The 72,089-nt window shown below is 39.5% G+C and overlaps 2 protein-coding genes across 3 annotated transcripts in view; both read right to left on the reverse strand.

The window, feature by feature from the left end:
- Positions 1 to 11,743: 11,743 nt before the first annotated feature.
- On the reverse strand, positions 11,744 to 44,962 carry LOC104230000 (uncharacterized). Of its 2 annotated transcripts, none has more exons than XM_070168326.1 (13): positions 44,803 to 44,962; positions 44,472 to 44,671; positions 35,368 to 35,488; positions 35,184 to 35,286; positions 33,727 to 33,850; positions 32,385 to 32,450; positions 31,589 to 31,627; positions 30,658 to 30,738; positions 30,509 to 30,556; positions 13,595 to 13,645; positions 13,335 to 13,403; positions 12,544 to 12,798; positions 11,744 to 12,365 (listed from the first exon to the last, which is right to left on the reverse strand). In XM_070168326.1, the coding sequence occupies exons 2-13, from the start codon at positions 44,619 to 44,621 to the stop codon at positions 12,117 to 12,119; spliced, it is 1,356 nt and encodes a 451-aa protein (XP_070024427.1). In that variant the 5' UTR covers positions 44,622 to 44,671; positions 44,803 to 44,962; the 3' UTR covers positions 11,744 to 12,116. The 2 variants fall into 2 exon arrangements, with proteins under 2 accessions (XP_070024427.1, XP_070024426.1); XM_070168325.1 differs by having other exon boundaries at positions 35,368 to 35,497; positions 44,803 to 44,960.
- A 26,622-nt stretch (positions 44,963 to 71,584) lies between these two features.
- Positions 71,585 to 72,089, reverse strand: part of LOC104241309 (B3 domain-containing protein At5g24050-like) — a 1,368-nt gene continuing 863 nt past the window's right edge. Inside the window, exon 1 of the mRNA XM_009796247.2 lies at positions 71,585 to 72,089. This exon is cut by the window's right edge and continues 863 nt beyond it. Coding sequence (XP_009794549.1) covers positions 71,668 to 72,089 — 422 coding nt within the window. The 3' untranslated portion in view covers positions 71,585 to 71,667.

Genomic DNA, 72,089 nt, shown 5'->3' on the forward strand with positions numbered 1-72,089 from the left:
TTTCAAAACCGTATTCCCTAGCAACGGCGTCAAAATTCGATACGCTCAAATTACACTTTAATTAAATAGTGTAAGCCGGTTGGTGTCAAATATAATAACCTAACAAGGTTGGGGTCGAATCCCACAGGGAATAAGTGTGAAAAGTTTACTTGAGTAGTGTGTAACTCGACTTAAGTCGTAATTCTATTCGGTTAACGTAACAAGAGAATGATATGGTTGAGAATTAACGAGATACCTAATTGTGACTTTGAGAATGTAAATAATTTGATTAAAGAAACCAAGGTTGTGTCCCCGTCAATGGAATGTAATGCTATCGGTGTTAATATGATATATTTCTAATGGAAGGTCCTCTAGTTATGCAAATGATTTCTAAATGACTACCCAATATTTTTCGATAGTTGGGTAGTATTTCCTCTTTATGATTTTTTCAAATATAAAAGAGTTGCAATTAAGAGCAATCAATTTATGTCAAATAAAACCCACTTATTACTAAACGATTCTATTAAACAAGGTTTAAAGCCTTGAGTCTTTAATATTTACTTCTACCAAACCCTAACTCAATTTTCCAAGTAAAGAAAGAGTTTAATGGCACTTGTTAATGTTTGCAACCACCAACAATAAATGAAGAATGAGAAATAAATATATATCAACCAACCATTATATATATATTCAATGTTAAACACTCATTAACATAACACCCATTTAGGGTCTACAACCTTAGTATTTAAAGCTAGCTACTCATGCTAAAATACAAAAAGATGAGAATATTAAATGTCATAAAACTTACAAAGTACAAGATTCTTCACTCCTAAAGCTTCCAAAATAGGGGAATATTGAAAGGTTGGAATGTAACTCAAAAACCAGACAAGCTTCCCCCACAAAATCCCAATAAATCTATTTATAGTGGGCTAAAACTCGGGACCAATTTCGGACAAAAATGCCCCTCCAGGTTAATTATGCGACCGCATTTCTATCACATAACAGACATGCGGTCCGTATTCTCGTCAAGACTATCGCATCTTCAAAACCCTAGTTCCCAGGTAGTTGTCGCATTTTGGTTATGCGGTCCGCATTGTTGATTTGCGACCTCATAATGTCACCGTATTTCAGACTTCAGCAATTTCTACAGGGGGTTTGTGATCCATTATGCGGCGCGCAAACCTGTTATGCGGTCGCATAACGGACCGCATTTCTTGCACTTGAATTTGGCCAAACAGACTATTGGACTTTGTGGTTCCTCTGAGCAATATGCGGTCCGCATGTTGGATTTGCGGTCCGCATATTCACATATGCGATTGCATTTTGCCTTTTTCTTGTCCTTTTACGGCTTTTTGATTTCATTTCCATGTTCTTGGGTCCTTAGGCCTCATACACTGCAAAACATTAAAATTAGATAAGTATAAACAATAATTGCATTTAAAAAGAGCTAAAATCTAAGCAATTGGTATTAAATGTGCCAAAATTCTCCCGCATATCACCCACTGCACAAGGCCACAACATTTATCGTTTCTTTAGGATTCTTCTCAGTATCAGCTGGCAGAGTACCTAAGATTCTCTCAGACAATATAGCTACAATTTGTCCCACTTGTCTCTCAAAGTTCCGTAAACCTGTACCAATTTCTTTGATAGCTGCACCATGTTCCCGTATAGATGAGCTATGAGCTTCAAGTCTCTCATCAACTTTGACAATGAAGGACTTCATTAGATCTTCTAAACCAGGATGATTTGATTGTTGAGGCTGAAACTACTGTCTTTGCTAATTTTGGAATCCTGAAGCTCGTTGTCCCTGAAATTTGGGGTTGTTTTATTGCCATGAATTTGCAGTACCAACAAAAGTGAACTCCATGAAAAACCGAGGTGTTTTTGACCCATTGCATTGAAGCTATAATTACCCACAGCATTCACTTCCTCCATTGAAGCTTGACACTCATGAGTAGGGTGTCCTCTTCCACATCTATCACAGGCTACATGAGGCTCATTATGTATAGAGGTTAAGGTTAGATTCCTTATTTCTTTGGCCATGGCATCAAGTTGTACCTACACAGATGTGTTAGAATCAACTTGGTGAACACTAGTTGATCTTTTCTTTCAGAAATCTCAGAGGGACACTGATTTGCATATTCAGATAACTCATCTAGAATTGTGACTATCTCTTCTGGAATGTTTTTCATCAACGGGCCTCCAGCTGCATTGCTCAATGTTCTGCGTGAGGCCGATATCAAACCATCCCAAAAGTCCTGGAGTTGCATCCAGAGTTCCATTCCACTATGTTGACACTTTCATACTATCTCCTTAAGCCTCTCCCAAGCTTCAAACACAGTTTCAGTCTCATTTAGGTAGATGTTATGGATTTCTCTTTAAACTTTCCCGTCTTAGCTGAGGAGAAATATTTACCAAGAAATTTTATGGTCATATCCTCTCATGTTCTAATTGATCCCTGGGGCAAGCTTCGAAGTCAGTGTTTTGCATAATCTTTGAGTGTGAAGGGGAATGCCCTAAAGTAAATTGCATCTTGTGACACACCATTGTATTTAAAGGTATTAATAATCTTCTCGAAGTCCATAAGATGATTGTTTGGATCTTCGTTTGGCTTTCCCCTGAAGACACAACAACTTTGAAGAGTTTGAAGCAACCCTAGCTTCAACTCAAAATTGTTGGTTGCAACTGGAGGTGGTTTCACACTTGATAAGCCTTGGTTGTATACCGGTCTAGCATAATTACCAAGTGGTCTCCCAGCACCGGGAGCTATATTTCCGAACTGATCTGGAACCAAAGGCTGATTTTGAGCAATTCTCCGAGCCCTCTCCTCTTCGTAAGTAATTTGTGCATCTCTAAGTCTTGCTTCCTCAGCATCCCTTGCAGCTTTCTCTCTGAGTTGGGCTACCTCCCTCGTAACCAAATTAACATTATCATTATCTCCAGCCATAGTTTCTTTGGTTGAGGATTGCCCAACCTTCTCTGTATTCTCAGGGAGATTTCTTACCTTCCTCAATTGTTGCAGTTGTTTCTCGATTTCTGGTTCGTATGGTTGCACTTCTTTCCAGAAAATCGAGTCATGCACCAATCTAACCTGTATCCTGCGCACAGTCAAAGAACACCCAAACGTAAAAAGAGAAAAATAAAATAAAATAAAAGTAAAAATACTTGAATTATCACTACAAACTATTTCCAAAAGTATTAACTGCCAATCCTCGGCAACGATGCCAAAATTTGACGAGCACAAAACACACACTTAAAATGCTTGCTAGTCGAATATAGTAAAATATGATGTCGTATCCACAGGGATTGGAGTTAAACAGTATTATCGTAGTTCATAGTTAAATTACTATCCAAGATGAACAACAATTGAGATTTGAGTGATTAAAACTAAATTTAACTAAGAGTCTAAACTATTGGCTAATTACAATCGACACAAGTATTGGGCAAAGAAGGTTATCAATTGGGAGAAGACAGGGTTGATAGGATAGGTGCAAGACAAATGTTTGGGATCTAACTCTAGATAATTCACTTCTAATGTTCAAGTGAGTCTCTTGAATTCACTTGGTTATTAGTTCAATTGTTTAATAGAAACTCCTCTTTCGATTAAGTCTCAACCTCACAAGATGAACCAATTTTAAGCACGTGAAGATATGCAAGAATTCGTAATGGATTAGTCTTTAAGAGAACCTCTCTCGATTATCCTCCTAACTAGGTTTAATAAAAAATTCAACTAGCTTCTTCCGATTACTAAGAAGAATTAATAAATTCATCCAACAAAATATAATGCAAAGATATCACAAGTTATGCCTCTCTCGATTACATGAACAAGTGAATAAAGATGCAATGATTAAAACATCCCAAATGATTCAATACATAAAACTAGAGTTATAATACACAAACACGTATCAATACACCAAATCCATCAATCCCTAAAGAGAACTACGCCATAGATATGGAGCAATTCATCACAAATATATTTAAGTCAAGGGAAAACATAAAACGATCGAAACTCGTGTCTTGAGTGAGGGTTGAATGATGGAATCCTTGCACTTTTGCTTCTCCACCTCCTCCTTAGCTTCTTTAGGTCTAAGATATGTCAAAAGTCCTCAAAATAACGTTTTTACATGTATTTATACTAAGTAGGGTCGGGCCCAAACGAAACCACCTTCTCCTAGCCGAAATAGGAAAATAGCTCTGGGAAAAATACACAGGCGCGCCGCATGGGGCAACATGCCACACGGTGCACTAGTGGAGTTTATTAGGGAGTATGAAACTTCAAGGCAGCAGCAAAATGAACACCCGTAATGCCCCATGCATTGCGACTGTGAAGAATTCTTAGAGTACGGATTTTCTTGACTTTTTGATATCCAGACGTGGTTCTCGACCCCCGAACACAATCCCGTCTTAATCCTTTGGGCTTTTACTCAGACATCAAAGTTCTAAATAGCTTGAATTAGCTCCATAATATCAACATCAGTCGGAATCACTCCTACAAGGCATAAAACATGCAATAAGTGCAAAACACTAGCGATTCAAGCTCAAACTCAATTAAAGTGCACCAAATTAGAATGCAATAAGCGAGTTAATACGAGATTATAGTATACCATCAGGATCTCCAAAGTCAAAGCAATTTGGAGTTATTATATAATCCAGGAGTCATCTGGGCTTCGGGGAACGAACAATTTAAGTGATGTCAAATTTTATAAGTCTTAGATATAAGCAAATACAAAAAAATTAAAGGACACAATGCATAGCCGAAAGAATAATTTATATATATATATATATACCAATAGGTATTTACATAGGCACTGTGAAACGCTCCCAAAATACAAAATAGCTACAAGAAAAAATAAGAAATAAACTAAGTCACTTCCCGTCCAGTTTTCATCGGAGCCCGACTTGTTACCCGAACCATCGGGCTGGTATCTCGCTTTGGCCTCGGCTTCAAGCCTCTTCGCCTCTTCAATCTCAGCCGCTAGGTCAATTCCTCGAGCATGGACCTTCTTAAGGGTCTCTCTCTGAGACAACCACTTCACATACTCGGCCTTCGTTATTACACGGGCCTTGGCTACCTCTATATCGTTCTTGTACTGGGCCAACATGTCCTGAACTCTAGAGGCCTTGTTCAAAGACGCCTCTAATTTGGACTTCAGCACAATGTATTCTTACCAAGAGCATCCCGTTCTGTAATGGTCGAGTCGAGTTGTGGCTGGAGCTCCTCATTTAGCCGAGACCATTTGTCGGCTTTTTCCCTCATCGCCTGGAGTTGTACTTTGGTCGATGCAAAATCCTCTTTGGTGGCATCCCGCTCCAAATCCAGGAGATCCATTTTGCTCCTCAACTCCTCGGTTGAGGCTTTGACCTCGTTCATCCCGACCCTAAGCTGGCCGATCATGTCTATTTCCCTTGGGCATTCGAGGTTGCAGCATTAGCATCTACGCTTAACCTCTTGTTATTAATATAAAATACTTTTACTTTTTCAACATGATGTACTTTCAATATTTTTCACCTCTCAAGCACAAAGAAGAGAAAAAAAGCAAAAGCGTCGCGCTAAAGTTTTTCTCAAAACTAGCGAGAGCGTTCTTCAAACTCACATTAGAAGAATGTAAGAAGAAAAGAAATCTCACCCACACGTTTTTCATCCCACAAGATTGCAAGAAACGTTGAATAAAGGAAGAATAGTGAAACAAAAAGTAAATCACAGTTTTGAAGCAAGATCTTAGAAAAACTAATCACCCATCATTATTTTTAGCATATTGAGCCCTTTAAATAGGCCTTATAATGAGTAAAATTGATGAGGCTAAGAAAATCCTAATTAAACTAGAATAAGAATAAGGGTAAGAAAAACCTATCCTAACTAAAATAGAAAAGAGAATTCTAGTAAGGATAGGGTACCAACTAACAATCCTAGTTTGACTAGAACTATGAATTTAATCCTACAAAAATAAGAATTAAATTACTAGGAAACAAGAAATAAGAAATCCTAATCTTGGATGGATCCTTGGACTTCTTGGATTCTTGGCCTTCTTGATCTTACATCATTCTCCTTTGGTTGAAAAAGACTCGTCCTCGAGTCTAACAGCTTCTATAGATAGCGCAAGATTTGCTATAATAAGAATGAGGACCCAATGTTCACCAGGTTTCAAGTTACACTTTGCTAGCTTATTATAGAGCTTCTTCACGTTGTAAGAAAACTTAGCATGTGATCGAACTAAATCCCACTTTCTAAGTTTCAACTTTCTACCATGTGTTCTCCATGTAATCTTTCTATATTGACTCTCAAATTTTAACTGATGACATGAGGTTATTGGTGTTAGAACTTCATGAAACTTAACCAACTCCATGTCTAGCTTTGAATTAAGTATGGAGATAAATGCTCTTCTTGGGTATGCATCAATTGCATCTCTTGTACACCAATAGCCACTTTGATGATAGCCATACATAGTTATAACGTGAAGACATCTTGTTCTCCAATATATGGACTCAAACTCTCAATTATCCACTTCTTTGTAGGTAATTTTTCCTCTTGTTCTAGCATATTTCTTTGGACTTTAGAATTAATGCAATATGTTGTCTTGTTTGGAATGATAAAGTCAAAAATCAAGTCAATGTTGTGTTGAGCATCTCTGAAAACCGGAAAGTCAATGACACACATAGTTAATGGATCATTATAAAACTTAGGTGGTAACTCCTCAATTTGTGGATCCAATGCTTGGTCCTCGCTTATTTGATATTGGTTTTCATCAGTTTTATCCTCTTCATTCCCTTTATTATCTGAATATTTATCATATTGGGCATGGGGCGCATCTCTGAAAGCCTGAAAGTCAATGACACACATAGTTAATAGATCATTAAAAAACTATGCTCTGAAATCCGGAAAGTTAATGACACACATAGTTAATGGATCATTATAAAACTTAGGTGGTAACTCCTCAATTTGTGGATCCAATGCTTGGTCCTCGCTTATTTGATATTGGTTTTCATCAGTTTTATCCTCTTCATTCCCTTTATTATCTGAATATTTATCATATTGGGCATGGGGCGTTGGTATTCTTATGTCTTGGTCAGCTTCAACCTCTTCAACTTGCTCAATATAGCATGCTCTATGCGGTTGAATTGGTGGATAGTAAAGTGGTAGACGTGGTGGTATCACTGGTATGGTATGTGGTGATTGAAGCACCAAACCTTCAATCAATTCAGCCAGATGCCTTATTAATTTCTTCAAGCTATTTAGCTACAATTTAATTTCTTCATTGTCTCATTCAAGGACTATAGTTCTTAATTTTTAATTGAAGATCCATTGAAGAGGATCACGAACTTGCTATTTTCTTGTTTGGTAACACAGAGAATAAGACAGCAAGTTAAGAATTCAGACGTAGAACTTGCGCTCTGATACCAAATTGATGTAATTTCAAGGTTTTGCACCTCTCAAGCACAAAGAAGAGAGAAAAAACAAAAGCACACCACTAAATTTTTCACAAAACTAGTGAAAGCATTCTTCAAACTCACGTTAGAAGAATGTAAGATAAAAATAAACCTCACCCACACGTTCTTGAATCTCGCAAGATTGCAAGAAGCGTTGAATAAAGGAAGAACAATGAAATAAAAAGTAAATCATGTTTTTGAAGCAAGAGCTGAGAAAAACTAATCAACCATCATTATTTTTAGCATATTGAGCCCTTTAAATAGGCCTTATAATGAGTAAAATTCACGAGGTAAAGAAAACTAATCCTAATTAAACTAGATTAAGAATAAGGGTAAGAAAAACCTATCTTAACTAAAATAGAAAAGAGAATTCTAGTAAGGATGGGATACCAAGTAACAATCCTAGTTTGACTAGAACTACGAATATAATCCTACCAAAAAAAGAATTAAATTACTAGGAAATAAAAAAAATAAGAAATCCTAATCTTCAAAGAAAAGAAATCCTAATCTTGGATGGATCCTTGGACTTCTTGATCTTGCAGCACAACCAGTAGGGCGTGATCCTGTTTCACCTTCGAGGCCTCCTTTTAAGCTTTTTCCAACTTGGCTTGGAGTACAGAGTGGTCCCTAAGGACTTCATCTTTTTGCTCACAAAGAGCTTTGTACATGTCCTTTTGCCGGACCTGCTCCTTGAGCTCGAATTCAAGGTGACTCACCTCCATTTAAGACCGGTGGAAGCTCTCATGATGAAGCATCAAGGCTTGAAGCATAAAAAAGGCAAAAATGTTAAAATTCACTAAGGCAAAATGAACTCTTTATAGATATAAGGGAAAGAAAGTATACCCTATTGAGTGTTGTTGTGCCTCGTTGAAGAGGCTCGACACATCCACCTCGTTCATCTTCACTTGGTCCCCTTCAGTTACCAAAGAACGAAGGTAGCTGGCCATACCAACCGGCCCAGATATCATCTCGGTATCTGTCGGTACTGTAAATATGACTGTCTTCTTCCGGTCAGGGTCCATACTCGGGGCAGGGAACTACTTCACAAGCTTTAGACTCGAACTCGGCCCGCCTGACCTCGGCGGCACATCCCTTTTTGGGATCTCCAGGTGGCCAAAACCAGAGTAGTCTTCCATCACGACGATGTCTACGCCTTTAAAAAATAAATTAAGAGCAATTATTGAGGCTGTGGCCTTGCCCCATATGAAAAACCCTCTGCTTCGGTACAACCTACTGCCAAGTCTGCTGCAAAGAAGGAGGAGAAAACAAGAAAGAAGAAATGGTCCCCTGACTCCTCGGGTGCTCCCGCTAAGGCCAAAAAGAAGAAGATTGTGGTCAGGGTAAGAAAGAGTACTAAGAAAAGTACTCATGCAAGGGTCCCGGGCCCTAATTCTCTCTACCGGTTTAGGGACTACCCCGAGGATGATGACATGGAGTTTGTCGCCTACGAGTCATCCGATGTTGCATAAGAACTGGCAGCACTGGAGGGGGATGACCGTAAGGTTGAACCCTCCTCAGCTCGGGAGCCCGAGGAAGAACCTGTGGCCACTGTCCCTCGAGAAACTACTCCGATTCCTAGAGAAGCTGCCGACATCATTGATGTCCCGGAGTCACCGTCTCAAACTGCACAGGTTAAGTCATATACAAACAAAATCATAATAACAGGAATCAACATAATACGATGGGAAGGGGACATGCTGCGGGGGATATCCGATTCTAACAATAAACCAATAAAGAAGCATAATGAACATCATATCTATATTAACAAGAAGAAAGAAACGATAACACGTGCATGACATCACCCTTCATGCTTTTACTCTCGTCCTCACCATATGAAACAACAAGAACGGCACGACATCACCCTCCGTGCATTACCTCAGATAATCATGGCACGACATCACCTTTCATGCATTATTCCTCACAATATCGGCACGGTATCACCCTTCGTGCATTAACTCTCAGATCATGGCACGACATCACCCTTATAGCATTAACTCTCATAAAATCGGCACAGCATCACCCTTCGTGCTTTACACTCACTCACAATATCATGCACGACATCACCCTTCGTGCTTTACACTCTTCCTCACCAAAACAATAGAAACAATATGTCCCCGCAAGGGAATCAACAATATCAACAATAACATCTCGGCAAGGGAATCAACAATATTAACAATAACATCCCGGTAAGGGAATCAGCTATAACCAACCTCATTTTCAACAATTACTTTACAAAATAAAACTTAACTTGAACCAATACTCAACAATAGTCAATTACCAAGAAACTTTCATAATCTTTGTTCAACATTAATAATCATCAATTTGAGCATGACCGATACATAATAGGGTCACAACAATCATGATATAAGACCCACGGGCATGCTCGACACCAACGTATAGATACTCGTCAGCACACCTATACGTCGTACTCGATACTAACACATAGCAAATAGACCACAACTCCTATTCCCTCAAGCTCAGGTTAGGCCAAACACTTTCCTCGATTTCAAGGACAAGATTAAGCCTCAACTACTGCTTTATCCCTCGGTTCCACTTCCAATTCGCTTGTATCTAGTCACAATTTACTTAATAACATTAATAAAAGCTAAATAATCCAATTCTAATGCATGAAAATAGGTTTCCCATTGTTTTTCCCAAAATGTCAAAAACCGACCCCGGGCCCAATTGGTCAAAACCCGAAGTTCAAACCAAAACTCGATCATCCATTCACTCACGAACTCAAATATGCAATTAGTTTTGAAATCCGACCACAAATTGATGTCCAAATCCCCAAAATTTGAAAATCCTAACTTCTACCCAAAAACACCCAATTCCCCATGAAAAACCCTAGATATTGGAGTGAAATCATGTAAAAAAGATGTTATATTGAGGAAAATAAGTTAGAAATCGTTTACCTATGATTTGGAGAAGAACTCTCTGCAAGAAAATTGCCTATGGGAGTTTAGGGTTTGAAAAAGTTGTAAAATGAAGAAGAATCCCATCAAAATCCCACTTATCAGGTCGCAGATGTCGTAATTGCGACCAATTGCGAACCCTGGGGATTTCTGCTATCTTCGCAATTGCGACTGCTGCGAATTACTGAGGACTTCGCATTTGCGAAGAAATGCGAGCAAAGCTAGCCAGGGCCTTCATCGTAGTTGCGATCAGCCCTATCACAATTACCAAACCTGATAGGCTCGCAATTGCGAAGCCTGACCTCGCAATTGCGAGATCAGAGTCTGCAACAAATACCAGATGAAAAAAATCTGAAATTTCCTAAGTCCAATTCACCCCGTGGCCTATGCAAAACTCACCCGAGCCCTCGGAGCTCCAAACCAAACATGCACGTAAGTCTAAAAACATCATACGGACTTGCTCGTGCGATCAAATCATCAAAATAACATCAACAACTACAAATTTAACCTCAAATTCATGAAACTCCTTAAGAACAGTGAAATTTCTATTTTCTCAACTAAAGGCCCGATTTATACCAAATTAACTCCGATCTTACCAAATTTCACATATTCGACTTAATTATTATTTTAAACCTGTACCGGGCTCCGGAACCAAGATACGGGCACGATACCATCAAGAAGACGCATCATTTCACTTCTAAAAGCCTTTATATTTTCCAGCAAACAATTTTCTTTAAAAATTCTTTTCTCGGGCTAGGGACCTCGAAATTCGATTCCGAGCATACGCCCAAGTCCCATATTTTATTACGGACCTTATGGGACCGTCAAATCACGGGTCCGAGTCCGTTTACCAAGAATATTGACCAAAGTCACCTTTAATCAATTTTAAATGCCAAATTTATTATTTTTCTTAAATTTCACATAGAAGCTTTCCGGAAACGCACCCGAACTGCGCAGGCAAATCGAGGTGAGACAAAAAGAGGGTTTTAAGGCCTCGGAACACAATTGACTTCTAAAAAAAGAGATGACCTTTCGGGTCATCACAGGATGGTTTAAAAAAATGGTTATATGCATATAATTTACCAAAAAGATTGATATCATTTACTCGTACTAACATAACAGGATGAAAATTTATAAAAGTCATCATAGATGACAATCCATCTTAGTTTCCTTTTTTTTTTATATATATGGTAAGCAAAAGATAGTTACTGTCTCACTTGTGTGAGGGTACGTCTAATAGGAAACATTTTCTAATGTAAGAGAATATCGTGACTTACTAGACTGTTTTACCACTTTTGTTAAATTGTGTCAAAAAATTACAGACAAATAATCACAAGATAATTTGATTTGTCTCAGCTGCACCATGAAGACAGATTTCAATTTTCAACACTGGCCACGCCTAACTATACAAGGTCGAATCATAAAGTGAAACAAAAAATGAGAAGATAAAGGCAATGATTCTTTTTACAATGTAAGACCAACCCCGGTTACATTCATCATTTCATTTTTATTTACAGTAGAAGCATGCATTATCTAAGTAGGAGACTGCAGGAGTAGAGAAAAAAGCTTTCTGTTTACCTATCCTCTTGGACAAAAATCTACAAGCGGGGCGGATGCTTTCCATTCTTTAACTAAGAAAAGAAACAATGACAAGAATATATCCTGCAGCAGGCTCAACCCTTGGACAATCACCCACGGAGTCATCTCCCTCATGTCTTGAGCGTCCCCCTTACGGTTACCGCAGGCATACAAACTTAGCCTGGACGGACAAATGAAGCCTGGGAAGGGTTGATTACATCAGGGATGAGCAGAATGCCGGCCCTTTGGTGGTACATATAAAGCATCACCACAATCAATTGGAGTATGCATAAGTGGGCTCCATCTATCAAACACTATTCTGCCACCTCGGCCAATCCTTCCACGAGAGTTAAATGTGCGTGCAGCCAGACCATTTCCCATTGACGAATCTGGAGGTAAAATACCTGCAGCTACCATTTTCTCTGGATCAAGAGGTCTAGTGAACAGGAGAAGTGGCTCATTTGGATCCTACATCAAACCCATAAGAGCGAAGTCTGATAATTAGTTTAGTACTACAACTGCATTATCTTCTATGTTGTGTTGTGCTTATGTGAAAAGGAATACGTGTAAATCATATACAAACATATGGATGACTATAGAGGAGAGAGTAAAAAAGGAATAAATTTACTAAAGAGTAGGGACGCACCAATTTGTGGAGCCCTCCATATGGGACATATCGCCTTTTTAACCCTTGCCCGCGCCTCATGCTTCCAGCAGAAGCCATTACCGGCTTTGAGTCAGAGAAGAGAAGATGGGGTGAGACAGCAGTCTGAGCATGTGGGCGGCTAATAGCGGCGTCATCCGAGTCAATGTATTCCTCCTCACTTGAACCAACCTCCTTACTTGGGAAGGAAGGAAATCCAGGCAGAGTCAACGTGTCCTCAAAAAGTTCAATTTCATTCTGAAAACCGAAAAGTCTTACTATCAATTCAGAATCAAACCACATTCCACATAAATGACTTCAGAGAACTTATACCATGAAGAGCGGAGAAGCAGTTATGGTGCTAAAAGACATTGAATTGAAGAGGCCATGGTAATATGGCAGTTGACAAAAGGGCAGTTAGCTAAGAACGATCTACCCCATCATTAACGATACTACTTCCATAAAGAGTTACTCCACTTTAACCTATCCAAAATGGTTTATTTCCAGCCTATTGGTAGTACAAACTTTTAATGGATTACTGAAATGTTCTTCTCCAGTACTGGGTTAATCCATAGCAGCACATATAATCTAATAAACTCTCAATTTCATATAACTCAGAAATCAATGATTATTAAACAGAGAGCAGGCACACTTCATAAAATGTTGTCTACTGTTGTGACGCGACAAAAGTAATTAAATTATGGATTGTCAAATAGCAATATCACATCTGCAAGTAGGTATCACTAGCGTAAAAGTTGCAAAGGTTTAAGAAGATAATACCATACTCCACATACCTTGTGTTTCATTTGAAGTCTCTGAAGACTAACCTCACTCTCCACAACCTCTCGTTTCTTCTCCTCTCTCTGCATATAATCACATGAAAGGAGTTGAAAACGCTGATTGGGCGATCAGATAGATTGACTTTCTATAGGACTGTAATTTCTTCATTTTGTGGTAACCAGCTTACAATGACAAAAGAACATGCTCTCCATATCTTCACATTGCAATTGTTCTTTTGTAAGTCTAACGTTGCAATAAGCTAAGAAAGACAAACCTTAATGAGAGCCTCAAGAATGGTCTTTGATTGGTCAAGGTTGCGCCTGACCTGCAGAATTTTGAGTCATGTAAGATTCTTTACATTACAATTCAATTTGAAAAAGAAGTTGACACAATATCTGTTCATCTGTAGACAGCAGACCCCTGGATGAGAAACGATATCTGTTCATCTGTAAACAGCAGAGCCCATGCACGCGATGCAGTTTATCCCTCTTACCAAGTATATGGGAGGCGTGCTAGAGGAAATCATGTAGGGCAACAGCTTTTGTTTCCTAGTTCGTTATTTTTATATCACGAGAAAATCATTTTTGAGAGAATTTATATCAAATAAGCAATGACGCCAAATGAGGGCACCAAGAACATAGGCAAGAATGACCTACAATGTGCAACTTAAAATCTCACCATCTTAAAAAGATGTTCAAATCCATTACTGAAAACAGGGAGGTTGAAACACAAAAAACGTGATTATCTGGCTTGGTGTTGCAATACCATGTTCAAATCATGCAGAAGTTGAAGATGGAATGGATGATACTACTGTAGGCAAACAAAATTTATTGAATTTAAATTCAATAAATAATTTGGATTATATTTTAAATTCAAGATATATTGGTCCAAATAAATATTATGGGCTAATATAATTGACCTAATTATATAAGTCCAATAAATATGGATTAAATAAATAAGTCTTAATCCATTGGGCTAGCCCATTTAAATTGGGTTAAAGTGATGAGCACTTCATTAAGCCCAAGATGTCATCTTTCTAGAGGCCCAGTTTGGTGCCACGTGTCAAATGACGTGGCGGACCAAGTCAAGCGGAAGAGCCAATAGGATCATGCCACGTGTCAAAATGACAAGGCATACCCAATCACACTAAAAGACCAATGAAATCGCGCCACGTGTGCAAGTGACATGTTCTGGCCAATCAAATGCGGTCATGTCACACTTCAATTTGATTGGTTGGAAAGAGTTTGTTCTTATCACAACTCTTCCCTCCCACAACTATAAATAGGGGTCTTCATAACCCAGAAAAGGGACCAGAAGTTATAACAAGAAAAAAAAAAGAGCTCGTGGATCAAACGCCGCAAATTTCTCTACAAGTTTCAAGCTTCAAGCAATCAAGTTCAAGCTCAAGAACGAATCAAGATCAAGTTCAAGCAGTCAAGCTCAAACTCAAGAACAAGATCATCGTTCGTGGAAACAAATATAGATTCAAGATCAAGCTCAAAGACCCTTGAATTTATTTACTATTGGAAGGAAGAATCAGAGGATTCATAGAGATTGTACACTCAAATATTCGAAATCAAATACTACGATTATTGCGATACTTTTGGTCTTGATTTTATTTTCTCGACCCAAATTTATTGTCTACAAATTCTGGCACGCCCAGTGGGACAATCTCTACCTCTCATCTCAACCTTTCAATCACCAAAGTTCAAGAACATTGAAATGGCTTCGAAGAAAATCAACTCCAGATCAACATCCACCAAGGCTGCTAACTCCAGGTTCTATGCTGATGTGGAAAGCATCCTCGATGTCACCTTTGGAAGCTTCGAACCAGTTACGAGGAGCAAAGCAAGCTCTTTAGGACAACAAGCACCCCAAGTGTCGTCTGCATCAACCCCTGTTTTCGGATCTTCATCCTCAAAAGGAGCAAGATCTTCCACAAACGCATCTGAAGGAGGAAGCGATGTTGCTCAAAAGATCAAGAAAACTCTTACTCTGCTTGACCTCTCCGGCTCCAAGCACTCTGCTGTGAAGGAAGATGATGATGCTTCAAGCGATGGATCCACCCCACTTACACCACATAGCGTGAGCCAATCAAGGATCAATCTGTGTGAAAATCCATGCTACTCTCCGTCATCCACGACAATCATGCAAGCCATGGTGACAAACTCTTCATCTATGGAGGAGTAGTTGGCAAACCTGACGGAAGCAATCGCTGGCTTGACAAAATGCATGCAAAATCAAGAGGCTAAAATTGACAAGCTAACAGACAGGGTGGGAATCTTGATGGAAGAAAAATCTACCCATGCACCCGGCAAGCTCCCAGAAGTTCTAGAGAGTGACTCTCCCCAAGACAAGCAGCATCCACTAAGGCTATCCCTGTCTCATCTGAAGGAATGATTCCAATCGAACAACTGAAGGAGTTCATCGAAGGAACCATTAAGAACGAATATGAAGTTGCTGCCAAATCCTCCCTTACATATGCAAAGTCGTACACTGCAAGGGTCGATATGTTGAAGATGCCTGCTGGCTATCAACCTCCGAAGTTTCAACAGTTTGATGGTAAAGGTAACCCAAAGCAACATGTTGCGCACTTCGTGGAGACGTGCAACAATGCTGGGACTTATGGAGATTACCTCATCAAGCAGTTTGTCCGCTCGCTAAAACGAAATGCTTTTGACTGGTACCCGGACCTCGAGGCTGGATCTATCGACAGCTGGGATCAACGAGAGCAAGAATTCCTCAATCGCTTTTATAGCACAAGACGCACGGTGAGTATGATAGAGCTTACAAATACTCGTCAACGAAAAGGGGAACTAGTTATCGACTTTATCAATTGTTGGAGGAATGCAAGCCTCAACTGCAAAGACAGGCTTAGTGAAGCTTCAGGCATAGAGATGTGCATCCAAGGCATGCATTGGGGATTGCGCTACATCTTGCAAGGTATCAAGCCTAGCACATTTGAAGAACTTGCAACTCGTGCCCACGACATGGAATTGAGCATGGCCTCCGCTGGAAACGAAAGGCTACCCATCTATGAACCTCGCAATGCGAATGACAAGCAAGAAGTCAGGAAGTGGGACAAGTTCGTACCCAAGTCTGAAAGCAAAGAAGCTATGAATGTCAATACGTCTCTTATGAAGTTCACGACGAAGGTGAGCAAGAAGCAGAGTATGAAATCCACTTCTTTTCAAGACAAGCCAAGTGGAAAGTTGACTCTAAAAGAAATGTAGGAAAAAGAGTACCCATTCCTGGATTCTGATGTGCCAGCCATTTTCGAAGAACTCCTTGAGTTAAATCTCATTGAGCTTCCGGAGATGAAGCGACCAAATGAAGCTGGGAAAACAAATGACCCAAACTACTGCAAATATCACCGACTTATAAGCCACCCTCTGGAGAAGTGCTTTGTCTTCAAGGATAAAGTCATGGATTTGGCTCGCGAAAAGAAGATTGTGCTTGAAGATGAGAAAGCAAGTGCAAACCAAGTCTCTATCACCTTTGGCTCATTCAGTCCGGACGACTTATGTGGTTTTAAAGAAAGTAAAGATGAAGAATTACTGGAGAGCGACAGAGCTGAAGTCAATCAACCCGATGATGATGAAGGTTGGACATTAGTGACTCGTCGTAGGCACCACAAAAGGAGCCCACGAAAAGAATCAATAGAACAACCAACAAGGAAGATGATGGTAAAAAGACCAACGAAAAAGAATCCAGTTAGGCATTTGAAGAAAGCAAAAGTGAAGATGCACCATTCTCAAAAGCCACGAAATCCAGTGACCTTGGAGGAGCTTTTACCAAGTTGGTTCCGCACGAAGATTTCCCATGAGGGCATTGATGCCTCTTGTTGCCATGCTGACAAAGGGGAAGAAAAGAGTGATGACCTACAGTTGGCACCATCTTCAGAAAAGCCCATCGAGTCCACTCCTCAAGAAGTTAATGCTTGTGAGGAAAAGGTCACGTTCACAAATGACGATCTTTTGCTAGGTGACACTCCTCATAACCGCCCATTATACCTGGTTGGCTATATGCGCGATGAAAGGGTAAATCGGATTTTGGTTGATGGAGGATCCTCAGTGAACATTTTGCCAATCCACACTGTGAAAGAACTTGGTATTCCCATGAACGAACTCTCAGAAAGTCGTGTGATGATCCAAGGATTCAACCAAGGGGGGAAAGAGCCATAGGCACGATCAGGCTGGGAATCACTATTGAAGATATGCAATCAAGTGCATGGCTGCATGTGATCGACGCGAGGACTTCATACAATGTTTTGCTTGGGAGGCCTTGGGTACATGAGAATAAAGTAGTTCCATCTACCTACCATCAATGTTTAAAATACTACGAGGGTGAAGTCGAGAAGACGGTAGTTGCTGATGATAAGCCATTCACCGAGGCTGAGTCACACTTTGCCGATGCAAAGTTCTACTTGAAGAACCGCATTGTGAAGGAGCTGAAAGCTGATGATGGCATGAAAAGCAAGAATAAAGAGCCCTCAACTAAAATAGAAGAGGTGACTACTGGTGAAGCCAAAGCTGCTAGTAAGGAGGTACAACCCAACGCTAATAAGTCTTATAGAGGGAATGTTACGTCTTGTGGCAAGAAAGTAAGTCCGGCACTCCAATATATCCCTAAAAGGAAGAAAGATGAAAGTGAATCATCTAATCGCCAAGCCAACATGCTAAAGGAGTTAACTCTTCCGGTCAAACGAATTGAGGCAGTAAAGTCGTCCTCAATGCCACTTGCAGGGTTTGTAGCCCAAAATCGTTTGCAGAATATGGCACTCCCTACAAAGCGAACAGATGAAGGTTTTGACCCTAACGCTTACAAGCTATTTGCAAAAGCTGGATACAATCCCAATGACCCGTCAAAGTTAGGGAAGCTCCCATCGGAAGCTGCAACGAGGCAACCACGTGAAGGTTTGGGATACAAGCAACCGTCAGCAGTGCGCATCTCAATAAGAAGGGCGAGCAACAACGATATCACTGTAGAAGATGAATCAACCGCTTCTAACAAGCCTTTTGTCCTTGATCGACTTGGAAAATCACCTGTGAGGACCTCGGTGTTTGAAAGATTGGGTCCACTAAAGAAGGGGAACAAGTTCCGGAGAAATTTTCAAAGCATAAGAACACCCGCTTCACCCAAAATCCAGGAGATCTCTAAGGATTTCCAAAGTTTGGTTCCTTCTAGAATGAGGCGGCAAACAAAACTTGTGGTTTCATGTAAAGAAGTACTGAAGGTAAAGCCATATACTGTGGTCTATACTAAGGAACGTGATGAAGACGAAGAAAGTGTAGGTTCTCCGTATCATGTTACTGGACAAATCAAGAATGGCATTCCATTTTCGATGGAAGATAATGCGGAATTGGAGGATGTTTCGCCGTGTTATCACATATCCTTCAATGATGGGGACCCTCAAGAAGATGAAGATGCGAAAGATGCTCCACCTGAACTTGAAGGAGTGAAGACGACAGTTGATGCCTTAAGAGAAGTTAACCTTGGCACCGATAAAGAACCAAGACCCACCTACCTAAGTGCTTTACTTAAAGCTGACGAAGAGAGCACTTATATTGAATTACTCAAAGAGTTCAGGGATGTATTTGCTTGGAGTTACAAAGAGATGCCTAGCTTGGACCCGAAAGTAGCAGTCCATCACCTTGCAGTCAAAAATGGTGCTCGTCCTGTTAAACAAGCTCAAAGGCGTTTTAGGCCGGACTTGGTTCCCTTGATTGAAACAGAAGTTAACAAACTCATCGAAGCTGGCTTTATTCGTGAAGTTAAGTACCCAACATGGATTTCAAGTATTGTCCTTGTAAGGAAGAAAAATGGCCAGATTCGAGTGTGCATTGACTTTAGGGATCTTAACAATGCGTGTCCGAAAGATGAGTTCCCGCTTCCCATTCTAGAACTGATGATCGATGCTACTACTGGGTACGAGACAATGTCATTTATGGACGGTTCATCAGGCTATAACCAAATACACATGGCACCAAAGGATGAAGAGCTTACTGCATTCCGTACCCCAAAGGGTATTTATTGCTACAAGGTAATGCCTTTTGGCTTGAAGAACGTTGGGCTACTTACCAAAGGGCTATGCAGAATATTTTCGATGATCTACTCCATAAGAATGTCGAATGCTATGTTGATGACTTGGTGGTGAAATCAAGAGAGAAGGGCAATCACATGAAAGACTTGAGGATGGTATTTGAATTGCTCCGGAGATACCAACTTAGGATGAATCCATTGAAATGTGCCTTTGGAGTTGCTTTTGGAAAGTTCCTTGGTTTCATTGTCCGACATCGAGGGATCGAAATTGATCAAGCCAAAGTGGATGCCATTTTGAAAATGCCTGAGCCTCGAGATATCCATGAATTGAAAAGTCTATAAGGAAAACTAGCATACCTTTGAAGATTCATATCAAACATGGCTGGGAGGTGCCAACCGTTTAGTCGCCTCATGAAGAAAGGCGTTCCTTTCGAGTGGGACCAAGCTTGTAGCAATGCCTTCGAAAGTATCAAAACCTACTTGATGAAGCCTCCAGTTTTAGCAGCTCCTATACTTAGAAAGCCATTGATACTATACATTGCGGCTGAAAGCCTGTTGGAGCACTGTTGGCCCAAGAAAATAATGAGGGGAAAGAAAACTCTCTTTACTACTTGAGCAAGATGATGACACCAAACGAGTTGAATTATTCGCCAATTGAGAAGTTGTGTTTGGCGCTAGTCTTCTCAATTCAAAAGTTGAAGCACTACTTTCAAGCTCATGTTGTCCGTCTTGTTTCTAAAGCAAATCCGATCAAGTTCGTGATATCAAAACCTTTCCTTAGTGATCGACTAGCGAGATAGTACCTCCAATTTCAACAATTTGAGATTTTGTACATCTCTCAAAAGGCTGTAAAAGGACAAGCATTGGCAGACTTCTTGGCAGATCATCCGATACCTGATGACTGGGAACTAATTGATGAACTACCTAATGAGGACGCAATGGTCGTTGAAGTTCAACCTCCATGGAAGATGTACTTTGATGGTGTTGCGCATCGTGGGGGAGCTAGGGCTGGCATAGTATTTGTCACTCCCCAAGGTGAAGTCTTGCCCTACTCCTTCACCTTGACACAACTCTGTTCCAACAATGTTGCTGAGTATCAAACATTAATACTTAGGCTTGAAATGGTTGTTGATATGAAGCAATTGCAATTGCAAGTCTTTGGTGACTCTCAATTAGTGGTCAATCAAATTTTAGGTAGTTACGAGGTCAAGAAGCCTAAACTACACCCATATCATGATTACGCTAAAAAGTTAATGGGATGGCTCGGTGATATGACTATTCAGCATGTGCAAAGGAAAGAAAATAAGAAGGCGAATGCTTTAGCTGCCTTAGCTTCATCTTTAACCCTGCCTGATCAAGCGCAAGTTACTATCTGCCAAAAATGGGTAGTACCGTTGCCAAATGAGGCTGAAGGGGAAGAAAATGAACTCAAGCATTTTGTTGCTATTTCTGAAGTCGAGAAAGAAGAATGGAGACAATCCACTATCGATTACTTGTGCTATGGGATACTTTCAGAAAATCCGCAGAGAAGAACTGAAATCCGTCGTCGTGCACCTCGCTTCCTTGACTACAAAGATACCTATACAGAAGATCATTCGAGGGAGTACTCTTGCGATGCTTAGGGGAAGATGAAGCACTCCAAGCTTTGCAAGAAGCGCATTCTGGGGTATGTGGGTCACACCAGTCTGGACCAAAGCTCCACTTATAAAAAGAATGGGATACTATTGGCCAACGATGGTAAAAGATTGCTTGGACTATGCTCGAAGACACAAGGCTTGTAAATTCCATGCGAATTTTATTCATCAACCTCCTAAAGTGTTGCACCCGACTGTTGCATCCTGGCCGTTTGACGCTTGGGGATTGGATGTTGTTGGACCACTACCAAAGTCCTCTGGTGGGCACCTATACATTCTGGCTTCAACCGACTACTTCTCAAAATGGGCTGAAGCTGTTACTCTCAAGGAAGTAAAGAAGGAAAATATTGTAAATTTCATCCGAGTAAACATTATTTATCGCTTTGGCATTCCTCGCTACATAATAACGGATAATGGAAAGCCATTCGATAATAGGTTGATGAACAAGATTTATGATCTCTTCGGCTTCAAGCAACATAACTTTTCGATGTACAATGTTGCCGCCAATGGTCTAGCTGAGGCATTCAACAAAACTCTATGCAACTTGCTAAAGAAAGTCGTCTCCAAATCCAAATGAGATTGGAATGACCGTATGGAAGAAGCTCTATGGGCATATAGGACGACTCACCGCACGCCAACACAAGCGACTTCTTATTCACTAGTTTATGGAGTCGAAGCCGTCTTGTCACTTGAGCGTCAAATACCTTCATTACGACTGGCTATTCAAGAAGGGATCACTGATGAAGAAAATGCTCGACTTCGATTAGCAGAGTTGGAGGCTCTTGATGAGAAGAGGTTGGGAGCTCAACAGAGTCTTGAATGTTATCAAGCTCGATTGTCTCGCGCCTTCAATAAAAGAGTTCGCCCGAGATCCTTTCAAGTAGGAGATCAAGTCCTTGCCGTACAAAGACCCGTAATTACTTCCCCTGTAGGGAAGTTCACTTCAAAATGGGATGGCTAGAATCCCATTGGCAGTATAATAGCTTTGATAGCTTTGCTTGGCATGGCATAAATAAATCACAGCCTCACAGTAACCTTGCCCAAATAGGAGAATGATTCTTACAATATGAATTCTTTTTGGAGTTCGATTACAACCATCCCACATCGGCATTTATTTTCCCACAGCCACTTTGAAGAATCTATATAAACCCCATATTCTCATATATTTTGAGTATCAATCAGCTATCGGCATCTTCAAGCTGCTCTTGAGTTCGTTTCTTTAACGATCGGAAAGTGCTAGTATTTGAGGTAATTTCTTTTTCTTCTTTTCTTGTGCTTTTCTTGTTTCGTTGTCTTTTTTTTCTTTTTGTAGGTCAAGCGAGAAAGATATGTTTTTGTTCAACAAGATGATCCACGCATGAAGAAAGCGGTCTTAGCGTGTGAAGGGATGAGTACCCATCCCGACCCGACTATCGGAGAGATTACTCTCAATGTGGCTCGACTATCGGAGAGATTACTCTCAAATGGCCCGATTATCGGAGAGATTACTCTCAATGTGGCTCGACTATCGGAGAGATTACTCTCAAAATGGCATGACTATCAGAGAAATTACTCTCAATGTGGCCCAACTATCGGAGAGATTACTCTCAAAGCAACCCGACTATCGGCGAGGCCAACTTAAGGTGCAAAGGGACTCATATGTCCACCTTAAGATTGAAAAGTTATAGTTCCTTTTAAGGACAAACTCACGAAGAGGCCAACTTAAGGTGCAAAGGGATTTATATGTCCACCTTAAGATTGAAAAGTTATAAAGCTTCAACTTGAAGACGACATCGACTTGAACAATTGGAGAACTTTGAAGATTTGGCGGACTTTGCAGACTTCAACTCAAAGATTCGGAGGGCTTAAACAATTCAACTTTAAGATCGGCGAATTTGAAGATTGAAACTTGAAGACCGACGAACTTAAAGACTTCAACTTTGAGACTTGGAGGGCCTAAATAATTCAACTTGAAGATCGGCGAATTTGAAGACTTCAACTTGAAGACCGACGGAATTGAAGATTTCAACTTGGGGACTTTAACTTGAATACCGACGGACTTGAAAACTTCAACTTGGAGACTTCGAGGGCTTAAATATTTCAGCTTCTCTTTTGCTTTACATTGTCCGACTTTTATCTTAGTCGCATAATTTCCAGCTTTACGCGCTTGTAACAAAAGATTCATATCTTGTCGTAGGAGAGTCCAAATAATGAACCGTTTGATGACTTTAATATCTAAAATATATCCAATACTTAGAATCAAAAACCTTTAGAATCGCGCTGGATAATATTTTGAAACCAACTTTAGATTTCACCGTGTTGAAAATTTCAGATTTGAGCAGTCTAACCAAAAAATAAATTCATATCTCGGTGTAGAAATATCAAAATTGCAAACCGTTTGATTTCAAGAAAACTAGACTTCAAGAACTAGAACATATCCAAAATTCTCAATCAAACAACTTCAGAATCGTCCCAGATAATATTTTGAAATCAACTTTATATTGCACCACGCTATCAATTCCAGATTTGTGCAGTCTCACCAAAAAATTCATATCTCGGTGTAGAAATATCGAAATTGCAAACCGTTTGATTTCAAGAAAACTAGACTTCAAGACTTAGAACATATCCAAAATTCTCAATCAAACAACTTCAGAATCGTCCCAGATAATATCTTGAAATTATCTTGCACCACGCTATCAATTCCAGATTTGCGCAGTCTCACCAAAAAATTCATATCTTGGTATAGAAGCCTCAAGATCGGAAGATGTCTTACTTGCCGTCAATCGAAATTTAAGAGCTATATTCTCACAAATATCTTGGGTTCAAGTCTCACCGAATTTGAAACGTTGTACCAAGCAATCTTTTCCTTATACTTGTGTTTCCTTTTGACGCCTCTCTTCACTTCCTCTTTTTTTGAAAGGCAGAGGGTGGACTTGGAGACCAACAAACTTAAGGTTTGGAGAACCTGAAGACATAAGAATCCCTGGACTTCAATACAAATACTTGACATCCTCCTAAAATCGGCCCATTGAAGAAATCAATTTACCATGGAGGGTTTCCCCCTTTAAATCAAATAAGATCAAAGTTCAACGGGAGGATGGCATTTCAGCTTGATCTTACATTCCTTCATACTTCATTCGAACAACAATTGGGGCAATATGTATCTTTTGGACTTATGCAACTGAACTTAGAATGAAACTCTAAGCTGCCTACGTACCTCGGCGAAGAGGATCAAGTCATACCGTAGTTCAGACTGGGTGATTTTTTTTATGTCCTAACTTTTGCCTAGGCCGCCTCTTTCGAAGTTTTCAATCTAGCGGACTTTTTTTTTTTTAATTTTTTACGTCCTAACTTTTGCCTAGGTCGCCTCTTTCAAAGTTTTCAACCTAGCGAACTTTTTTTTTTATAGGGGGTCGTACACAGTTTAGACTCATGTGGGCCAGGAGTTTAGTAACATGCAGTTTAGGCTCATGTGTCAAGGAGCGTTGTAACTTCAAGGATAATACTTCTTCAAAAACTTGCTATTGATAGATTCTCATACCATCTGCATCAACCAGCTTGTAAGCCCCACTTGAATAAGCTTCTTGTACGACATATGGCCCATCCCATTTTGAAGTGAACTTCCCTACAGGTTTATGGGAAGTAATTATGGGTCTTCGTACGGCAAGGACTTGATCTCCTACTTGAAAGGATCTCGGGCGAACTCTTTTATTGAAGGCGCGAGACAATCGAGCTTGATAACATTCAAGACTCTGTTGAGCTCCCAACCTCTTCTCATCAAGAGCCTCCAACTCTGCTAATCGAAGTCGAGCATTTTCTTCATCAGTGATCCCTTCTTGAATAGCCAGTCGTAATGAAGGTATTTGACGCTCAAGTGGCAAGACGGCTTCGACTCCATAAACCAATGAATAAGGAGTCGCTTGTGTTGGCGTGCGGTGAGTCGTCCTATATGCCCATAGATTTTCTTCCATACGGTCATTCCAATCTCATTTGGATTTGGAGACGACTTTCTTTAGCAAGTTGCATAGAGTTTTGTTGAATGCCTCAGCTAGACCATTGGCGGCAGCATTGTACATCGAAAAGTTACGTTGCTTGAAGCCGAAGAGATCATAAATCTTGTTCATCAACCTATTATCGAATGGCTTTCCATTATCCGTTATTATGCAGCGAGGAATGCCAAAGCGATAAATAATGTTTACTCAGATGAAATTTACAATATTTTCCTTCTTTACCTCCTTGAGAGTAACAGCTTCAGCCCATTTTGAGAAGTAATCGGTTGCAGCCAGAATGTATAGGTGCCCACCAGAGGACTTTGGTAGTGATCCAACAACATCCAATCCCCAAGCGTCAAACGGCCAGGATGCAACAGTCGGGTGCAACACTTCAGGAGGTTGATGAATAAAATTCGCATGGAATTGACAAGCCTTGCGTCTTCAAGCATAGTCCAAGCAATCTTTTACCATCGTTGGCCAATAGTATCCCATTCTTTTTATATGGAAGTGGAGCTTTGGTCCAGACTGGTGTGACCCACATACCCCAGAATGCGTTTCTTTCAAAGCTTGGAGTGCTTCATCTTCCCCTAGCATCGCAAGAGTACTCCCTCGACTGATCTTCTGTATAGGGTATCTTTGTAGTAAAGGAAGCGAGGTGCACGACGACGGATTTCAGTTTTTCTCTGCGGATTTTCTGAAAGTATCCCACAGCACAAGTAGTCGATAATGGATTGTCTCCATTCTTCTTTCTCGACTTCAGAAACATCAACAAGATGCTTGAGTTCATTTTCTTCACCTTCAGCCTCATTTGGCAGCGGTACTACCCATTTTTGGCAGACAGTAACTTGCACTTGATCAGGCAGGGTTAAAGATGAAGCTAGGGCAGCTAAAGCATCCGCCTTCTTATTTTCTTTCCTTTGCACATGCTGAATAGTCATATCACCGAGCCATCCCATTAACTTTTTAGCGTAATCATGATATGGGCGTAGTTTAGGCTTCTTGACCTCGTAACTACCTAAAAGCTGATTGACCACTAACTGAGAGTCACCAAAGACTTGCAATTGCAATTGCTTCATATCAACAGCCATTTCAAGCCCAAGTATTAATGTTTGATACTCAGCAACATTATTGGAACAGAGTTGTGTCAAGGTGAAGGAGTTGGGCAAGACTTTACCTTGGGGAGTGACAAATACTACGCCAGCCCCAGCTCCCCCACGATGCGCAGCACCATCAAAGTACTTCTTCCATGGAGGTTGAACTTCAACGACCATTGCGTCCTCATTAGGTAGTTCATCAATTAGCTCCCATCCATCAGGTATCGGATGATCTGCCAAGAAGTCTGCCAATGCTTGTCCTTTTACAGCCTTTTGAGGGATGTACAAAATCTCAAATTGTTGAAATTGGAGGTACTATCTCGCTAGTCGATCACTAAGGACAGGTTTTGACATCACGAACTTGATCGGATTTGCTTTAGAAACAAGACGGACAACATGAGCTTGAAAGTAGTGCTTCAATTTTTGAATTGAGAAGACTAGCGCCAAACACAACTTCTCAATTGGCGAATAATTCAACTCGTTTGGTGTCATCATCCTGCTCAAGTAGTAAAGAGAGTTTTCTTTGCCCTCACTATTTTCTTGGGCCAACAGTGCTCCAACAGACCTTTCCTGCGCTGCAATGTATAGTATCAATGGCTTTCAGCCGCAATGTATAGTATCAATGGCTTTCTAAGTATAGGAGCTGCTAAAACTGGAGGCTTCATCAAGTAGGTTTTGATACTTTCGAAGGCATTGCTACAAGCTTGGTCCCACTTGAAAGGAATGCCTTTCTTCATGAGGCAACTAAATGGTTGGCACCTCCCAACCAGGTTTGATATGAATCTTCTAAGGTATGCTAGCTTTCCTTGCAAACTTTTCAATTCATGGATATCTCGAGGCTCAGGCATTTTCAAAATGGCATTCACTTTGGCTTGATCAATTTCGATCCCTCGATGTCGGACAATGAAACCAAGGAACTTTCCAGAAGTAACTCCAAAGGCACATTTCAATGGATTCATCCTAAGTTGGTACCTCCGGAGAAATCAAATACCATCCTCAAGTCTTTCATGTGGTCGCCCTTCTCTCTTGATTTCACCACCAAGTCATCAGCATAGCATTCGACATTCTTGTGGAGAAGATCGTCGAAAATATTCTGCATAGCCCTTTGGTAAGTAGCACCAATGTTCTTCAAGCCAAAAGGCATTACCTTGTAGCAATAAATACCCTTTTGGGTACGGAATGCAGTAAGCTCTTCATCTTTTGGTGCCATGCGTATTTGGTTATAGCCCGACGAACCGTCCATGAAAAACATTGCCTCGTAACCAGTAGTAGCATCGATCATCAGCTCTGGAATAGGAAGCGGAAATTCATCTTTCGGACATGCATTGTTGAGATCTCTAAAGTCAACGCATACTCGAATCTGGCAATTCTTCTTCCTTACAGGGACAATACTTGAAACCCATGTTGGGTATTTAACTTCGTGAATAAAGCCAGCTTCGATGAGTTTGGTAACTTCAGTTCAATCAAGGGAATCAAGTCTGGCCTAAAACGTCTTTGAGCTTGTTTAACAGGGCGAGCACAATTTTTGACTGCAAGGTGATGGACTGCTACTTTCGGGTCCAAGCTAGGCATCTCTTTGTAACTCCAAGCGAAGACGTCCCTGAACTCCTTGAGTAACTCAATATAAGTGCTTTCTTCATCAACTTCTAGTAAAGCACTTAGGTAGGTGGGTCTTGGTTCTTCATCAGTGCCAAGGTTAACTTCTTTTAAGGCATCAATCGTTGCCTTCACCCCTTCTTCAAGTTCTGGAGGAGCATCATTTGCGTCTTCATCTTCTTGAGGGTCCCCATCGTTGAAAGATATGTGATAACATGGTGAAACATCGTCCACTTTCTCGTCATCCTTCATTAGAGATAAAACACCATGCTCGCCTTGTGTAGTAACATGATACGAAGAACCCACACTTTCTTCGTCTTCATTACGTTCTTTAGTGTAGACCACAGTGTATGGCTTCACCTTCAATACTTCATCACACGAAACCATGACTTTTGTTTGTCGCTTCATTCTAGAAGGAACCAAACTTTGGAAATCTTTAGAGATCTTGTGAATTTTGGGTGAAACGGGTATTCTTGTATTTCAATAATTTCTCTGGAACTTATTCCCCTTCTTTAATGGACCCAATCTCTCAAATATGGAAGTTCTCACAGTTGATTTTCCAAGCCGATCAAAGACAGAAGGCTTGTTAGAAGCGGCAGATTCGTCTTCTACACTGATATAATTGCTACTCGCCCTTCTTATTGAGATGCGCACTGGTGACGGTTGCTTGTATCCCAGACCTTCACGTGGTTTCCTCGTTGCAGCTTCTGATGGGAGCTTCCCTAACTTTGATGACTCATTGGGATTGTATCCAGCTTTTTCAAATAGCTTGTAAGCGTTAGGATCAAAACCTTCATCTATTTGCTTTGTAGGGAGTGCCATATTCTGCAAACGATTTTGGGCTACAAATCCTGCAAGCGGCGTTGAGGACAACTTTACTGCCTCAATTCGTTTTACCGGAAGAGTTAACTCCCGTAGCGTCTTGGTTTGGAGATTATATGATTCGCCCTCGTCTTTCTTCCTTTTAGGGACATATTGGAGCGCGAGACTTACTTTCTTTCCATAAGACGCAATACCCCTCTTTATGAGATTTATTCACATTGGCGTGTACCTCCTCAGTAACAGCTTTGGCTTTACCAATAGTCACCTCAGCTCTTTTAGTTATGGGCTCGTCATTCTTGCTTTTCATGCCACCATCAAATTTTAGCTCCTTCACAATGCGGTTCTTCAAGTAGAACTTTGCATCGGCGAAGTGTGACTCAGCTTCGGTGAATGACTCATCATCAGCAACTATCTTCTTCTCGACTTCACCCTCATAATATTTCAAACATTGATGGTAGGTAGATGGAACCACTTTGTTCTCATGTATCCAAGTCCTTCCAAGCAAGATGTTGTATGAAGTCTTTGCATCGATCACATGTAGCCATGCACTTGATTGCATATTTTCAATGGTGATTTCCAGCCTGATCGCGCCTATGGCTCTTTGCCCCCCTTGGTTGAATCCTTGGATCATCACACGACTTTCTGAGAGTTCGTTCATGGGAATACCAAGTTCTTTCACAGTGTGGATTGGCAAAATGTTCACTGAGGATCCTCCATCAACCAAAATTCGATTTACCTTTTCATCGCGCATATAGCCAACCAGGTACAATGGGCGGTTATGAGGAGTGTCACCTAGCAAAAGATCGTCATTTGTGAATCAAACTATTGTTTGGTCGAAATTAGGAACCGTTTGATTTATTGAATGTCCCACTGAGGGGGGCATTTGTAGGCATACAAAATTTATTGAATTTAAATTCAATAAGTAATTTGGATTATATTTTAAATTCAAGATATATTGGTCCAAATAAATATTATGGGCTAATATAATTGACCTAATTATATAAGTTCAATAAATATGGATTAAATAAATAAGTCTTAATCCATTGGGCTATTTATTTAATCCATTGGGTTAGCCCATTTAAATTGGGTTAAAGTGATGAGCCCACTTCATTAAGCCCAAGATGTCATCTTTCTAGAGACCCAGTTTGGTGCCACGTGTCAAATGACGTGACGGACCAAGTCAAGCGGAAGAGCCAATAGGATCATGCCACGTGTCAAAATGACAAGGCATGCCCAGTCACACTGAAAGGCCAATGAAATTGCACGACGTGTGCAAGTGACATGTTCTGGCCAATCAAATGCGGCCATGTCACACTTCAATTTGATTGGTCGGAAAGAGTTTGTTCTTATCACAACTCTTCCCTCCCACAACTATAAATAGGGGTCTTCATAACCCAGAAAAGGGATCAGAAGTTATAACAAGAAAAAAAAAAGAGCTCGTGGATCAAACGCCGCAAATTTCTCTACAAGTTTCAAGCTTCAAGCAATCAAGTTCAAGTTCAAGCTCAAGAACGAAGAACGAATCAAGATCAAGTTCAAGCAGTCAAGCTCAAGCTCAAGCTCAAGAACAAGATCATCGTTCGTGGAAACAAATATAGATTCAAGATCAAGCTCAAAGGCCCTTGAATTTATTTACTATTGGAAGGAAGAATCAGAGGATTCATAGAGATTGTACACTCAAATATTCGAAATCAAATACTACAATTGTTGCGATACCTTTGGTCTTGATTTTATTTTCTCAACGCAAATTTATTGTCTACAACTACTAAAAGTGTAGAATGAAGGAAATGAGGGTGATAAAAGAAAGGTCAGCTGGTTGTGCAAAATGTTTATAATACGGGTTGCCAGCAGACTAAGAAAGATGCTGAGCAAGATCGTCATAACAGAGTGGCCTGGGCCAATAAGGGGCAAGGACACGATAAAACAACCACAAATGAAAGCCCTGTTTGGCAATTGTTTGTTTTTTGTTTCTAGTTGTCAGAACACAGAAGAAACGAATTAAGAACTCCATCTGTAACTCCACGCTCACCTGGCGAAGCTTTTCAAATGACTGCACATTGTTTTCCCTCCTTTGCATCTATGACAGAAAAAGGGAAGAAAATAAAATACATCATAACAAATCATCAAGGGCGATAATTTTAACAAGAAGATTAGGTTAAAGTAACCAGAGTCACATACCCTCCTTGTGTGAAGCCTGTGAGCCTTCTCCCTTGGCCTAAATACATTATATGGATTGGTATCACTAACAGGTGGAGGAGGCTGCACGAATGAAGGTTGAAAAGGCAGTCAGAATGTAATCACTTGTAACTGATGGAGTCACAAAATGGAACACCGACTTTAAATACCATTATTCTCTGACGAAGGTGCATATATGAAAATCCACCAAAACGAAATAAAGAAAAGGAATGTGAAATCTTTTCATTAGGAATGATATAACCAATCACATGTTAAAGAAAGTTGGTGCAATTAGGAGTGAGGATGCAGCAATATTTCATGTGAGATTTGTTACACGAAAATATTGATCAAATGGGGAAACAGATGCAAAAACGTGTGATTGATTGAGAATATGTCAGCAATCATTTGAACAATACTTTCAGTTGAAATGGGAAAAACAGGAGATCACAATGAAAAATGAACAACGAGCACAGTGAGCAATTTGCTGGATTGTATATGAAGAAATAAGCCCATAATCTTATGTCACCAGATTTACCAACCTAAGACATGACCCAAGAAGTCTCATTATCATTATATGACCACCGAATCACAATACTATATAAGGCTGAAGAGATATTTAAAAACCATCAGTAGAAAGGGTGGCGGTCATTTATCAACATAAATTCAAAAATGGAATCTTTGACTTTAAAAGGCTAATATATCAGGATATCTCTCTTTTTTTCCTGATGAGTCAGTCCGAAGATTAAAATTCAAATGATAAAACCATCAGAGAAATTTCGGGGAGGAGAACCTTATCCCTGCATTTTTTCTACAGAACAAACTGATGAGATTATGGAAGGCAAAGACAATTGCTTGACGAACCATATATGTACTGCGCGTAACACCAATGCAATTACTTATATTTGGACTACAAATACAGAAATTAAAACTTGACCTGCAAACGCCGAAGAATAGGCTTCTGCCACCGTTCCCGCTGATAGACAAGAAATGCAAATTCCCAATAAAAAAAAGATGTGTGAGAATTCATCTTTAATATATATAATATACCAATTTACTAAGATTCCACCAATGCTGATAAAAAAAAAATATATGATAACACCCATTGATCAAGTATTTGAAGCCCTTTGCATTTCGGTAACTAACTGAATAATCATTGAGATATCAAGAAACGTATCAATAAAAGAGCTCTTATTGTGCATATAAAGTCCACCATATTTAGAATTGAATAGGAAGTTAAAAAATATAAAGAAAATTATAAGTGTTAAGTCATATAACCACACAGAAAAAAGATTTATAGATGTTTGAACAACACAACTTGTTAGAACTCTATATGTCCAGTAAATTGGGTCTTTTCTATCATATCCATCCACAACTATTTAAGATACATAATTTCAGCCATCCCAAATGATCCAAACTTAAATTTTTGTTGATAGAGGATTACACTAGAACCTATTGCATACAGCTGCTGATAATAAAACATGATCTGAAGTTTAACAGGACAGATTCATCTGTAGACTTACTGATTACAATGGCCACAAATGATCATGCTAATATAAGAATAAGTGGAGAGGAACTTCGTAGATGTTTCTTGTATGCATACAAGTATCTGTTTCAATACCAACTTTGATGATCTCTCCAACTGGAATCACATCTACTTTGTCGTCATCAAATTACACTACATAAAATGGTGTCATTAAATCAAACATAATAAATTGGTGAGGGATGCGTACCTTGTCTTTCCAGTAAGTATAAACTGATTGGAAAACTCCATATTTGATTGTTAGAGATTGCAGTGCCTAGATTTCAGGAAAAAGAAAGAAAGAAAGAAGAAAGACGATCAATTAGACTCAACGCACGCCAACTCTTCGGAAAATAAGTAAGACCAACGAATTGCAACACACTCAGAGAAGCAAAATCAGTCATGTCATCCAGAACTAGGATCACACAAGAAGCAGAAAGCTCTTGTACATGTTACGTGTTTGGAACTGAAGAAACAAAAATGCTTCCCCACATAAGGTTGCCTCCATACTTGAAGAATGCACATATTCAATATATTGACATAAGTTGCAAACTAATGCTTCCCAGTGAAACAGTAATTTTCAGACATCTCCTACAAAAGATGTTGTCCCTTCCATTGACCTGACAAAATGCATACTGGAACATGGCAATTTTCAACTTGACAGTAAAACGTGCCAAAGAAGGCCAAGATCAAAATGATTTCAGACTTTCTTTACTAATTTACTTGACACTGTCAGCTGCGAGTTCAACACAATTCCCATTAAACTGATACCTCTTCAGGTCCTTAACTGAGAAATCTAGAAGTTGTTTCTCTCTAAACAGTAAATCTTCATGCTGTCAAATTGAAACTTATATGATACCTATCTCTTACTTACCAAAAAAAAAAATTAAGTATGAGAAATCTATCATGTATAAGAAATCAAACTCTTTGGTCTCAATATAATCCTTCTTCAATGTCAAAGACCAGAAGTTACACACAAATTATCATTGGATGTTGGTAGTTCTAATTCCGTAGAGGAAAACAGTTATGCCATTTGGATACCACAACATGGGCGATTCCCTCCAACCCTGTAATATAATTGCATCCATAATTCAATAGCTTTATGTGAACGCTTCTTTTTCAAGAGAAGATAAACGAGCATGAAATCAATGAACCAAACAACCAAAAGAGACATAGTTGGCACTAGAAAACTATTACCCATGATGACTCTTGAAAATACCCCCATGCACCCCTTAAGATCACTTAGTTCATCAGATCACTTAGTCAAGAAACAAAAGCAGGTCTACAAAAAGAAGGGAACGGTTTTGGTTCTTCATCCAATCAAGTGACACATTGCCACTAAGAAGTTTGTTGCATTCTTGCAGGTAGCATAAGAGGTAACTAAAATAATGAACACAGGTTCTCTATAAAGCCCACACTAACAACAAAAGGATGAACTTAATTCCAGAACCAACAGTATCAACTACTCTAAAGGAGATTCTTAGGATAACAAAGCAACAAAAATGCCAAAGTAAAACCATCTAAAGACACAGATTAAGCAGAGCTATTTTCACCTCAACAGCAGCATCAAAACTTAGGAGCACCAGGATAGGCGAGCCAAGAGTAGGAGTAATCACTCCTGCTCTTTCTCGGGCCTTGTGATCTAAAACCTCTAATTTGTGCAGAATAGTCTCCAGCCTATATCAAGCAACAAATAATGTCAGGATAAGCTATCCAAAATTCAAATCATGAATAAGGTTTATAAGATTGGTAGAAAAAAAAAAGATAATGAATACTAGTGAAACTCCTATAGATGAAAGCAAAAATTGGAGAAAATACAGAATAACGATTAGATAATATAGTACTGAGAGGGGGAATGAGAGCAGTTTGAGGGAATGCTGCATAGTACTCCAACTGAGTTGGAGAGCAACAAGGACAAAAAGGAAAGCTCAAAAAGAAAAAGCCTGGTCTGTTACTTAGCGAACTCTAGGAGAAATTGTAAGGATACACTAAGGAAAGAAAGCATTCTATGCTGTTAGAGCTGAGGTAGTGACAAACAAGCTTTCGACATATCAGAAATAGTACCTCGCATGTAGTTAAAAATCAGGTTAGAAAATGGATCGACCACTTATAGCAAATAGATACGGACTGCCAGACAATGAGCAGAAGACTATTGATCAAGACAAGCTCAAGGTAGGTAACCTAAGAAGATCACAATAATCATGAGCTTTTGCTCTAAACATCCACGCCATATAACATGTCCCTGTGTTGTGATTGTCTTCACAAGCTTTGTCCTCCAGAGCCTGGTAAAGATCCCACAAGAATTGCTTGAATGCCAATGTGATTTAAAGCATCAAAAAGTAAAGTCAGGTTTCATTATTGATACACACTGGAGCACTTCAGGCAACAATGGCAAGATCGGAAAAAGAGTCGCTTTTCCTAAAATTGTGCTTTCATGATTTATTAGCAACTATCTAGGCAGCACTTTAATTGGCTAATGTATAGCTTAAAGAGTCGTTATATGGATATATAATGGCATCATTCTATCTCCTACTTTCCTCCTTAAATATTGATTTCTAGGTTGCCTAAGATCTGGTGTCATGGTCATATGCGTGATTAGTGCCTGATACAGTGATACGTTACTTCCTATAATGGATCATGCACAGAAAATATCCATAATCTTTTTCTTTTTGGTTTTGGATAGATAAGGTAAAATATATCCACATCCATAATCCATGGATAGGTTTTAGCAGGTCTAACTTATTTTGATTGAATGAATAGTTACAAGTACCAGAATTCACCATTTCAACAGAAGTGCAACTATTAATCCAATAAATACTATTGGCAAAACAATCTTAAACAGTGTAATATATGCGTTCATTCAAAAAGAAAAATGGAAAGATCAACTACAAGGAGAAACAGACAACAATCATTCAAAACACATTATTTGAGGTAAAAAAACTGCCAAACCAATTAAATGGACAGTGAACATAACACGATATACATGTAGGATATCCAGTATGATTTTTACTTTTCAGCTGCAAGAGCCTTTCTCTCTCTGTTTATGTCTTGAAGCCAATCTTCATCCTCATTGTCAAGATTGTAGTCAACAAATTCTCCAATCTCGGCCCGGGCTATAGTTAATTTGACAAAATTTCATAAATTATTATCAACTTTGAAGTAAAATAAAAATACTAGCCATGTTCTTCGCATACCTCCTCTAGCGTGTATATAAGATGTTGGCTGAGCAAAAGTGCGTGAATAATCTCTTTCATATGTATCCACCACCACATACTCAGGTATAGGTATTTCAGGAACCAACTTCTTGCTAGAAGTCTGTTGTACCTAAGGAATAAGTTTTTCCAGCAAAATCGGTTTAGCTACAAATATAACTTATCCAGATATTAAGCCTAAATTCCACATCTTATTCTGCACCATAAACTTCACAGCTTCAAAAATATTCTAGGATCCTAGTATATAACTTCCAGTGCAAGTTTAAAGCAAGAACTGTTTCCTCAAAATGCAAAAAAAAGAATAGTAGTTGTTAAGATTTCTTTATAAGAAGTACAAAAATAAAACAAAAAGGAAAAATAAAAGGACAAGTGGACTTTTGTAGGTAAGCTGATCCCGTCTAAAATATAAGGAAACCAAAATGGATTATTGAACATCTATTTTCCTCTCACTTAAAAACAGTTGTTCATTCCCCAATGTAGTTGAGTGTAGTGCACAGCAACATGACTTTAGCATCTAAAAGTATCCTTCTAGTATGATGGATATACCAGCTTTATGGCTATGGCTGAGTCACTTCCTGGGAAGAAACAATTGGGAAACTCTTAAATGATCACAAGTCATTTTCTCGAAATATTCATCATTGATTGAACAAAAAATGATTCACCTTGTTTCCTGGTGCTTCAAAAGTAGAATAGGTTAAACATATCAAAAGATTTGACTATACCCATTGTAGTCCGACATTGCACCTTAGTGTCTCACAAGGAACTTGACCCAAAAATGCTTTCACTCCAAAGATGCCTGAAGGCTTCGATTAGGGGAAATAAGGATTCTCAATCTCACCTTAAACCATCAAGACCTTAAAACTCTTACAACAGGTACTTTACAATCCCAAAGATTTCTCCATCTCTTAAAGAAAACCACGAAATAATAGGAGCAACAGTTCATGTTCATGCTTCATCATTCAAAATGAAAGAAGGAAGCCCTCATCAAGCAAGTAAACCGCTTGGCAGTTGGCTCATACTTTTGTTCGTTCAATAATACTAAACCATCAGTAACACCGACCCCAAAAAAAAATACTAAACCATCAACGACTACTGCCCATTTATAGAATGAAGAGACTTATGATAACTTATAATCTCCTATTTTAATTAGAGACCAGCAAAAGCGGAAAGGCAGTATAAAGGGGTTTTCCCTTGAAGACAGTTGTGCAAATAAGACTTAGAAATAGAAACAACTAAAACAAAACAGCATATCAGATGCTAATCTAAAAACCACAAAGTACATAGGTATGCATCTCTTAAGAAACTTGGAAAACATCTCTAAGTTTAATGAAATGGATAACCTACCTTTCTTGGATATGTTCAATAATATGCTTAAGAAAACCAGAACCCTCTATGTTAACCAATACCAATATATAGTCGTCAGCTTGATCTAACAAGATAAGTACACAACACCTACAGAACCGATGAAACACAGTCATACAAGCAAAGTCTTTCTTAAGCATCATGACTTATCTTATCACAAATTTATGCTAGAAAATATTGTTTTGAGCAGTCTGTTTTAAAAATGTAGTAAAAAAAATTCTGATTTTAGTTCCAAAACTAAGAATCCCGTTAATTCAGCCGAAGCTGCCAATTATTACCTTCTAATCTAACAAAGAGAAGTCTAACAAAAACACTGAGTTGCATGGTATGCATTATACTTCCAATAATAGGGAAAATAAAATACCAAAAAATATTGCCCAACACTCCGCATAGGCGATTCTCAAGGCAATGTATTCCCCTTTGTTCAACCAAAGCATGAAAAATACATTAGCACACACATATTAGTTAAGAAATTATTCTTGGAGCCAAAATCCAAAAACATTGAAGAATTAGGGACATAGATCACCCGGACAAAAATTTCAGAGAAGAAAATGATTTTTGAAGTGGAACCATGGAAATAGAGAAAAGGTGCAGAATGTGAAGCGTAAAAAGAAAAGCACCATGAAAAAAAAGTTCATATATTTTGTAGTGATTAATAAGTGGTAGCTTGTACAAATTGCACCTAATGTATGGGGATGTTTAAATAAATGTGGTGGAGTGTTGGCTTACAAAATGATGATTTTTAAATTCAACGTAATTGTATTAAAAGTGCTTAGGGAGGTTAGTCACTATATCCAAATGTATCCTACCCGTCCCTTAGCCTACATTACAACCAAATAAAGTCCTATTAATAATAGACTGAGTGGGGCTCGATTAGTCGAGTACTACACTAGGGGCAAGCCTGTGGTGCATCTTTGTGGCATGTAAATTGGATTTGTCAAATGATCGTTCGATGAGATTAATTTTTTGGACAAAGTTTATTTAATTAATTATTTAAGAATTAATTAAGTGTCAGTCAGTTCATTAACGGAAGTAACTGGAATGTATAATCCAAAACGTGGAACGCTGCTTTCCCTTCTGTTCACATTATGAAAAGACATCACACCCTCTTCCGACAATTACCTATAAATTCCGAGGCATGGCTTCCTTTTTCACATACTGAGAAAATATAGAACTTCCTTCTGAAAATCCAACATTCTACTTCGCAGTTTCTCTTTTAAATTCGTAAGTGTGATTTTGCTCCGTTCTTTGAGTTCGTTGGTATCCTGCAGTTTGTATTGCCACTGTTGCAGGAAGGTTTATTCCGTCTCATCCTGGGAGGATTTAATCCATTACCTTGGCAACTTGTGAGGGGGTTAAAATTCCTTAAGGACGCACAAGGAAATTGTGGACTCAGAATATTTCTTATCGTTACAGTTTTTCCAGTTTCTTCTAATAGTTTTCTAATTTCTGTTTTAACACAGTAGCGACGACAAGCTTAAGGAATTTTATATTAACGTTTCTGTGTTGAAATCTATATTGAACTGTGATATATATTTTGTATACTGGTTTGGAGACTAAAGCCTTGGCGCTTTCTACTCCGATATATTTTTTACTCCGGCTTAAAGAACATAAAAACTTTACCAGGGTATTAAATTTGAATACGGTTTGAAGAATATAATAAACTTCACCGTTTATGTTTTGAATGTTTGGTTTGGTATTCAGTTTGAAGATATAAAACCTTCACTGATTTTGAAAAGTTCTGTTTGTTGCCAACTTTACAAAAAAATGGCAAATGAGGACCAAACTAATGCTAATGGAACGGGTGCTACTGTTACGAGTGTTGCTGCCTCGTCGAGCTGTTCAACTCCTGCTCATGCTATGGCAGCAGCAGAAAAACCCGGAAAGTTTTCCGGTATTGACTTCAAACGTTGGCAAATGAAGATGCTTTTCTATCTTACTACGTTGAGTTTGCAGCGATTCATCAAGGAGGATCCTCCGGTCGTAGCTGAAGGCACTCCGGATGACCAACGATTTGTTGTAACTGAAGCATGGAAACATTCTGATTTCTTGTGCAAAAACTACATTTTGAGTTGTTTGGAAGATAGCTTGTTCAATGTCTATAGTGTCATGGAAACTTCAAAAGCGTTATGGAATGCGCTTGAGAAGAAGTAGAAGACTGAGGATGCCGGACTTAAGAAGTTCGTGGCTGCAAGGTTTTTGGATTTCAAGATGGTTGACACTAGGTCGGTCATAACTCAAGTCCAAGAATTATAAGTCATTGTGCATGACCTCCTTGCTGAAGGTATGACCCGAATCAATAATTTTATTAATAAGATTTATCTTGTTATTAATTATGAATTTATTATTGAAGGTATGGTCATAAATGAGGCCTTTCAAGTCGCCGCTTTCATTGAGAAGTTACCTCCGTTGTGGAAGGACTTTAAGAACTATCTAAAACACAAGCGTAAGGAAATGACACTTGAAGATTTGATTGTTCGTTTGAGGATAGAAGAAGACAACAAAAATGCTGAAAAGAAGTCACGTGGCAACTCGACAATAATAAGGGCTAACATTGTTGAGGAGGCGCCTCATAATAAGAAGAGAAAGAAGGATTCTGGACAAAAGAATTACCCAAGCAAGAAAAAGTTCAAGGGTAATTGCCACAACTGTGGAAATCTGGGCATAAGGTCGTGGACTGTCGTGCACCAAAGACTGATGTACAAAAGAAGAAGAATAAGAAGAATCAAGCTAATCATGGTTGAAAATGTTGAAGAAATGAAGGACTTGTGTGTCATGTCGTCTGAATACAACTTGGTAGGAAATCCTAAAGAATGGTGGATTGATTCTGGAGCCACCCGCCATGTTTGTGCTAACAAGAAGTTATTTTTCTTCTTATGCCCCCGCAGGACCCGACGAGACAATTTTCATGGGAAATTCGTCTACAGCCAAAATTGAAGGAGTTGGCAAAATTGCGTTGAAGATGACGTCGGGAAAAATTGTGACTCTAAACCAAGTTCTCCATGTTCCAGAAATTCGCAAGAATCTTGTGTCTACCTCACTTCTTGTCAAGAATGGATTCAAATGTATTTTTGTTTCTAATAGTGTTGTACTAAGTAAGAATGATGTGTATGTAGGAAAAGGTTACCTGAATGAGGGCCTTTTTAAGCTAAATGTAATAGCAGTTCCTATCAATAAAGTTAATGCTTCTTCTTACTTACTTGAGTCAAACACTTTATGGCATGCACGCCTAGGTCACATCAACTTCAAAACATTGCGAAAAATGATAAATTTGGAAGTATTGCCAAAATTGATTGCATTAATTCTAAATGTCAAATATATGTGGAATCAAAGTATGCTAAGCATCCTTATAAGTCCGTTGAAAGGAATTCAGGTCCTTTAGACTTAATTCACACAGATATTTGCGACATGAAGTCAACACCATCTCGCGGTGGGAAAAAGTATTTCATTACTTTTATTGACGATAGTACGAAATATTGCTATGTTTACTTACTTAATAGTAAAAATGAAGCAATTGATGCTTTCAAGCAATACAAGAGTGAAGTTGAAACACAATTAAACAAAAAAATCAAGATGATAAGAAGTGATAGGGGTGGCGAATATGAATCTCCTTTGAAGAAATATGTTTAGAAAATGGCATTATTCACCAAATAACTGCCCCTTACTCTCCACAATCTAATGGAATTGCGGAGAGAAAGAATCGAACGTTGAAAGAGATGATGAATGCGTTGTTGATAAGCTTTGGTTTACCACAGAACTTGTGGGGGGAAGCTATACTTACAGCTAACCGAATAATCAACCGCGTACCTCATAGTAAAACACAGTCCATTCCTTATGAAAAATGGAAAGGAAGGAAGCCCAGCTTGAACTACTTCAAAGTGTGGGGGTGTTTAGCTAAGGTACAAGTTCCTAAACCTAAAAGGGTTAAGATAGGTCCAAAAACGGTTGATTGTGTATTTATTGGATATGTAACCAATAGCAAGGCATATCGTTTTCTGGTTCATAAATCAGAAAATCCTGAGATCCACGTTAATACGGTAATAAAATCAGATAATGTTGAATTCTTTGAAACTATTTATCCGTATAAAACGGAAAGTGAATTGTCCTACCAAAAGTCAAAACGACCTCGGGAGGAAACAACAGATGGTATGCCTAATGAGGAAAATCCGAGAAGAAGTAAACGTCAAAGAACATCTACTTCATTCGGTCCAGATTTTCTGACTTTCCTGCTAGAAAATGAGCCTCGAACCTTCAAGGAAGCAATGTCTTCCCCAGAAGCACAATATTGGAAAGAGGCTGTCAATAGTGAAATAGAATCCATATTGAGCAACCACACTTGGGAATTGGTTGATCTTCCTCCAGGTAACAAAACTTTGGGTTCTAAATGGATTTTTAAGAAGAAAATAGAAGATGATGGTACTATTGACAAATACAAGGCAAGACTTGTTGTCAAAGGATTTAGACAGCGAGAAGGTCTTGACAATTTTGACACATACTCGTCGGTAACAAGAATTACATCCATTCGGATGCTAATAGCGTTAGCCGCCTTGTATGGTCTTCAAATCCATCAAATGGATGTAAAAACAGCCTTCTTAAATGGTGATTTAGAGGAAGAAATTTACATGAACCAACCTGAAGGATTTGTGGTTCCGGGAAAAGAAAAGAAGGTGTGCCGACTTGTTAAGTCCCTTTATGGACTAAAACAAGCACCCAAGCAATGGCATGCAAAATTTGATCAAACAATGTCGTCAAATGGCTTTAAGATTAATGAATATGATAAATGTGTTTACATTAAGAATGTTCCAAATCATATAGTCATTGTTTGCTTGTATGTTGATGATATGCTAATAATGAGCAAAGACATTGCCAACATTCAAGTTACTACGCGTATGCTTGCTAGTAAGTTTGATATGAAAGACCTAGGAGTTGCCGATGTAATTCTAGGAATTAAAATCCAGAGGACTCCTCAGGGTCTGGCTTTGTCTCAATCACATTACGTGAAAATGGTACTGGAAAAATTCAAACACTTGGAATTTAGAAGTGCAAGAACTCCAATTGACTTAAACCATTATCTTGTAAAGAATAAAGGTGAAAGCACGTCTCAATTGGATTATGCTCGTGTGTTGCGAAGCTTAATGTATATCATGAACTGTACACGTCCTGATATAGCTTGTGCAATAAGTAAACTTAGTCGATTCACAAGTAATCCCAACAAACGTCACTGGTTGGCAATGAAACGAGTTCTGGGATATTTGGAATATACCCAAGATTACGCTTTGCACTACAATAGATATCCTGCGGTTATCGAAGGATATAGTGATGCAAATTGGATAACCGGCTCAACAGAAACAAAGTCCACAAGTGGATATGTTTTTACTATTGGCGGAGGAGCAGTATCTTGGAAGTCTTCCAAACAGACGTGCATCGCTCGCTCTACAATGGAATCAGAGTTTATAGCTTTGGATAAGGCCGGCGAAGAAGCTGAATGGATTCGAAAGTTCTTAGAAGACATTCCGTTCTGGCCAAAACCTTTGGCTCCTATATGCATACATTGCGATAGTGAGGCTGCAATAGGACGGGCAGGGAGCGTTATGTATAACGGAAAGTCTCGTCATATACGACGAAGACATAAAACCGTTAGACAACTACTCTCTAGTGGAATTATCACTATTGATTATGTAAGATCAAAGGATAATGTGGCGGATCCGCTTACAAAAGGCCTAACTAGAGAGGGAATTGAGAAATCATCTAAGGGAATGGGACTATGGCCGAGGACAAGTCATCCTGGCGGTAACTCTACCTAGAATTTTGGATATTCCGAGATCTAGGTTCAAGGAGCTCAAACAAAGTTGTGATTGACCGGTTCAACATTGTCAAAGTAAAATCTTTGGTCCCTTCTCGTGATGAAGACAATGTTCAGTAACAAGGATAGAACTTTACACGTTCTTTAATGATTACCTAAGTTTGATGTGGTATTTATCAAATAGTGTCAATCTAAAGGATTACACGTTTAGGGATCACCTATGTAAGTGTGAAGTGCCGCTTCAATGAGAATTCTGTAAGGCCAATTCTCTACGCACTTATGAAACTAGGCGGTGTTCATGGCTGAAACGAACACAACAATGAGAACCAAAAGACGGTTAAGGGTTGGTTGTGTGACATATGGTTGTCTAGGTATACACTAAAGTTCGACGGTTCAAAGATATCAAATCTACTGATTGACCGAGTATATCCAACATATGCTCACTACGGAAAGTTCAAAGGGAAACTTACTTATCCAGATGCAATTAATCCTTACTTGCAAATCACACCGCTTTCATCTATGTTCATTCTTGTTACAGTCATTCCCATTCATGTGGGGGATTGTTGGACTTTAAGCCATTGGGCTTTAAAGACTAGAAGTGTGAATTGGGAAATAGTGGGAAATAAAATGGAGGGAAAGGAAAAATTTGGAAAATTTGAATCAAGTGAGCTTTTTCATTTATGACAAATGAACTTTGTCCCTCATTGGTGAGAGACAACTACACTTGTGTGTATAAATATAGGATCACTTCTTAGAGCTCTTAAAGGAGTTGAAGAGAATGAAGCCTCGCGCCGTCGTCGTCGCTCGGCTCGGCTTCGAATTCGGATTCGTCAAATGATCGATCGATGAAATTAATTTTTTGGACAAAGTTTATTTAATTAATTATTTAAGAATTAATTAAGTGTCAGTCAGTTCATTAACGGAATTAACTGGAATGTATAATCCAAAACGATGAACGCTGTTTTCCCTTCTGTTCACATTATGAACAAACATCACACCTCTTGCGACAATTGCCTATAAATTCCGAGGCATGGCTTCCTTTTTCACATACTGAGAAAATATAGAACTTCCTTCTGAAAATCCAGCATTCTACTTCGCAGTTTCTCTTTTAAATTCGTAAGTGTGATTTTGCTCCGTTCTTTGAGTTCGTTGGTATCCTGCGGTTTGTATTGCCACTGTTGCAGGAAGATTTAATCTGTTTCATCCTGGGAGGATTTAATCCATTACCTTGGCAACTTGTGAGGGGGTTAAAATTCCTTAAGGGCGCACAAGGAAATTGTGGAATCGGAATATTTCTTATCGTTACAGTTTTTCCAGTTTCTTCTAATAGTTTTTAATTTCTATTTTAACATACTAGCGACGACATAGATAATGTTTGCATGATCTGCCTCCATATTAAGGAAGAAAAAAGAGACCTAAACTGTCTTCTTTTTATATGATGGTGTTGTCCAGGCCAACTAGCGCACACCCCGACTATTTCACCGGTACCTACTACCTTTACCATCTCAGGTACCGAATAAATCTACCCACTTAGGCTTGGTCAGATACATACATAAACAGTCATTTCATCTGCATAACTCAAATATACTTCTCTAGAGCGTTCATATTCAAATCATGGGCGAAGCTACATTCACTTAAGGGTGACCACCCTTCGTAAAAAATCTACACTGTATGTATAGGTAAAATATTAAGTTTTAGAGCTATATATATTGGACACCCTTTGTCTGGAATTTTTTTTTCATTTCGTTCAAGTTTGACCACCCTTAGAAAAAAATTTCTTGGCTTCTCCACTGATTCAAATAATACAATGTCAACATGACTGCTATATACAATTTAAACACACACATGTCAAACCAAACTACAATAACAATCCAATAGAAACAGGAATGCAGTAAATTATCAAAACTTGGGTTGAGCAAACCTCAACATCAGCAGCTTCAGCAGCGAGACGAATGATATGATTGCGAGTATTAGACGTCGTATCATCATCCTCAAAATCCTTTACAGATTTTAGAATAGGTAACTTCTTGTGAATGTCAAGAGGGCGCGGCCTAAATGAGAGTCTACTCATTATCACCTCAACTCATTCTCCGGTCCACACAAACGACGTAAAATTTCACTCTGGGTTACGACAAACAAATAAACTCAAAATTAGTGGAAATTAGAGCAAAATTTAGTAATAAACCCATCAATCATAATGAAAATGAACTGTCAGCTTATTTTCAGAGTTCAAATACAACGGTCGAATTTACCTGTTTCCACGGGGCTAACTTGCTGGAAAAGGAAAAAAAGATCGAAAATACAAGCGCTTAGGGCTTTTATAGGGCTTTTGGTAATTAGAGATGTCGGGTTAACCCGGAAAGTTGAGATCCAAGACCCGGGCACTTGATACATAATCAAAGACCACTCAAAGAATACTGACATGTTTGGCGAGTCCTATGGTGATTTTTTTTAACCACTTCTTCGTTTCTCCGCTTTCTTTTCGTTCATTATTAAAATAGTTCAAGAGAATAAATGTAGAGAAATATAAAATACAACAAAAATCAATAAAAAATTATAAATTACCTAATGGATCTTTTAGTTACCGATTATTGTGTTATCCAATGAATTATTTTACTTTCCAAAACCAAAAACTATTCTTTTTTGAAACCTCATTGTTAAAATAAAAAATTCATAACTCTATATTAGGGTTAAGAATCCTATATAAGGGTTCTCGTTTCCTTCTTCCCTCCATCTAGGAAATTATCTTCCACTTTTCCCCTTTTATTCATTCCAATTACACAACTGCAAATTATCCGAATTTTCTAAGATAAACTAAATAACACCATAGGTTAAACAAATGTTTTAAAATATAAAGTTGGAAGTTGCATTTGTGTGAGGCGACCTTTAAACTCCTCGGAATTAGACCTGTCAAATGGGTCTGGTCGATCCACGAATCGGCCCATATAACCCATTAAAATTAACCCTTTAACCGGCCCATGACCCACAAAATCCTAACCGGGCAACCCATTAATTTAAAGGGCCCGGGCCGGGCTATAATATTTTGATCCACTGAACAGGACCGGACTTGAACTGGTAGCTGACTCACGAGTCAACAGGCCCGGATCAGCTCACATATATATTCAGATAAGTGGTAAAAAATTGAATTCAAACATTGAAGAAAGAATATAGTACCACACACTATGAGGCGTTTTGTCGAAATAGGAGAATTCCATATATTTTAGATTATTAGTTATAGAAATAATCGAATGCCATATCTTTCTCAAATTTAATGTTAATAAAGTATGGTTTTTCTTTCATATTTATTCTAATTGGCTTCAAGGACATGTAGTAATTTCACGTATATATATATATATATATATATATATATATATATATATATGAAGTTTGAAATTTTTATCATTTATTAGTTTTTAACTTTTTTAATTAAATTAGATTCGGCCCAATAGGGTCCGGGTTAATAGGTTACGGGTTACTGGTCCTGGTCGAGTCAACATGTTTTGATTAACGGGTTAAATTCGGACCGGCCCCTATAAGAAAGTAAATTTGATCGGCCCAGTTAAGGACCCACAGGCCAAGAGTCAACGGGTTCGGGTTCGGGTCGGGTCGACCCATTTAACAGGTCTACCCGGAATCAAGGAAGCTAAAACTCTCTGGAAATTACCATTTTGAATTGTCTTACACACGCTCTATGTCTTGGCTTTTCACCCCTTATAGCCCCCAAATAGCGTTTCGTCTCGTGTATAATTCACCCCTTAGGGTTGTCTGTGATTCATGCCTTATAATATTTTGTTAAAGTATTCAATTAATGGGAGAGAAGGTTCGAGATGCACATGTTTCAATTGATTTGGTGATTTTACTAAAATGGGATATTTATACTGGAGAAGAGTACTGGTAGTTATTATTATTAGTATGAGCTTTACTAAACATAATGCATTTCGCTTTTAGTTCACAGGATTTTTCTATCAACTTAGATATGATATATCTTGGACTAAGTAATATGTCATGTCAATGGGAGAGATTGGATCCCTAATTTTTAAGTCACCCTAAAAAGAAAATTAGAAAAGCTCTGATCCCATTTCTAGTTAATAGGAAATAGATAATTATATCACATAAAATGTCTTAGTGGTGTAGGAGATTGTTAGATGCATGAATCGAAAAGCTAGAAATGGGGATGTGATCCTTAAGCTTGATATGACAAAGGCGTACAATATAGCTTCTTGGTTGTATCTTCTCAAAGTCCTGCGAGCTGTTGGCTTTTCTGAATGATTGGATAAATATGATTTGAAGACTTTCTTTATTGATTAATGGAAAAAATTATGATTTCTTCCATTCCACTAGAGAGTTAAGGCAAGGGGATCCTCTGTGTAATAGGAAAGAAGAATCTTTGCAACATTTATTTTGTTGAAAGTGACCTAGTAGTTGTAGCCTCATGGAAGTACTTCTTGACCCTCAATGGAATTAGCTTTCCAAGTAAAGTATTTGAGATGTGTCGTGATGGATTGGTGGACTGCAAAAAATTTTAATAACATCATGTGACAATTATACAAGGTGCTCCCTTACTTGACATTCAATGGAATACATAGATGGAACTTAATGAACAATTTGGACAATTTTAGGTATCCTATTTCCGTGACAATATTGCAAAACCCTACTATATTTTTTTGGGGGAGTAAAAGGGCGAGTGTAGGATATGTACTGCGAAATGAGAAAGGAGATGTATTATATGTATTTGCAATATATTATGGGCATCAAAACTAACAATGAAGCAGAGGTTAGAGCTCTATCAGATGGTTTAGAGTTGTAATGGTTTTCAGTCCTTAAGAATTGAAATGGATTTACTGTTGGTATGTAATGTGGTAAAAAATGTTTGGAAAATACCATGGTGTTTATCACATTATGTCGTGCGATAAGGGGTTTATTAGAAATATGACATGCCAGATAACTAATTGCTGTAGAGAAGCAAATTGTATCGCAGATGCACTTATCAAGATTGGAGCTTCAACTAGAAAGAGTTTTGGATAGTAGAAGAACAAGAATTTCCATATTATAATTTTGCTATAGTAGGATAAAGCTCAGTTTCTAAACTTATAGATCCTCATATTCAAATTTGTTATAGGTTAGGCAGTTCCTCATTTTACTCTGTATATATTCCCATTTTCAAGTCAATAAAACATCTTATATTTGGATTTTAAAGAATAACAGAAATTCTTGAAGAGCAAGTGAAACTTTATGTGCCAGATGCTTTATAATTAATTCTAAAGTTGCTTTATATTCCACTCAACAATTCGTTACATACATTTCTTTTTATCTTTATGAATCCTCATTCAAGACACGTTTAGAATACACTACCAACTGATAATTGAAGCAATAAAGAATAAGGACGGCTCCGTAAAATTGGTGGCCTAAAGCCAAACTTTAATAAGAGGCCTTATACTTTTTTTATTAGTATGTATACACACATATATGCAAAAAAATTAATCTTGCCATTTTTTTCATACTTGTTGTTTATAGCATATATTCTTAAATGACATAGTCTTTAACTTCAAAGAGTAATATTATTATTTATATTAGAAAAGAAAAATTTAAATAAATGAGATATTAGCCATGTATTTGCAATAGGTTACCTTTGATATTGTTGTAGAAAATATATTTATTAATATGAAGATTTAAGTAGTTTAATTCAAAATTTTAAAAATATTTTTACTGTTTAAGAGTAGACACTTTCTTTCTTTTTTAAAATTTTTTTTGTACTTTATTATTTTTTCTACAAAAATTAATACTGTCTAACTTGAAATAAAGTTATAAAATCCATTATTAAAAATTTTGGGGACCTAAATCAAGGTTTTACTAGTCTCCTACTAGAGCCACTTATCTGCTCCTGACATTCTCAATAAAATTTATAGAGTCTCAGTTAAAATAAAGCAACAATGACAAGAACATTATAGGCAGCGAGTTTGTCATTCAGTTACCAAATGCGAATGAAGATGGTTGAACAGTACGTTTATAGTGGGGCAACACTCTGTAAATAATTGTTGATTGTCAATGAGGTGCAGCTCAACAAAACTGGTGGCCTAAACTAAAATATATTAAAAAGACCCTGAAACGTCTTTTATAAAATTCATATAATATTGAGACACAAAAAAAACCTACATGACTTTGATATAGTCGTGAGAGCACAACTCGTGATGTATGAGTTAGGCGCACATCATATGGTATTGAATTCTTCCCTTAAGTGAAAATGGTAAAGGATGAGCCCATTATTCATCATGTTTTGAACCTTGCGACATTTGCCTCGGGGAATTCTTAGTTAAAAAAGATGAGACACAAAAGAACTTGCTTTCTGGTATGTGGTTCAATCAAATGTGACAAAAAAAATAGTTAATTTAGAGAATTGGAGTTGAAATTAGAAAGTAAAATCGTAAGAACCATGAAAAAAGACTATACATAAAGAAAGAAAAATAAAATTGATGAGAAGGTAAATATATTATTTAATTTAGTGAGAATTTTTTTCTCCAATTAACTCATTTAATCTTACGTCTACCAAATGTTAAAAATTATTAAAATTTAAAATCTTTTATTAATAATTACATGAATATAAATTATGAAGTATATATTATATAATAATATAGTAGTACTTTTTTATTTTTGGAGCCTTAATTATTTGGGGCCTAAGGCAAGGCTTCACTTGCCTTGCCCTATAGCCGCTAGGGGTGGGCATTCGGTATTTCAGTTCGGTATTTAAGAATTTCGGTTCGGTATTTCGGTATTCGGTTTATAGATTGTGTATACCAAATATCGTACCAAATTATTTCGGTACGGTTCGGTATTTCTTATTTTGGTTCGGTATGGTTTCAGTACGGTTTCGGTTTAACCAAGACCCATTCAGATTGTTGCATTTCAGTAATTTAACCAAAAAAAGTTAGAACAATGGGAGTAATATCTGCCCGTAAACGAGTCCATGTAAATTGATTCAAGTGAAAGTAGCTAGCTCTTCAGCTACCACACACTAGAGACAAGTAGACAATGGTTGATAGTTTGATAAACCCTTAAATATTTTACGTGTCAGTGCCCTTGGGAAAGTGGGTTGAACAATATCATGTCAATAAGCAAGGAATACCATGGCCATGACAATATTATGTATCAAATATTCCAAGAAGCAGCAGTATGCACAATTCAAAGGCTCAAAGATGCAACAAATGCAATACCTAAATAGCTCATATACTGGCTGCATTACCAATTAACAGATGCAGATGCAGCAGTCTTAACCAACAGATGCAGCAGCAGTCTAACCAACAGATGCAGCAGCTTAATAATATCTTTCCAACAGATGCAGCAGCAGTCTAATGTAACTGCAGCTAAGCAAAAGCTAAAAATTTAAAAGGCAACAACACATGCAGCAGTAGTATGCACACTTCAAAGGCTCAAAGATGCAACAGATGCAGCACCTAAATAGCTCATCTACTGGCTGCATTACCAATTAACAGATGCAGATGCAACAGTCTTAACCAACAGATGCAGCAGCAGTCTAACCAACAGATGCATCAGCTTATCAATATCTTTCCAACAGATGCAGCAACAGTCTAATGTAACTGCAACTAAGCAAAAGCTAAAAATTCAAAAGGCAACAACACATGCAGCAGCAGTATGCACAATTCAAAGTCTCAAAGAGGCAACAGATGCAACACCTAAATAGCTCATTTACTGGCTGCATTACCAATTAACAGATGCAGATGCAGCAGTCTTAACCAACAGATGCAACAACTTAACAAAATTAACAATAAAAACAATAAATTATCAAGGTGCAACAGATGCAGGCATGCAGCAGTCTTAACAAAATTAGCACTTATACTTTCTTGATGAAGCAATAGTCTTTGTGCTCTTAGTGCTATCATGTATAAACCAGCCGCCAAGAAAACTGTCAGTACTCAGTAGACCAAAAACTCCAGCAGCTAAGAATAATCCTTGTCCTACTACTAAACAACTTTCCTTTGCTATTTCCCAATTTTTTAGATGTCCAGACTCTACACTTAGCCCTATTAGTAACAATATCTCCGCAACAGCAAAAAAAACCCTCAGCTTGCCAAACAAGAGTGTTGAGAGAATCAGAATGAGGATCCCAATAAAGTATATGAGGAGGAGTTGCTTTGCTCACAACAATCAACAAATATGTGTGTTCAATCACCATGGCAATAGCCAGAGCCAAAAATGCAGCAGAAGCACACAGTAGAGGTGTTTTCCCACTACCACTATATGTGCATTCATTTCTCCCTCCTCCTTTCCCACTCAATATTGTCACACCTCATTTTTCCGCCCCGCGAGGGTACAAGGAGTTTTTTTTCAATTAAAGGACAATTGAAACGGGATTTGTTTATTTATTTCAGAGTCGCCACTTGGGAGATTTAGGGTGTCCCAAGTCACCAATTTTAATCCCGAATCGAGGAAAAGAATGACTCCATATTACAGTCTGCGCACCAGAAATCCGGATAAGGAATTCTGTTAACCCGGGAGAAGGTGTTAGGCATTCCTGAGTTCCGTGGTTCTAGCACGGTCGCTCAACTGTTATATTCGGCTTGATTATCTGATTTTATACAAATATGAACTTATGTGCAAATTTTATCTTTTTACCGCTTTCATAATTATTATTATTATTTTACAAGGAATTGCAACGTTGTAAAAATGTATCTCAAACCGCGTCACAATCAATGTACCCGCGATTAAAGACAAATTTCAATGTCGTTGAGATTTGGATTTGAGTCACATAAATGCGCACTCGAGTTTAGGGAGATACATTATTAAATACACACCTAAAGCGACTAGCATATTGTTACATTTGGGGAAGACCGTAAAATTCGCTAGACGGCCTGTCCCGAATTCTAATTCAAATATACACTTTTGTGAGGGCCCCGCAATCTGTGCGTTTTACTTGGCGAGGCTCGTCTTATTTTTTATTTTAAAAGGGTAAGCTTAAGGCAGCTACAATTTTCTACTTTGTTCGTCTCTAAAAAAGGGAAATCCTAATTTATTAATCTAACAATGGAAGCTAGTAGGATGTACGGCTAATAAAGAGTGTTTCAAGCTTGAATTACAATTAAACATGAACTTACATTAGAACTAACCCATATGGCAACCAACAGAATAATGACTAACAAAATTATGATAGAACTTATTAAATCAATCCGACTACAAATTCGGCAAACTAGTCACAAACATGAAAACTTTTGCACAACGTTTCGTCTAGCATGCCAATTTGAGATAGCAGTAACATAAGCGCAAAACTAAAACTTGACAGATTTAAACAAAATCTTCAACATAACATGTATTCAAGCTCGGACATGATAGTAACCGATATCAACTCAAACAAAGATTAGAAACGAACCTCTAATGATAAACACTGCTGGGGGTTTACAACTCATTCGTCAAACCGAAATGGAGCCATAGTCGGCGAGATGAAGCAACGAAACCAACGAACTGGAACCTCACATCGGCACTCCAACGGACTTCAAACGGGAAACCATAGAAACAGTCATCAAAGCTCAAACGGAATAGCTCGCGCCATAAGCTCGAACGTTTGGACGTGAGGGGTTGGATGACGCAGCAGCAGTTGCTGCTGCTTGACGGGGAATGAGGGGTCGTTTGGATGTGAGGAAGAAGCAGCTATGGCAGGTCATTTGGGCAAGATGGTGAAGCAGCAATGGTGGACTGCTGGTGGTCGCCGGTGAGTGACAGTGTGGGACGATGAGGCTGGACGACGCAGCAGCAGTAGCTGCTGCTTGACGGGAATGAAGGGTCGTTTGGTGATGCAATGCAGCAACGTAGCCACACCTGCTGCTCGAAAGGAGATGGTGAAGCTACTGGTTTTTCCGGCCAGTTATGGGGTTTTCGAAGGGAAGTTGCTGCGAGGAAGATGAAGGGGATGACTGGGTCGTTGTTTGGGGGCGTAACGGTGCAACGAGCTGCAGCAACAGCTGCTGCTCGACGGGACTGGTGCGTGGGGGATGCTGGAAGGGTCGTTTGGTGGTGGCGTTTGGACGTGAGAGAGTGGGTGGCGGGGAGCTGGTGGTTTTTGGGTAGGGGTTTCTCCTAGGGCTTCTTTGTTTTCTTTAGGAAGAAGAAGCCAAGTCAAAGTGTTCTCCCTTTGTTCAGTTCTTTCTTCATGAAGAAGAAGAAGAAGAAGAACGTGAATAGTGCCCTCCTCCAAAATTTTCAAAATCCCCCCGTTCCTTTTTTCCCTTCTGTGTATTTTGTAGCCTGTGCAAAGAAACATGGACCCCACGTGTGTAGGGGTCCAAGACATGTGTCCCCCATGCGCGGTGGGGTTCCCCGTGTGTGGTGTTCCGTCTGTGCTCCCCACGCGTGTCCCCCATGTGTGGTGGGCTCGGATTATTACGGGCTAGGTCCGAAAATTAGGCCTAAAAACGGTAGTTTGAACCCAAATATTATTCTTTGCCCAGACCCGAGAATAAAACACGATGTTATTCAATTAATCTTATGCAAGCAAAATAACTACAAAGCATAAATAAAACTATTTTTGTCATTTTGTTTTTATATAAAGATAAAATATAAAGTACTATTTTTGTATTTTTCAAGATTAAGATGGCTACAAAACGTTAATAACTTTTTTTTGTAATTTTCGAAATTATACAACGATAAAAACATAAAGTACTATTTTTATATTTTTTAAGTTAAAATGACTACAAAGCATAAATAAAACTATTTTTTTCATTTTCGTTTTTATATAAAGATAAAATATAAAGTATTATTTTTGTATTTTCAAGATTAAGATGGCTACAAAACGTTAATAACTTTTTTTTTATAATTTTCGAAATTATATAAAGTACAAAAATAAAGTACTATTTTTTTGTATTTTCGAAATACATAAGCTAAAATTTATATATATATTTTTGTAATTTTTCTTTTGCGATGAAATAAAGTAAAATAGTCAAAATAGCTATATTAGACCCAATTTAAATATTCACGCTAAAAATGTGAAAATACCCGGGGAGGGTCAAAAATCACACGTTTACAGCTGCCCCTCTTTGACTGGAAACACGAAGAGTTTTTCGACAAAGAACGACTAGACATGTTTTTGACCCGACCATTATTTGGAGGGACTACACTAAGGAAAGGAAGGGAATGTGACAGAGCCCTGGTATCTGAGCTGCCTACATATCCTTGGTTATAAAGGAATCAGGCCACGTGTAGTTCGGAAATGAGAGAGATGGTAGAGTGTACCGAGGTGAAGAGCCGATCGAGGTGCCATTCCGTTGAGGTTCCGGTCCGCGGTCCTGTCATTACATCAAAAATGAAAAATGAAAAAGACTAACTAAGCCTATCAGCCACTAGTTACAAGGATTCCTATCTATAAGTCTTCTGAAACTTGATCTTGAGTCTTGAATGGTGCTTCATACAAACTTTGGATTTGAACCTTGATACTTGCTAGTTGTAGGTGCTAGTTCTTGAGCAGACCACATCTGTTCTCCACTTCCGTACTTTGGATTCTTTTTTTTTCTTTTTTTGCTTTTTTTCTTTTCTTGTTTTTGTTTTTGTGACTAGCTTCTGTTGATCATCTCAGACTGTTTACTCGCATTCTTGAGGCGAGCTTCTACTATTTCTAACTTGGATTGAATGCTGGGGATTTCTGTTGTAACCTTCTGCCTTCCAATGGGTTACTGCTTGACCTTGAAAGATATTCCTCTGTTCTACAGACGGACTCCTGACTTCATCATCTTGAATTTAACAACCTTCGTTCTACAGGCGGGCTCCTGACTTTTTCATCTTGAACACATAACAACCTCCGTTCTACAGGCGGGCTCCTGACTTCATCAATCTTCAACATATAACAACCTCCGTTCTACAGGCGGGCTTCTGACTTCTTCAACTTCTTAAAATTTAATTCAGCCTCCATTCTTCAGGCGTGCTCCTGACTTCAACAACTTTCTCAAAATAATCAGCCTCCATTCTCCATACGGGCTCCTGACTTTAACAACTTTTCAAAAATTTATCACCTCTATTCTCCAGGCGGGCTCCTGACAACCTAAACAAACAAAACAAACGAAATTTCCTAACCCAGTTTGCACTGGGAAGATTTGTGAGTCGTTAGCAAAATTGTAACCCACTTATACTACTGATGCAATGATGGGAGTAAACTAAAGACTAGACTAGGATGTGCATCTCCTACGAGTAAAAACAACAAAAAAAACTCTTGCTAGCAAATGTGTCTGCTGAAATAAAACCTCAATGACTCAAACTAGGAAGTGCGTCTTCTATGGTTGAATCGGAATGAGCTAAACTAGGAAGTGCGTCTCCTAGGGGTGAAAACTTCGGTGACTAAAACTAGGAAGTGCGTCTCCTATGAATAAAATCTCAATTTAGGAAGTGCGTCTCCTAAAAAACTTGAAAGACCTTGATTAGGAAGTGCGTCTCCTACAGGTAAAACTTCAATAAACTAAACTAGGAAGTGCGTCTCCTATGGTCGAACTTAAAATGAATCAAACTAGGAAGTGCATCTCCTAAGGGTGAAATCTCAATTTCGGAAGTGCGTCTCCTGAAATAAAATATAACCTGAAAAAGCCAAACTAGGAAGTGCGTCTCCTATAAATGAACTATCAATTTTAGGAAGTGTGCCTCCTATGGGTAAAATCTCAATGACTCAAACTAGGAAATGCGTCTCCTACGAATGAAATCTTAAATGAACCAGACTAGGAAGTGCGTCTCCTAAAACAAAAATATAACCTGAACGACCCAGACTAGGAAGTGCGTCTCCTATGGGTGGAATTTTAATGATTTCAAACTAGGAAGTGCGTCTCTTAATAATGACAACTTAATTTAGGAAGTGCGTCTCCTATGCATGAAATTAAACTTAGGAAGTGCATCTCCTAGGGGTAAAATAAACTTAGGAAGTGCGTCTCCTATGGGTGAAACTTTAATGATTTTGAACTAAGAAGTGCGTCTCCTATGAATGAAAATAATTTAGGAAGTGCGTCTCCTATGTGTGAAATCTTAATTTAGGAAGTGCCTCTCCTATTGGGTAAAAGTAAACTTTAGGAAGTGCGTCTCCTATTGGCAAAACTAAACTTAGGAAGTGCGTCTCCTATTGGTAAAACTAAACTTAGCAAGTGCGTCTCCTATTGGTAAAACTAAACTTAGGAAGTGCGTCTCCTATTGGTAAAACTAAATTTAGGAAGTGCGTCTCCTATTGGTAAAACTAAACTTAGGAAGTGCGTCTCCTATTGGTAAAACTAAACTTAGGAAGTGCGTCTCCTATTGGTAAAATGAACTTAAGAAGTGCGTCTCCTATTGGTAAAACTAAACTTAGGAAGTGCGTCTCCTATTGGTAAAACTAAACTTAGGAAGTGCGTCTCCTATTGGTAAAACTAAACTTAGGAAGTGCGTCTCCTATTGGTAAAACTAAACTTAGGAAGTGCGTCTCCTATTGGTAAAACTAAACTTAGGAAGTGCGTCTCCTATTGGTAAAACTAAACTTAGGAAGTGCGTCTCCTATTGGTAAAACTAAACTTAGGAAGTGCGTCTCCTATTGGTAAAACTAAACTTAGGAAGTGCGTCTCCTATTGGTAAAACTAAACTTAGGAAGTGCGTCTCCTATTGGTAAAACTAAACTTAGGAAGTGCGTCTCCTATTGGTAAAACTAAACTTAGGAAGTGCGTCTCCTATTGGTAAAACTAAACTTAGGAAGTGCGTCTCCTATTGGTAAAACTAAACTTAGGAAGTGCGTCTCCTATTGGTAAAACTAAACTTAGGAAGTGCGTCTCCTATTGGTAAAACTAAACTTAGGAAGTGCGTCTCCTATTGGTAAAACTAAACTTAGGAAGTGCGTCTCCTATTGGTAAAACTAAACTTAGGAAGTGCGTCTCCTATTGGTAAAACTAAACTTAGGAAGTGCGTCTCCTATTGGTAAAACTAAACTTAGGAAGTGCGTCTCCTATTGGTAAAACTAAACTTAGGAAGTGCGTCTCCTATTGGTAAAACTAAACTTAGGAAGTGCGTCTCCTATTGGTAAAACTAAACTTAGGAAGTGCGTCTCCTATTGGTAAAACTAAACTTAGGAAGTGCGTCTCCTATTGGTAAAACTAAACTTAGGAAGTGCGTCTCCTATTGGTAAAACTAAACTTAGGAAGTGCGTCTCCTATTGGTAAAACTAAACTTAGGAAGTGCGTCTCCTATTGGTAAAACTAAACTTAGGAAGTGCGTCTCCTATTGGTAAAACTAAACTTAGGAAGTGCGTCTCCTATTGGTAAAACTAAACTTAGGAAGTGCGTCTCCTATTGGTAAAACTAAACTTAGGAAGTGCGTCTCCTATTGGTAAAACTAAACTTAGGAAGTGCGTCTCCTATTGGTAAAACTAAACTTAGGAAGTGCGTCTCCTATTGGTAAAACTAAACTTAGGAAGTGCGTCTCCTATTGGTAAAACTAAACTTAGGAAGTGCGTCTCCTATTGGTAAAACTAAACTTAGGAAGTGCGTCTCCTATTGGTAAAACTAAACTTAGGAAGTGCGTCTCCTATTGGTAAAACTAAACTTAGGAAGTGCGTCTCCTATTGGTAAAACTAAACTTAGGAAGTGCGTCTCCTATTGGTAAAACTAAACTTAGGAAGTGCGTCTCCTATTGGTAAAACTAAACTTAGGAAGTGCGTCTCCTATTGTATATCTCTCATCTTTCGTCGCCTTATGGTGCCTGCGAAGGTTTCCACCGATGAGACTCTCTCATTTTGCCCTTCAACGGGGGATTGGGGTGTTGCCGACATGATTCTCTCTTTCAGAGATTCTTTCTGGCTATCAGTTCACTCTCATTTATGATCCCCTTCTTTGCTGGAGATCAGCGTATTATCCTCGGCTTCCCTTGTCCTAACTTGGCACTTCTCGGACATTGATCGGGAGGTCTTTTGGGCATCGATGTTGGTTTTGTGTGTCAAATATTTAACTTGACTTCGATGGGTGAAGTGTTACAACTCCTGGAATCAAACCCTTTTGGATATTCAAAACATAATTTCTGCCCCAGTTTTCTTGCTTGGGGAATTTTATATTTACGCTATGTTGAGCTATGCGCATTATGCACACTATGACCGAGCCGTGAGGCGCCTACGTATCCTCTTTAAGGAATCAGGTCAAACGTAGTTCCTAGCTTCTCTTGTTTTTCTTTTATCTTTCTCTTCTTCTTTTTTTTTAAATTTCTTCTTCTTTTTCATATCTTTTCCCATTTAGTGATTCCAAAAGAGGGGTATGAAAGAATAACTTAAGGCTCAAAAGGGGGAAGCAAGTGTTAAAAGTGTTTTGATAGAAGAAAGAATTGCCTCCGTCATTTCATTATCCAATAAATACCAAATACAAACAAACGAACCAATAACTATCATAATCGAAGAAATTACGCATAATATCTTTTGACTGTATCAGAATTGATAGCCATGTCGACACATCTTCCCTCGACATCTGTTAGGAACAAAGCACCGTTGGACAACACTCTGGTCACGATATAAGGTCCTTGCCAATTTGAGGCGAACTTGCCTTTTGTTTCGACCTGATGCGGGAGGATCCGTTTCAATACCTGCTGCCCTATTTCAAATTTTCTGGGGCGTACCTTCTTATTGTATGCTCTTGCCATTCTTTTCTGATACAGCTGACCATGATACACTGCTGCCAATCTTTTTTTGTCTATCAAGCTCAACCGTTCCAGTCGATCTTTGACCCATTCATCATCATCAATCTCGGCTTCAACGACAATCCGGAGGGACGGAATTTCGACCTCCGCTGGTATTACTGCCTCCGTTCCGTATACCAACAAATAAGGAGTTGCACCTATGGAAGTCCGGACTGTAGTGCGATAACCCAACAAGGCAAAGGGTAATTTCTCGTGCCATTGTCTAGATCCTTCCACCATCTTCCACAGTACCTTCTTGATGTTCTTATTGGCTGCTTCGACCGCTCCATTCGCCTTGGGACGATATGGGGTGGAATTGCGGTGTGTAATCTTGAATTGTTGGCATACCTCTCTCATCAGATTGATGTTAAGATTTGCACCATTATCCGTGATGATCACTTTCGGGATCCCAAATCTGCAGATGATATGGGAGTGAACAAAATCCACCACTGCCTTTTTAGTTACCGACTTGAAGGTTTTAGCCTCAACCCATTTGGTGAAGTAGTCGATGGTCACCAGAATGAACCTATGGCCGTTGGACGCTGCCAGCTCGATAGGCCCAATGACATCCATGCCCCATGCGACAAATGGCCAGGGGGCTGACATCGTATGCAACTTTGTTGGCAGAGAATGAATCAGATCTCCATGTATCTAACATTGATGGCATTTCCTCACGAAAGTGATACAGTCATGCTCCATGGTGAGCCAATAGTACCCTGCTCGAAGGATCTTCTTTGCCAATACATATCCGCTCATATGTGCCCACAAACTCCAGCATGTACCTCTGCCATAACCGTCGTGGCTTCACCGGCATCTATACATCTTAACAATCCCAAGTCCGGGGTTCTTCTGTACAACACTCCTCCGCTGAGGAAGAAACCATTCGACAAACGCCGAAGGGCTCTTTTTTGGTCTCCAGTGGCCTGTTCCGGATATATCCCCATTTTGAGGTACTCCTTTATATCGTGAAACCAAGGCTCGTCATCTACTTCCTCTTCTACCGCGTTACAATAAGCATGCTGATCACGAACCTGAATGTGCAACGGGTCAACATACATTTTGTCGGGGTGGTGTAACATTGATGCTAAGGTGGCCAATGCATCGGCAACCTCGTTATGGACTCTTGGGATATGTTTGAATTCCACTGATCGAAATCTCTTGCTCAGATCGTGCAAACATTGTCGATAGGGTATGAGTTTCAAATCCCGTGTTTCCCACTCACCCTGAATCTGATGTACCAAAAGGTCCGAGTCTCCCAAGACCAGAACGTCTTGGACATCCATGTCCGCAGATAATCGCAGACCCAAAATGCAGGCTTCGTAATCGGCCATATTATTGGTGCAATAGAAGCGTAGTTGAGCTCTAACAGGATAGTGACGTCCTGTTTCATAAATGAGTACTGCTCCTATTCCAACCCCTTACGCGTTCACGGCTCCATCGAAGAAAAGCTTCCAACCCGGTTCCCCGGGTAATTCCAACCCGGTTCCCCGGGTAATTCCAACTCACCTGTATGCATCACTTCTTTGTCGGGAAAATACGTTCTTAAAGGCTCGTATTTTTCATCAACGGGATTCTCTGCCAAATGGTCGGCCAGCGCTTGGGCTTTCATGGCCGTCCTCGTCACATAGACGATATCAAACTCTGTGAGCAAGATTTGCCATTTTGCTAACCTACCTGTAGGCATGGGTTTCTGGAAGATGTACTTTAATGGGTCCAAACGGGAGATGAGATAAGTAGTATACGAGGACAAGTAGTGTTTCAACTTCTGAGCCACCCAAGTTAGGGCGCAACATGTCTTCTCGAGTTGAGTGTACTTGACCTCATACACTGTGAACTTCTTGCTAAGATAATAAATGGCCTGCTCCTTCCTTCCTATGATATCGTGTTGCCCCAGTACACAACCAAACGAATTCTTCAGGACTGTCAGATAAAGAATTAATGGCCTCTCTGGCTCAGGTGGAACCAACACAGGGGGATTGGACAGATACCCTTTGATTTGGTCGAAAGCCTCTTGACACTCCGCTGTCCAGTCTACCGCAACATCTTTTTTCAGCAGCCGAAATATGGGTTCACAAGTTGTCGTGAGTTGGGCGATGAACCTGCTGATATAATTTAGCCTCCCCAATAGACTCATTACCTCCGTTTTATTCTTTGGCGGTGGCAAATCTCGGATGGATTTGATCTTGGATGGGTCTAACTCAATACCCCGTCGACTGACGATGAATCCTAACAGCTTTCCTGATGGAACCCCGAATGCGCATTTGGCCGGGTTGAGCTTGATATCATACCTTCGGAGTCTTTGAAAAAATCTCCTTAGGTCTGCTACATGGTCTCCCTGTCGTCGAGACTTTATGATCACATGATCTACGTACACCTCAATTTCTTTGTGTATCATGTCGTGAAACACCGTAGTCATTGCTCGCATGTACGTTGCCCCAGCATTCTTCAGTCTGAATGGCATGACCCGGTAGCAGTAAGTTCCCCATGTTGTAATGAAAGCTGTCTTTTCCGCATCTTCTTCGTCCATTAAGATCTGATGATATCCTACATAGAAGTCCACAAAGGATCCGATCTCGCGTCCAGCGCAATTATCGATCAGGATATGGATGTTGGGCAACGGAAAGTTATCCTTAGGACTTGCTTTGTTGAGATTGCGGTAGTCGACGCACACCCTGATTTTTCCGTCCTTCTTCGGCACTGGTACCACATTGGCCAACCACTCGGGATATCGAGTGACCCGAATGACCTTCGCCTGCAGCTGCTTAATCACCTCTTCTTTGATCTTTACACTCATCTCTGTTTTAAATTTCCTTAGCCTTTGATTGACCGGAGGGTATGCCGGGTCAGTGGGCAATTTGTGAACCACTAGATTGGTGCTTAATCCCGGCATATCATCATATGACCATGTAAAAACATCTTTGAATTCCACGAGGGTTTTGATCAATTCTTCCCTGACGTTTGGCTCAATGTGGATGCTGATTTTGGTTTCTCTGACATTATCCGCATCCCCCAGATTCACAACCTCCGTGTCATTCAGATTAGGCTTGGGTTTCTCTTCAAATTGGCATAGTTCTCGGTTTATTTCTTCGAAGGCTTCATCCTCGTCATATTCAGACTCATTGTCGCGATCATCCTCTCGTATCATTGAGTTGGAGTCGGATTGATTTATTAGACTAGGTCGAAGATCCGCTGTGCATGCCATGTCATTAGAACCAGTAAAAAGAGAACTGTTCAGAAGGAAAAAGAACAAAACAAAATTAAAATGAGACAAAAGAAAGGAATTTTATTAAACTTGCGGGATAACAGGGTTCACACTTTTACAAAAAATAAAATAAAATTTGGATTACACCCTGGAATAATCCGAACAAGAAAAGCAAAAATCAAAGCCTACTACCATGACTCCCCCCGGATAGGAAGAGGAGTAACCGTCCAATTGTTGGTTTTGGCCTCAGGACCCACAAACTGTATGTCCGCTCCGCTGGAACTTTCTCCAACTTCTACCATATTGACATCAGTGAATAGCCTCTTGAAACTCTGATTCAGGTCCCCGTCCATCCCAATCAATGGTCCGAGAATTTTTGGGACCGGTGACCCCTCGGCACTTGCTTTAACAAAAGATCTTGAGAGACGTGGCACAGGTTTGGGAAGAAACCAGACTTTCTTCTTCATTTTCCGCGCTCGCTTTACATCTGTCGCAGTTGGTTTGAACCCCAACCCAAAGGTTTCCAAATTTTTGGGCAGGGAGACAGGTTGGACAATCCCCTGAAGCTCAACCCCCAGGCCTTTTCCCGACACAAACCCATTACCCAGCATTTCTGAGACCATCATGATCGTTGCAGAAGCTACCCTAGGGTGCTGAATGATCTCACCCTCAGAAATCTTGTTTGCCGACATTGCATCGAAAATCTGGTAAACCCAGGGACCCTTGTCATCATTGGTCTCTATGAAGGGCACAATGGCGCCACCCATGGTGCACGCAGTGTCCTCGCCGTGCAGTACGACCTCTTGTCTATCCCACTCGAACTTGAGCATTTGGTGCAAGGTGGAAGGCACCGCTTTAGCTGCGTGGATCCACGGTCGTCCCAACAGAAGGTTATAAGATACCGCGGCATCTAATACCTGGAACTCCATGGTGAACTGGACGGGACCGATGGTCAATTCGAGTACAATATCCCCCACGGTGGCTGTTCCATTTCCGTCGAATCCTCGGACGCAAATGCTATTCTTGTGGATTCTTCCGTGGTCGATCTTTAACTGGTTCAGGGTGGATAATGGACAAATATTGGCACTTGAGCCGTTATCCACCAATGCCCGAGTAACTACCGAATTTTCACATTTGACAGTTAGGTAGAGAGCTTTATTATGCTCTGTGCCTTCCACTGGCAGATCATCATCTGAGAATGTTACCCTGTTCACCTCGAAAATTTTGTTGGCAATCGTTTCCAGGTGATTTACAGAAATCTCGTTGGGCACATAGGCTTCATTCAGTATCTTTATCAGGGACCGACGATGTTCATCGGAATGGATTAGTAACGATATCATCGAGATCTGGGCCGGTGTTTTCTTTAACTGTTCGACCACGAAATAATCCTGCACTTTCATCTTCCTCAAGAATTCCTCAGCTTCTTCTTCGGACACAAGTTTCTTTGTTGCAGCTGGGTTGGGTCTTCTCAACTCCACCGGAGCAAAACACCGTCCTGATCGAGTCAGCCCTTGCGCTTCACAACTATCTTCCTCTACTTGTTTTCCCTTGTATATCACTACTGCCTTCTCATACTTCCAAGGCACGGCCTTGCTATCAATCATTGGCAGTTGGACTACCGGTTTTATGGTGACCAGTTCCCTGTATACCCCTTTCAACACAACTGCGGGTGTGAGTGGAGTCCCTGATATTACCAACTTGGCTGGCTCTGGTTTCTTTGTTACGATGGACAGACTTTTTCCAAATATCACTACTGGCTTGACGTCTTCCCCCTGCGACTGTACCCGTGGTCCTCCACCGGTCGATCCCTCTTTCGGAGCGGCTTGGATTGTCATCACTGTCTGTGATGGTCTCATTGGCTCTCCTCCCTCGTACACCAACTCGATCATGTGAGCTTCGCGGTGTACTGGCAATGGGTTTTGGTTGATGTTGGGCGCCTCCGGCGCTTGGACCTCGATTTTGTTGGCATCAATAAGATCTTGTATTGCCTACCTCAGCCTCCAACATTTTTCAGTATCATGCCCCAACATTCCTGAGCAGTACTCGCAGCTTATCGATCTGTCCAAATTTTGGGGTGGGGGGTTTTGCTCTCTAAGTTCGACAGGACTCACCAGACCCAACCGTCTCAATTTGTGGAATACGGCGGTATAGGTCTCTCCCAACTCAGTAAAGGCTCTATATTTCTGCAGCCTATCGTTTCTAGCAGCTTGACTCCCTCGAAAGCCTGCTCCTGGAGGATTCCTGTACGTTCTTGGTGGAGGATAGGTGTTTTGTGGTGGGGTATGTGTGTTCTGGGGAGCCGACGCGTGCCATTGTGGGCGAACCGGAGGCTGAGTGTAGGTTTGGGCTTGGTGTACAGAGAAGTGTGGTTCTTGAGGTGGATAGTAGTGTTGTGGTAGGCTGTATGAGTAGTTTGGCCTATGGGGTCTGGGTTGGTTGTAGTATGGTTTGCCAGACCTGGACCAACTGTTTGCCTCAATCGTAGCAATTTCTTCTTTCTTCCTCCTTCCCAGCGCACCTCCTGTGCCGCTCTGAATAGCCTGGGTCGTTGCTTTGAGTGCCGAGTAATTCAGGATTTTGTCAGACCTTAGACCCTCTTCTATCATGACCCCTATCTTCACTACTTCATTGAAGGATTTTCCAACCGTCGTCACCAAGTGACCAAAGTAAGTTGGATCCAGTGTTTGCAAGAAGTAGTCCACTATTTCTCCCTCTCTCATGGGAGGATCAACTCTGGCCGCTTGTTCTCTCCAGCGGAAACCAAACTCACGAAAACTTTCCCCAGGCTTCTTTCCGGTCCTCAGCAACGTGAGACGGTCAAGGACTATCTCGAGATTGTATTGAAAGTGACCTGCAAAAGCCTGCGCCAGATCATCCCAAGTGTACCATCTGCTGGAATCCTGCCTGGTATACCATTCTAGTGCCGATCCACTCAAGCTTTGGCCGAAATAAGCTATCAGTAGCTCGTCTTTGCCGCCTGTCCCTCTCATTTTGTTACAAAAGCCCCGCAAATGGGCCATGGGATCACCGTGCCCTTCATACAAATCAAACTTAGGCATCTTGAACCCAGCCGGGAGTTGGACGTCCGGGAAAGGGCATAGATCCTTGTAGGCCACACTGACCTGGTTGCCCAATCCGTGCAGGTTCCTGAAGGACTGCTCCAAGCTTTTGAACTTCCTCATTACCTCATCTTGTTCTGGGACCTTAACCGGCTTCTCAATCTCCGCCGGTACTTCCACGTGCAGATTGTAGGTATGGGGTTCTGGTGCATTGAATGTGGGTTCAGGGGGATAGTATTGCGTATCGTGAGCCTGAAACAACGGCTCGCTGGTTGATCTTTGCAGGGTGGCTGAGGTGGGTCCCATAAAAGTGGGAACATTTGGTGTTGGGAGAGGTTGATGGGGTGGTTGAGCTTGGGAATCATGGGGGCTTCTCTCCTGATGATAACGGTGATTTGGGAGGCTTGTTGAAGGGCCGGAGTGGGGGTATTCCGGCATGTACCCCAGTGGCTCAGGGCTCTTTTGTGCTTTGGCTAGAGCTAACTGCATTGCATTCATCTCTAGTCCCATCCTTTCTATCTTCTCCATCGCTTCCTTTAACAACTGGCTCAACGGCCTTTCTTCCTCGGTACTATTTTCTGACGTAGTCATGCTGCTTGTTACCGGTCCTTTGGATCTGGTTTGGTAAGGGTGTGTTGCCAGAATGCTTTAACAACTAACTGTCTGGATGTTTGTGAACAACAACAAACTTGTTAGCGTTAGAGTTTAACAGATTTGATAACAACACATTGGGGGTGCAATGCTCCTAGGCAGTTAACCATTTCTAACATGCTTTGCTTCAAACCACATGCGTCATCCCGGCTTGCTTATTTGTCCCTTTAAAGTACTTTGGGAACCCCTGTATTTTATTCTATTTTTGTATTTTCTTCTTCTTTCTTTTCTCTCCCTTTTTATTAATGGCGGTCGAATCTTATGTGGATTGCCTACGTATCACGTCCCCGCGTGAATCAGACCGGGCGTAGTTCTGCCCATAAAAGATAAACAATAATAAATATATTTTTAATTTTCATATTAGAACAAACTGGGCTTCAAAGGTTTGAAGATGACCTACAAACTCGAAAATCAAACAACCCACATATTCTAATCAAAAGATTTACAAACTTCAAAAACAAATGGCCAACTTCCTTCCTCTGTTTGCTAATTTTAACCAAATGGTTGTTTTTGCAAACGTGGCCCCTTCCAACTTTCACATGAATTTTGAGGCCGAGGAGGATTATTTTATGACACTTTACAAACTTGTTCGTTCTTTTACGAAAATAACCTTTCGACAACTGAAAGATACTCTAAGGCTATTTCGACAAGAACGGTTTAAGACGCGGCCGAAGCTGGCTCGGCTTATTATGACAAAAAATTCAAACGGTATTCACCTGACCGCTGACTCTTTGTTTTTTTTTTGTTTTTTTTTTCTTTTCAAATTACAATAAAAACCTGGTGTTGCAAACACGGCCCTTCAGTGCCTCGGGGACGAAGATTTTTAAGGCTGTGTGGGTCAACTGGACCAAATCTTAAAAAATGACCCGAAGGTGGCTGTTTGTGCAAAGTAAGCCTTCCGGCGTCCCTTTCGGGAACATTCGGCTACTTATGACAAAACAACATCACCTGATTTATTTATGACAAAATTAAAATTTTGACATGTGTTTTGTTTATTTATTTGTTTTTGGTTATTTTTAGCAAAATGGGAGGTTGGACCCGATGAGGGTTGCCTACGTATCTCACGTCCGGTGAGAATCAAACCCGCGTAGTTCGGGCAAATAAACTATTTTGAGAGGACCCTTTTCCATTTTCTATTTTTTTCCACAACAAACAAACAAACTATTATTTTTCATTCATAACAAACAAACAAACTAACGTAAAACACAAAACATTCCTTCTTTTTCTTTTTTTTTTTTCAAAATTTCGACAGAGTTTCGACGCTACTTGGATATTGTTTTTTTTCTTTCTAAAATAAGTAGTTATATCTCTACACTGTTATTTTCTACTCTTTTTTACGATTTTCTATTTTGTGGAAAATGATGACAACATATAAAATCTTTTTTGAATTTTCAATGCTCCTTTTTTATTTATTATTATTTTTGTTATTATTTTCAAAAATGTGGCATGTGGGGACATAGGGAATTCCAAGACTTCTTAGATTCCACAAATGTTCCCCATGTGCTTTTCCCAAAAATGAAGTGTGGGGGACATAGGGAATTCCAAGGCTTCTTGGATTCCACAAATGGTCCCCATGTGCTTTTCCCAAAAATGAAGCATGGGGGACATAGGGGATTCCAAGACTTCTTGGATTCCACAAATGTTCTCCATGTGCTTTTCCCAAAAATGAAGTGTGGGGGACATATGGAATACCAAGGTTTCTTGAATTCCACGAATGTTCCCCATGTGCTTAATTAACATAATATCACGCTTATCTAAAAAAAATCGTGCAACTTTCTTATTTAACGTGATCAGCATGATAAGGAGTGCCATTTGTCCTCAACTATCATTGGTCCGCCCAAATGAACCCTTGAATAAATACAACATGTAGCACATAGGATGCCTTAAGATGATCTATTATTTTCAGGTCGCTTGTCCTAGACGGACCCAACCCCTGTGTTGAGTCCCCTAAGTCAAATGCACATGATGCAAATAAACATTCCTACTAGGGATCCGGCATGAAGCTGAGTTATTCTAGGTTCAAAACCTGGGTATGTGTTCTAGACAGTGTACCCGAGCGGACAACTCGAGTTGAGGAAAGAGCTCCTTTCCGGGAACCAAAAGGCCAGCCGGCTTAGAAACTTTCCGAGCCTCTTTTATTTAGGTTATGACACTAACAGAATAGGGAGTCTTAACCAGTAAGCACATCCCCGGAGGTAAGAAGAGAAGGTTTCGGCACAGTTTATATGTACAGTTCAAATAATATCAAAGCAGTAAGAGCAGCATTTAGCACATTAGGCTCAAACATGTAAAAATCAGATAAAACCAAATATAACAATTTATCTAAGCTCGAATTTCTAAACATGAACCAGTGGTTCTGGGTTAACTAATCCCCAGAAGAGTCGCCAGAGCTGTCACACCTCCTTTTTCCGCCCCGAGAGGGTACAAGGAGTTTTTTTTCCAATTAAAGGACAATCGAAACGGGATTTGTTTATTTATTTCAGAGTCGCCACTTGGGAGATTTAGGGTGTCCCAAGTCACCAATTTTAATCCCGAATCGAGGAAAAGAATGACTCCATATTACAGTCTGCGCACCAGAAATCCGGATAAGGAATTCTGTTAACCCGGGAGAAGGTGTTAGGCATTCCCGAGTCCCGTGGTTCTAGCACGGTCGCTCAACTGTTATATTCGGCTTGATTATCTGATTTTATACAAATATGAACTTATGTGCAAATTTTATCTTTTTACCGCTTTCATAATTATTATTATTATTTTTACAAGGAATTGCAACGTTGTAAAAATGTATCTCAAACCGCGTCACAATCAATGTACCCGCGATTAAAGACAAATTTCAACGTCGTTGAGATTTGGATTTGAGTCACATAAATGCGCACTCGAGTTTAGGGAGATACATTATTAAATACGCACCTAAAGCGACTAGCATATTGTTACGTTTGGGGAAGGCCGTAAAATTCGCTAGACGGTCTGTCCCGAATTCTAATTCAAACATATACTTTTGTGACCGCCCCGCAATCTGTGCGTTTTATTTGGCGAGGCTCGTCTCATTTTTTATTTTAAAAGGGTAAGCTTAAGGCAACTACAATTTTCTACTTTGTTCGTCTCTAAAAAAGGGAAATCCTAATTTATTAATCTAACAATGGAAGCTAGTAGGATGTACGGCTAATAAAGAGTGTTTCAAGCTTGACAAATTACAATTAAACATGAACTTACATTAGAACTAACCCATATGGCAACCAACAGAATAATGACTAACAAAATTATGGTAGAACTTATTAAATCAATCCGACTACAAATTCGGCAAACTAGTCACAAACATGAAAACTTTTGCACAACGTTTCGTCTAGCATGCCAATTTGAGATAGCAGTAACATAAGCGCAAAACTAAAACTTGACAGATTTAAACAAAATCTTCAACATAACATGTATTCAAGCTCGGACATGATAGTAACCGATATCAACTCAAACAAAGATTAGAAACGAACCTCTAATGATAAACACTGCTGGGGGTTTACAACTCATTCGTCAAACCGAAATGGAGCCATAGTCGGCGAGATGAAGCAACGAAACCAACAAACTGGAACCTCACATCGGCACTCGAACGGACTTCAAACGGGAAACCATAGAAACAGTCATCAAAGCTCAAACGGAATAGCTCGCGCCATAAGCTCGAACGCGAACGGACGAAGAATGGGTCATGGCTGGTACTGGTATTTCCAAATGATCGTTTGGACGTGAGGGGTTGGACGACGCAGCAGCAGTTGCTGCTGCTTGACGGGGAATGAGGGGTCATTTGGATGTGAGGAAAGAGCAGCTATGGCGGGTCGTTTGGGCAAGATGGTGAAGCAGCAATGGTGGACTGCTGGTGGTCGCCGGTGAGTGACAGTGTGGGACGATGAGGCTGGACGACGCAGCAGCAGTAGCTGCTGCTTGACGAGAATGAAGGGTCGTTTGGTGACGCGATGCAGCAGCGTAGCCACAGCTGCTGCTCGAAAGGAGGTGGTGAAGCTACTAGTTTTTCTGGCCAGTTATGGGGTTTTCGAAGGGAAGTTGCTGCGAGGAAGATGAAGGGGATGACTGGGTCGTTGTTTGCGGGCGTAACGGCGCAATGAGCTGCAGCAACAGCTGTTGCTCGACGGGACTGGTGCGTGGGGGCTGCTGGAAGGGTCGTTTGGTGGTGGCGTTTGGACGTGAGAGAGTGGGTGGCAGGGAGCTGGTGGTTTTTGGGTAGGGTTTTTCTCCTAGGGCTTCTTTGTTTTCTTTAGGAAGAAGAAGCCAAGTCAAAGTGTTCTCCCTTTGTTCAGTTCTTTCTTCATGAAGAAGAAGAAGAACGTGAATAGTGCCCTCCTCCAAAATTTTCAAAATCCCCCCGTTCCTTTTTTCCCTTCTGTGTATTTTGTAGCCTGTGCAAAGAAACATGGACCCCACGTGTGTAGGGGTCCAAGACATGTGTCCCCCATGCGCGGTGGGGTTCCCCGTGTGTGGTGTTCCGTCCGTGCTCCCCACGTGTGTCCCCCATGTGTGGTGGGCTCGGATTATTACGGGCTAGGTCCGAAAATTAGGCCTAAAAACGGGTAGTTTGAACCCAAATATTATTCTTTGCCCAGACCCGAGAATAAAACACGATGTTATTCAATTAATCTTATGCAAGCAAAATAACTACAAAGCATAAATAAAACTATTTTTGTCATTTTGTTTTTATATAAAGATAAAATATAAAGTACTATTTTTGTATTTTTCAAGATTAAGATGGCTACAAAACATTAATAACTTTTTTTTTGTAATTTTCGAAATTATACAACGATAAAAACATAAAGTACTATTTTTATATTTTTTAAGTTAAAATGACTACAAAGCATAAATAAAACTAGTTTTTTAAGTTAAAATGACTACAAAGCATAAATAAAACTAATTTTTGTCATTTTCGTTTTTATATAAAGATAAAATATAAAGTATTATTTTTGTATTTTTCAAGATTAAGATGGCTACAAAACGTTAATAACTTTTTTTTTATAATTTTCGAAATTATATAAAGTACAAAAATAAAGTACTATTTTTTTTGTATTTTTTCAAGTTTGTGAGAAATACATAAGCTAAAATTTATATATATATTTTTGTAATTTTTCTTTTGCGATGAAATGAAGTAAAATAGTCAAAATAGCTATATTAGACCCAATTTAAATATTCACGCTAAAAATGTGAAAATTCCCGGGGAGGGTCAAAAATCACACGTCTACAAATATCACCTACAATTTCCATTTAACATAAGTATTTTTCAATTCCAATATGCAACAATTCACTGTTCTAAAAGATGTTTTTAACTAAAATTGGCCTTCTTTCATGAACCTTTCCCTGTTTTCAACAGAAATTGTGGTACATCTTTTTGAGAGAAACTATGTAGCATAATTTAACTTCTTACAAAAATTAGGTCACTGTTATTATACAAGCAAATTAATTAAACAACATGAACGTGATACAGATGATATTTGGCTACTAAAGGGAAAAGCTCGGAACAACAATTCATTCAATCAGCAGTACAACCAAAAGAAAACGAAACATACCTTTGAAATTGAAATTGAATCGAGCTTGGAACACTGGAACAGGACAACAGCATCTTCGACACTTCGTTTGCCCGGAATTTGTGAGCAGTGAGGAATCGAATCGAGCTGGGAATCGCCCTAAATGAGTTTGATGCAGAAAATCAGAAATTAAAACTCAAAAAAACCTCAGAGAGTAGTCGAGTACTGGGATGAGATCATGAGAATGAGATGAGACTTACAAAACTTACAAAAGTAGTGAAGTTAACCGGTGAAGATGAGATGAGACTTACAAAACTTACAAAAGTAGTGAAGTTAACCGGTGAAGATGAGATGAGACTCGAGCTCGAATGTCGACTGGTCGTAACTCGACTCGCAGACTGATATCCTAGAGTCGTAGTCGATTCTCGTCTTCTTCTTCTCGTTCTCGATGATATCTCCTAAGCACTGAAGCAGTAAGCAAACCCTATCTCGAATTCTCGATGATATCTCCCAGCCCTAGTGTATTAACTGAGTCTGAGACTCTGAGTGTCTGACTTGGGTAATCGTCTAATCGATTATTTGATTGGGATTGGGATTGGGTTGGGAGTTGGGGGAGATGGGCCTGGGTGGGAGTGGGACGTGGCTGGGTGTGGGCGTGTGGCCGTGTGGGCCTATAAAATAGGTAATTGGGTTTGGGCTGTATGCTATATTACCAAATTTCGGTATTTCGGTTACCGAAATAGTTCAATTATAAAACCGAAACCGAACCGAAATACCGAAAATCCAGTATCGAATTAGACCGAAATACCGAAAAAACCGAAACCGAAATACCAAATTAATTTGGTTCGGTTCGGAATTCGGTTTTTCGGATTTTATGTCCACCCCTAATAGCCGCCCTTGATAAAGAAGCTTATTCTAAAAGACTGAATTTTATACACTTCCAATATGCAAACAGAATAAAAAATTAGTGTCAAGAAAAAGAAGTTCATTAGTAGAACACTAATAAGTCTAAGACAAATTAATTTAGAAAGAAAATTAACCCTCCAATGCATCTTGATCAGGAACCAAAACTAATGCCAACCAGGGGATCAAATCTTGTCTAAAAGACCAGAGTTGCACTATCATTCCAGATTTGAGATTATTCCTTTCTGCTACTGCCATCCAATCATTCAACAAGACATAATTTGAACTTTTATTCATATCCCACTTTGCCAAATGAATTTCTGTTTCTTCAAGTGATGGCTCGATTAAGTTGAACTGAATCTTCATCTTTTTGTTGGATTCAATGTCCCTCATCTCCAAGTCCAATTTTTGTTGTGGTGTCAAGAAATCCTTATTCCTCACTTGGTTCACAGGAATTGACATTCGCATATGCTTATTGCTCAAATCTGTATCATAAAGAACTTTCTGAATTACTAGTTTCACTTCAGAAATTTGAACACCCATATTTTCAATCT

The sequence above is a fragment of the Nicotiana sylvestris genome, chromosome 2, assembly GCF_000393655.2.
Source record: "Nicotiana sylvestris chromosome 2, ASM39365v2, whole genome shotgun sequence".
Classification (NCBI taxonomy): Eukaryota; Viridiplantae; Streptophyta; class Magnoliopsida; order Solanales; family Solanaceae; genus Nicotiana; species Nicotiana sylvestris.

What these genes read in the sequence shown, in the direction of transcription:
- LOC104230000 (XM_070168325.1), bottom strand. Translation starts at nt 44,621, where the DNA reads ATGAGTAGACTCTCATTTAGGCCGCGCCCTCTTGACATTCACAAGAAG. An exon ending in AAGGCTCTTGCAGCTGAAAA is followed by an intron (nt 33,851 to 35,183) that starts GTAAAAATCATA and finishes TGCTTGATATAG; the next exon opens with GCTGGAGACTATTCTGCACA. An exon ending in ATGGAGGGCTCCACAAATTG is followed by an intron (nt 12,366 to 12,543) that starts GTGCGTCCCTAC and finishes GGTTTGATGTAG; the next exon opens with GATCCAAATGAGCCACTTCT.